Genomic DNA, 72089 nt, shown 5'->3' on the forward strand with positions numbered 1-72089 from the left:
GAATTGGAGACCTGTTGAAGGAGCTGGGGGAGGAGCGCGCCAGAGCAGAGGAGGACAAGGGGAGGCTTCTGAGGGAATGGGAGATGGAGAAGGCGAAGGTGGCGGCGGAGCTGGAGAGTCTGAGGAGGGGGATGGAAGAGGAGAGGGCGACAGCGGCTGCTGAAAGGGGGGCCCTGCAAAGGGAGCTGGACGAGGAGAGGGCGAAGGCGGCGTCTGAAAAGGCGGCCTACCCTGATCTATGCGTCGCAGCAGTGGAGCAATATAAAGGGTCCCCCGAATTCCAGATGGTGGTGGATGCTGCTGTCGCCAGGAGTCTGGCTGGTCAAGAGCCTGGGGGGGGTGGGCCCATCAAGGAAGACTGCTGGAGGTAGGACGGAAGCAGAGGTGATTGAAAGCTTCCAGCAGTCCGACTTCTATAAGCACGAAATGGCCGAGTTCTGGGACAGCGGTTGGAAAATGTTCAAGCGTAGAGCTGAAGAGCTGTTCCCAAACTTGGACCTGAGTAGTGTGACAATAGGCGAAGATGATGTGGCCCAGACCCCCCTGGATGAAGGCGTTGAAGAAGAGGATCTGGCATCCAGCGAAGAGGAGTAGCCAAGGAGAAGAAAATCTGGGCGTGCTCTGTGGTTTTTTTTTTTTTTTTTTGTAAACACATTGTAAAGGAATAAATGAAGGTATGGAGAATTTAACTGTAATGGAGTTGTGTACAAAGATTATTTAATTGTAATGGATGAATGTATAGCCAGTTAAATTTTGTGTATTTTGCTTATGCTGCCAGTGTGAATGAAATGTTGTGATTAAAACTGGTCATAAAGTTTGGATCAATAAAAATATCGTGCAACGTGAAAGTAATGGAAAAATTGACTAAGTGTTGAAAATGCAACTAAATAGTTGGCAAATTGACTAAGTACGATTGGAGTCGTATTAAAATTGAAAAGATAATGGAAAATTTGGAGCAAGAGGCAAGTTGTAAATTGTAACTAAATACTTGGCAAATAACCTGATCAGTAAATGAAATACGTGAGAGTATGTGGAGAATTTAACTAGGTAAAGACGTAATCCTGGAACTGTGAAGAAACTTCAGAATGTGACTAAGTGTTGAAAATGTGGTTCTGCTAGGCGTTGAAGTGTTCAGTCAGGCTGAGGCTTTTGAGGTGTTCAGATTGGCAAAGGCCTTCGAAGTGCTCAGTCTGGCTGAGGCTTTTGAAGTGCTCGGTCTGGCCGAGGCTTTTGAAGTGCTCGGTCTGGCCGAGGCTTTTGAAGTGCTCAGTCTGGCCGAGACTTTTGAAGTGCTCAGTCTGGCTGAGGCTTTTGAAGTGCTCGGTCTGGCCGAGGCTTTTGAAGTGCGCGGTCTGGCCGAGGCTTTTGAAGTGCTCAGTCTGGCCGAGGCTTTTGAAGTGCTCAGTCTGGCCGAGGCTTTTGAAGTGCTCAGTCTGGCTGAGGCTTTTGAAGTGCTCAGTCTGGCTGAGGCTTTTGAAGTGCTCCGTCTGGCTGAGGCTTTTGAAGTGCTCCGTCTGGTCGAGGCTTTTGAAGTGCGCGGTCTGGCCGAGGCTTTTGAAGTGCTCAGTCTGGCTGAGGCTTTTGAAGTGCTCAGTCTGGCTGAGGCTTTTGAAGTGCTCAGTCTGGCTGAGGCTTTTGAAGTGCTGCAAGTGGAAAAGTTATTGGGGTCACATAGAAACAATTGAATTACGAAAACCGAGGCCATCAGTCGGCATTTACATTATGTATGGAAAGGGGAATACAACAATGTTGACAATACAAAAATATGAACTTATTGGTAGTAACGCTTCAAATGTTCTGCATTCCAGGGATGGGGCAGGTCTCGGCCTTCCATGTCTTGAAGTCGGTAAGTGCCTGGTCGTGGTCGGGCTTTCACAACGTAGGGCCCCTCCCATTTGGCTGCCAGTTTTCCCTCGGTTGGATTCTTTGTGGCAATAGTCACTTCTCGCAAGACAAGGTCCCCCACGGAAAACTCTCGTGGTCGAACTCGGCGGTTGTAGTGTGTTCTTATTTTATGTTGGTACGAAGCCAATCTGATAGCAGCGGTCTCTCTGAGCTCTTCGACGAGGTCTAAGTCTGTTCGGTGGAGTTCGTCGGCTGCGGCCAGATCCGGATGTGAAATCCTGGTAGTGGGCAAACCGACTTCGACCGAGATAACCGCCTCAGCGCCATATGTTAAGCGAAAAGGGGTTTCGCCAGTGGGAGTGCGAGCAGTGGTTCGGTAAGCCCAGAGTACATTTGGCAGTTCCTCAGCCCAAAGGCCTTTAGCGGCTTCGAGCTTGGTTCTGATGATTTTCAGAAGGGAACGGTTGGTGACCTCAACTTGGCCGTTTGCTTGGGGGTGACCGGGGGAGGAGAAGCACGGTTGGATCTGGAGATCTACACAAAATTTTCTGTACTTCGCGTTATCGAATTGTTTGCCATTGTCAGAGATGATGGCTTGAGGGATGCCAAATCGGCAAATGATCGATTGCCAGATAAACCTGGTGGTGTTCCGCTCGGTGATTGTGGCAAGGGGTTCAGCCTCGACCCATTTGGTGAAGTAATCAATGGCAACGATCGCGAACTTGGTCTGACCTCGACCGGTGGGAAGCGGACTGACCAGGTCGATCCCCCACTTGGCAAACGGATAAGGGCTGTAGAGTGTGATCAACTCTGTAGGGGGGGCATGAGGGATGTTGGCGAAGCGTTGACATTTATCGCATTTGATCACAAAGTCGGTCGCATCCTGATTGAGAGTTGGCCAAAAGTACCTAGTACGGAGTATCTTCTGGGCAAGGGACCTGCCTCCTGAGTGATTACCACAAATCCCCTCATGGATCTCCTGCATTACGTAAGTTGCTTGCGCTGGATTGAGGCACCGTAGATATGGCCAGGAGAAGCCGCGTTTATACAATATATCGTCGATAATGACGTAATTGGACGCGCGGGATCGGATTTTGGAAGCCTGCAGCTGGTCATCTAGGAGTGCTCCTGTGGTCAAGAATAGGAGGATGTCGGGCGCCCAAGGGATAGGTTCATTTTGAATGCACTGTATGGCTTGTAGATCGGGTGAAACGGCCGGGTGGTGTAGATATTCAACGCGGACATCGTGGCTGAGGGTAGGATGGTCAGCAGAAGCCAATTGAGCCATCTCATCTGCTTTGGAGTTTTCTGCCCGAGGAATATGCCTGATGTGGAAGGTATTGAAGAGGCGAGCAAGGGGGAGTGCCAGGTCTCTGTAAGCTCGCATCGTATCGTCCTTGGCGTCAAAGTCCCCCGTCATCTGACCGACGACGAGTTGGGAGTCGCTGAAAACTCGGAGGTGGCTGACCCCTATGTCCTTGGCGAGGTGGAGTCCTGCTATTAATGCCTCGTACTCGGCTTCATTGTTGCTTGCTTCAAACAGGAAACGGAGGGCACATTTGAAGTGGCCGCCCTCAGGAGAGGTGAGGTTGAGGCCGGCACCGCTTCCTTCTCTTCGGGACGACCCGTCAACATTGAGAGTCCAAGAATGAGGATCTTCTGGCTCTGTTGGAGTTGGTAAGGGCGGGGGTGTGGTGGTCGGGGTCGGCTTAGTGAACTCCATGATGAAATTGGCTATAGCTTGCCCTTTGATTGCTGTCCGAGGGCGGTAAGAGATGTCAAACTGGCTGAGTTCTACGGACCACTGCATCAGTCTACCTGAGAGTTCTGGTTGCTGCATGACCTTCTTCAGGGGCTGGTCGGTGAGGACCACTACGGAGTGGGCTTGGAAGTATGGGCGGAGTCGTCTAGAGGCAATGACCAAGGCCAGGGATAGTTTTTCCAGCAAGGGGTAGTTCTGCTCCGTGCCCCTGAGAGCTCGGCTAATGTAATAGACCGGTCGTTGGACTGAGCCATCTTCTCGAAGGAGAGCTGCACTGACTGCGGTTCCTGATACTGCTAGGTAGAGAAAGAGGGGTTCGCCCGTGATTGCTTGGAAGAGAAGGGGGTTGGCCATGCATTGTTTTAACTGTTGGAAGGCCTCTTCGGATTCAGCTGTCCATTCAAAAGTCTGCCGAAGAACTTTGAAAAAGGGCAAGCACTTATCTGTCGCGCGGGAGATGAAGCGGTTAAGGGCCGCCACTCGGCCGGTGAGCCTCTGAACTTCTTTGACCGTCCGAGGCGACTGCATCTCAATCAAGGGTTTGATCTTCTCAGGGTTAGCTTCAATGCCGCGCTGGCTGACCATAAAGCCAAAAAATTTGCCAGATCCTACGCCGAAGGCGCACTTCTCTGGGTTGAGCTTCATCTGGTACTTGCGCAGGGTGGTGAAGGTCTCTCGTAAATCAGTAAGGTGATCGGAGGAGTATTTGCTTTTGACGAGCATGTCGTCGACGTAGACTTCCATATTCCGGCCTATTTGGTGATGGAAAACGGTGTTAACCAGCCGCTGATAAGTGGCCCCAGTATTTTTCAATCCGAAAGGCGTTACACGGTAGTGGTAGGTACCTCGGTCGGTAATAAATGATGTGTGCTCCTGGTCAGATGTGTGCATTAGGATTTGGTTGTACCCAGAGAAGGCATCCATGAAGTTGAGCATTTGATGACCGGCGGTGGCGTCGACCAGCAGATCTATGCGAGGAAGGGGGTAGCTGTCTTTGGGACAAGCTCGGTTCAAGTCAGAGTAGTCGACACAGAGCCGCCATTTGCCATTGTGTTTTCGGACGAGGACCACATTGGACAACCACCTAGGATAGTCCACATTTTTGATGAATTGGGCTTCGAGGAGTTTGTTAACTTCGGCGGCTATCAGGGTGTTGCGCTCCGGATGGAAAATGCGTTGCTTCTGGCGGTGGGGTCGAAAATGGGGTTCGATGCTGAGGCGATGGGTTATGAAGGAGGGGTCGATGCCTGGCATGTCAGAATGAGTCCAGGCGAATACATCCCTGTGCTCGGTTAAGAGAGCAGTAAGGTCGACCTTGGCTTGAGCAGGTAATTGACTGCTGATCTTGGCGGTTCTGATTGGGTTGGTGGGATCGATGTTGACTTCAACAAGTTCCTCTACAGGTTCACCTCTGACCAGCTCGTCCTCGTCTCGGACGTCAAGCCCGTCGATGATCATGGCCTCTTTTAGCTTGACTTCCTTGAGTGAGGCGACATAACACTCCCTGGCCACGGTTTGTTCTCCTTTGACAGTTCTGACACCGAGATCGGTAGGAAATTTTATGGCCAGATGATATGTGGATGTGATGGCTTTGAAGGCATTTAGGGCTGTTTGGCCAAGGATAATGTTGTAAGCGGAGGGGCAGTCGACCACAAGGAAGGTGAGCAACTTAGTGGTCTGTCGCGGGTGCTCGTCGACGGTGATAGGCAGATCGATGGAGCCGATGGAGGTCACTCGGTCGCCGGTGAAGCCGACCAGAGGGGTTTGGAGAGGGGACAAGCTCTCCTCCCCGATCTTGAGTTGGCGGAAGCAATTGAGGAAGATGATGTCTGAGGAGCTGCCGTTGTCTACGAGGACTCGTCTGACTTTGTAGTTGGAGAGGATGGCGGAAATGACAAGGGGGTCATCATGTGGGTAACGGACTCCTGCACAGTCGGTGTCAGTGAAGGTGATGTGTTCGATCCATTGTTTTGACTGTTTGGGAGGTGGTCGGTTCACCGTCGCCACAACTTTGTCTGAGCCTTACCTGATTTTTCTGAGTTCTGCCTTCTGAGCCGAGCGGGATGGCCCCCCGCAAGCAAAGCCCCCCGAAATGACTCTGATTTCTCCGACTGGTGGAGGGGGATTGCCCGGAGGCTGAGGCTGTGGTGGGGGGCGATCGTGGCCTTCGTTTGGTGGGGCTTGATGGCGGGGTGGTGTGCGTCGGCGATTGTTCCTGGGAAGGTCAGTTCGTTGCCTCTGTGGGGGGCGAGGGTCTGTGAATCGGCTGAGGCGGCCCTGGCGTATGAAGGTCTCGATCTGGTCTTTGAGGTTAATGCACTCGTCGGTGGTATGGCCATGGTCTTGGTGGAAGCGGCAGTATTTGGACTGATCTTTCCGGGTGGAAGGGTTTCGGGACGGTAGGGGCCATTTGAGGGGGTAGTTCCGCTGGATTTGATTGAGGACGTGCTCCATGGGGGAGTTGAGAGGGGTGTACCGTTCGAACTGACCGGGCGGTCGGGTCGGAGTCGACCGGTCAGTTCGGGGGGGCGGTCATTATAGTGGGGTGTTTGGCTATTATACTGGGCGGTTATGGGTTCGGAGTCTTTCCTCTTTTCTCTGGGAGTCGGATTTTTAGGAGTCGGCTCTTGCCGAGCGGCCAGGGAATCTTCAGCATTCATGTATTTCTGGGCTTTGGACAGTAGAGCTGCCATGGTGGTCGGAGGGTTTTTGGAGAGGGAGAAAAGGAAGTCAGACGACCGCAGTCCGGCCATAAAGGCAGTGAGGATGACCTTGTCGTCATTCTCCGCTACTTGAAGGGCTTCGGTGTTGAAGCGGGTGACAAAGCTGCGGAGCGACTCCCCCCTCGATCTGACGAATGTTAAGGAGCTGGGTGGCTGGGCGCCTCTGACGCTGGGCTCCAATAAAATGGCTCAAGAAGGAGTCACTGAGGTGTTGAAAGGTGGAGACGGAGTCTGCCGGTAGCTGACTAAACCACAGCCGAGCTGATCCCTTTAGTGTTACTGGAAAAGCTCGGCACATAATCTCGTCAGGGAAGGCATGGAGGATCATGAGGGTGCGGTAGGTTTCCAGATGGTCGACTGGATCGGTCGTGCCGTCGAAGGAGTCTACGGCAGGCATCTTGAACTTGGCAGGCAATGGTTTGTCGCGGACGGAGGCAACAAAAGGCGAGTTGGTGGTAACTGAGGGCTTGTGCTGAATGTTCTGCATGACACCTTGTAGTTGGAGTTTCATAGCTCGGATTTCAGCGTCCCAGAGGGGAATGTTGTCGCCATGGTCGGTCAATGGGGGCTGGATACTGCTAGCTTCCCCCTCAGGAGCCAGTGTTGCGACTGGCGGGCGTGGAGGTGGGGGTGGTAGGTTTTCGTGTTGGGGAGGAAGGGGCTGCGAACCTTCTGGGTTAGGCGGAGGGGGTTGTGGAGCAGTATGGCCTGGGGTTGTCCCTTGGTTGGGTGGGATATTTGGAGGTGGAACGGGGGGGTTTCTTTGGAGTAACGCATTGATCAGGGCCTGGTTTTGCTCGGCCATGCGGTTGATGCTGTTGGTGAGTTCGATGATGTATTGTGGTGGGTTGGTTGGGTGGGAAGGATCTGTTTGATGATCGGCGACATTGTGGTGAGAAGCCATGGATCTAGTCGTGACCATACACCTGAACGGGCAAGAGGGGAAGGTGATGGTGAGAAGGGAGGGCTCCGGCGGTAGTGAACACAACTAGCGCACGAATAAACCACTACGTTCCCACAGACGGCGCCAACTGATGATGTCCCGCCTCCCGCGTGTATGGGTCGGACTCGTCCAGGCTCTTCAGACTCTGGCTCAGGGTGATGACTTTGTCAAATGACCTGCATGCAAGCCCAGAGGGGGAATGGGGTAGTCCCCCAGTGAACCCTCCGATGTGAGAATTAGTAAAGGAAGGAGTAGGAGAAAAACTGTGTAGAGAGGGATTGAGAGAGAGAGAGATAGCTTAACCTTCTTCTTGTCCTTCTCCCCTTGCTTATATTCTTTGGTTATCCTTTTTCCTGTCCCTTGTGACGTGCTTCCTTTCGCCGAAAGCCTGTGCCGTAGCTTACCTTGTTCAGGGTGATGGGGGCTCTGTTCTGGCGGGGGGGTGTTGTCGTAATAAATGCTGTGATGGGATGCATTAATGGTGATGTGTTGTGATAATAACTCTGCAGATCTTTGTCTGCTGATGTGGCCCGTGTCCCACCTGCCACGTGCCCAAATGCCATTGGCCCTCCATGTCTAGATGGCCTCCAGCTGTCTTGGGCTTTGCCAACCGGGTTATGTCATTGGTCCCAAGTGATAGGTTTGGGGTGGTTTACTGTGGGCCGTATGCCTTGTGGGCCTATCCATGTCAGATAGTATAATTATTATATTTTAAAAATATTAATTTTTCAAAATTATCATTTGATAGTACATTTTTTTTTTGAGAATATCAATTATCATAATTATACTTTTTGTATTATTAATGAATTTAAAAGAATGGCAAAATAGTAAATTCATATTTTATTTCTTAATTTTTGAAAAGGGACTAATATTTTGGAACAATAAAAAATAGAATAATATTTTGAGACGGTGGAAGTATTTTTTTTAAAACTATGATCAGGAATGGTTTAATAATAACATTTGTGGTACCAATACTACAAATGTTATAACTGTTACAACTTTTATATGGTACACACTATTTTGAAACTTTTAAAATAAAATGAAAATAATTATATATATATATATATATATATATATATATATATATTATGAGATGTTCAAGTCATAAGTCTAAATTTGAATTTCATTTGTTGAAAGGTCCACGCACGAAACTATCTAGTTCATAAGGACATGCTTATGAAAAATGACCAAACTACCCAATTTCTATTCTACTCTCTTCAACCGTTGTTTTATCTGTCCAAAACTCTCTCTCTCTCTCTTATACTCTTCATCTCTCTCCATCCACCGCCCCCTTTGGCACCGTCAACAACCACGCGGCCCTCTATTGGGATCGAATTCCTAAGACCTAGTGATATCGCGTATAAATTAAACCCAAAAAAATATAAATAAATTACAGTGATCTATAAAACATTATAAGATGGGATTAGGGTTTATATCTTTGAGATCTGTTTGCTTTGATCTTGTTTAAATTACAAATAGAAGATTGTAGTTGATGAATTCTGTAATCAGTTGAACTTTTTGATCGTCTACCGTATTCCTTCCTTTTGCCTGATCACGAACTGAGTGTGGGCTACAAAACGTGAATCTAAACCGTTCACTTTTTAGGATTCGTTAGATAAAATATTTATACTAAAAATAAAGATAATTAGATATATGTTTAAATCAAATTTGTATTATAAAAAATAGATGGTTATTCTTAAAATTATATTTATCATTTATTTTTTTTAAATAAATATACGATTAAAACATACAGTTACCGATATTTAATCATTTTAAATTTTTACATAAATATTCTACTTAACGAGTCCTAAAAAGTGAATGGTTCTAATAACTAAAATTGATCTCAAAATGAGTCTATCAAGTTCAAATGCTCTCTCAAATTAAGATAACAACTTAAAAGAAACCAAACCCAATTTCATATTATGTTGTGAAACTGAGGTTATAATTTCTAAATAATTGCAAGTTATAACTTGACACTCTCTCCTCCTCTCTTTGTGAATCCAGGAAGAACAGTAAAGATGCTCTAAGAATTTTTTTGGAAAAATTACAAATAAGTGGTAAGTCCACAAAATATTTACAAATTCACAAAAAGAAAATTATAATTTTAATTATTAAAATTGATGAAATTTATCATTGATTAAAATTAATTTTGAAAATTTACATTGATATGCAATTTTTCTAATTTCTTTTTTTGTTATTTTATAAATTTAATTTCAACCAATTAATATTACTAGAATAAAAATTAATTATAATTTATCTTAGGGTCTTGCTTTTTTGTAGGCACTTATCGTAGGGTCTTACTAACTAAGGTCATGTTTGATTTACAATACTAATAGTGAGGTATTAATAATCCTATCAAATTAGTGTGGTATTAACTAACCCACCTCTACCCCATTACTAATAATCTTACAAATTTGTTGGATTAATTATTCATTAAATTAATAGTCCTAAACAAAAATGTCAAAACAAACATAGGATGATTGGGCCTACGGATTAATAATCCTAATCCCATGCTTTAATCCTTTCAATTAAACCCCGTTTGTTTTGGGAGATAGAATGGAGGGATTAATAGTGAGGGGATTGATAGTGAGGGGATTAGTAGTGAGGGGATTGATAGTGAGGGGATTAGTAGTGAGGAATTGTTAAATTATTTTTATATAAAATAATAAACAAATAAAAAAATATAAAAAATTAAAAATTATATTTTAAAAAAAAATTTCCCATATATAAAAAATAAAAAAAATAAAAAAATTTCTAATCCTCTCACTATTTTTTTAATACCATGGCCATGTTTGATTCACAATACTAATAGTGAGGTATTAATAATCCTATCAAATTAGTGTGGTATTAACTATCCCACCCCTACCCCATTACTAATTATCCTACAAATTTGTTGGATTAATTATCCATTGGATTAATAGTCCTAAACCAAATGTCAAAACAAACATAGGATGGTTGGGCCCACGGATTAATAATCCTAATCCCATACTTTAATCCTTCCAATCAAACATACCCCTGTACCTTCTCCTTACCAATCCCCTCTCCAAGGGTATTAGTAATACCAAGGGACTAATAGTCCCAAGGCTTTCTCCCAAAACAAACAAGGCTATTACTAATACCTTGGTATTAGCAATCCCAATACCCTCTCTTTCACCCAAAACAAACGGGGCCTTAAGGTATTAGTAAAAGAAAAAAAAAAATTGAAATACACACGGTACGTTTTATTAAATTTAATGTACTTTTACTCAAATCAGTATACTTTTTAATAATTTTATATATTTTCAAGACACTTTATATATACTTTCTAACATTAAATAATGCATAAGGAACGCTTACTAGTATTTGTCTTTATCTTATATCTACAATTTAATATTATTATATTAATAATCGTCTCAATTAATTTAGTCAAACTTTAATTTAAAAAAAAAAAAACTTCATTTAAAAGTGAGAAAATGTTAATTGTATGTATCAATTAGTTTATTATGTAACATAATTTTAAAATTTTTAGATATTTATAATTTATATAATAGATAAGATTAATAATAATATTATAATACTAATTGATACATTGATTAATATAGTAATTGAATCATATAATACCACGTAAATTTATATGCCTTCCGAGAACATGCAATTATTGACTCATCTGTCTCATCACAGCATGCCATTATTGACTCATCTGCCTCTTGATTTGCAGGAAATGGGAAGGGGAAATTGCAATTCAGTCGAGGGGCTAAAAAATAATTGCAAACTAACGGTAAAGATTATCAATTTTAATAATTAAAATGATATTTTTTTTTATTTTTATGATTTTGCAATTGTATTTTTGTCTTCCAACGAATTTGCAGTTTCTCCAAATGGGAATGATCCTATGCCTTAGAAACATTATTGGAAAAATTACAATTCAAATTTAGTTTTAAAAAATAATTACATAATCATGGAAAAATTTATAATTTTAATAATTAAAATTTGTAAATTTTACAAAGAATTTGAATTTTTTTTTTCAACCACCCACTGAGTAGTTATTTATCTAAAATTATTTTATATCCCATGTGATATTATCATATAAATCAATTTAAGTCATTAATTTATCAACTTTGATTGATACCCCAGTTTTCCCCACTGGGGTCCAGGGGGTCTGAAACATTATGCTTAATTTATATAGGTCTCAAATAAATAAATGTCTTGAATTAATTTATGACGTTACCATGTCAATGTTTTGGAACCATAAATAATTGCTTATGCCTCAGGCTGCTATGTACTGTACACCCTTCATCGGGTCGATATCAAGTTCATTTTGATGTTCCCTCAGTGTCAAATAGAGTATTTATAATAAAAATTAAATTAATCAAATATTAGTAATCGTATAGTTTAAATTTTAAAAAATATTAATTTATACTTGTTATTTTTTAAAATAAATATGATATTATTATATAATTACAAATATTTAATTAATTTTGTTTCGTTTCATAAATGATTTGAATCTTATTGGGCCAAAAAAAAAAAAAAAGAAGACAAATCGTATCATATAAATAATTTAGGATAAACTACACTTATACTTCTGAAATTTGGATTTAATACATATTATTCCTGATGTTTGAAAAATTATACTAATCTTTTGTCATTGTAATTATTTAGACGGAATGAAAATATTAAATTCATACACTTTCTTTTTTTCTTATTTTACTTTACTTCTTTTATTTTTTTTCTTTGCTTTATTTTTCTTAATATAATTTCTTTTTTTTTTATAGAAATTATTGATTTTTATATAAATAGAGAGTTTATAAAATAAAATTATTAACCACATAGGTAAAATATAATTTTTAAAATATTAAAAAATTAAGATATAATTCAATCAAATCTCAAAAGATTTCGGTGTAATTTATATCAACCCCATGACAGGCACAGCAACTTTAAAACACAGCTGTATTTCCTTGTCCTTAGTAGCTGGGTGGGTGGGTGAGACTTTTTTTAAGCATTTACTCTCCGTACTTTCTTTCTCCGTTCCCTGTTCTCATTGGACCCGTGACCATGGCATTATTCTACATTGGAGGATTTGATAAAAAATATATGAATAATGTTATATGTATTTATTAATGTATTAATTAATATATCAATTGATGATATAGTATAATTTAAGAAGTTTTTGATGTAAGTAATGTTAGGGACACTAAATTTTTTATTAAATAAATGATCAAATGTCTCACAGTTATTTATTTAGTAAAAAATTTGAGGTTATAACATTTTCCTTTTGATAGTTGTAATTTGTATAATGAGTGGAGTCAATAATAATGTCATAATTAGTGTTGATACACTAGTTAGTACATTAATTGGTGATGTAGTACTACCGAAAAAATATCGATATTGTTACATGTAATAATTGATATAGTAATTACTGAATTAATATAGTTATTATATTATCATTTTAAAATTATAATATCATCTGTTATATAAATTATAAAAACTTAAAATCTTTAAAATTATATCACATCATTCGTTAATACATCAATTAATATATTAATTAGTGTATATAACATTATTTTAAAAAATATAGAGAAAGCTTCTCGTTATTTATCATGGTAAATTCTATAATAAACCCCTCATGAAAAGTGTGTGTCATATATTTAATTATGTGTTTTTTTTTTGACAATTTTTTTTAAAGTTTTTGATATTAAGATTTTATAAGATAAATATAATATGTTCATAGGAGTTAAGATTTCTCAATATTTTTATAAAGAAATTTTGCTTGATTTAGAGAAATTTCGCTTCAACTTAGAGAAATTTCTCTGAGTTAGGGTCAAAATTTCTTTAAATCGGACAAAATTTTTCAAAGTCAAATTTTCTCTGTGAAAAGGGACCTTAGTTAATAAAAAAAATAAAAAAGTCTTGAATCTCTCTTACTACATAAAATTAGAGAGAGAGATGATTCACTAATTTTTTCTTCTTTTTTTTAAAGATTTTAATTATAATTTATTGAGATATTGGTTATGATTTATTGGAATTAGTATTATTTTATTATTGAAAAAATCTTTAGTTATGTCTTAAATAGTGTTTGATTATGACTCATTATATTTTTTAATTAATATTATAAATGACTTAATTATGACAATTGTAATATCAACACTATAAATTTATGACTTACCCACTGTTTTGAAATTTTAAAAAATAAAAATAAAATTAATTATATATAATTTTTTCTAATATTTAAAATTATCTATCAAAATACAAAATGTAGAAAGTAAAAGCAGACGTGATCTATCTTAATTGTTATTTATCCAAATAAAATTGCGAAAAAGCATAATCATTTAGGTCTCCATCGGAGACATTTTAAATAAGTTGCTTATTAGATCACTTTTGGCAACCTGACTTAAAAAAGTAATTTATTGATTTATTTGAGTTATGTCACTTATCTATTTTTTATGTCTTTTTATAATACATAAAAAAAAAAAGACAGCAACAATAAGCCACCTCTAAAACATATAACATTACTTCTTTATTTTTTTATATTATTTTCGTGATAAATAAAAAAATAAAAAAAATAAGCCATTATTTCAACAGTTAAGAAGTCACAATTTTCTTATCGAAAGTGTTTAAGAACACTAAAAGTAGAGTTCTAATGAGAACTTTATTTATGTGGTAGTAGGCCTCACTCGTGAATGATTTGATGTATATATATATATATATATATATATTTTTGCTTCATGCCACATTATTAGAGTCATTATTAGAGTTTCAAATTTAAAATTATGAATTATTGCTTTTTCCTTATTTTGTTACCAACCAGGCTCATCATCTCTAAAAGACCAAATAAAAAGGAAATGCAAAAGTAAGAACTCTTTTCAAAACTCAACTCACAACTCTATATTTAAATTATAATTTCACATTCAAATCATAATTGTAAAATTAAATCAAACGGATCCTTCAATTTTTGAAGCCGTTTGAAAAATAACTTTTTATTTTAATATATTTGAAAAGAATTTTTTTAATTTTTGCAAATATATATATATATATATATATATACAAAATGTAAAGTGAATAAAAAAGATTTTTTAACTTTTTTATATGAATTATTCTCTAATTTGTCAAGTAAGCTTCCTCCCTTCCTTCCTTACGAGTCCTCTCTCTTTTCTCTGTGGTTGGAAGCTCACTTCATTATTCTCTTCTACTATTGTCAAGCAGGCTTCCTCCCTTCCCTTCCTTACAAGTCCTCCCCTCTCTCTCTCTCTCTCTCTCTCTCTCTCTCAAGTTAATTTGCTTCCAGGTACTTCTCGTTTTCCTTAATTTATCTCTTGTAATTTTCTCAAACTCTATATTTGAATTATGCATTTAAATTATGAATTTAGATAGAGATTTGAAAATAAAAAGAGAAATAAAGAAAAATTTAACTTATATTTCATTCACATTTGTCTCATTTTTAAATTTTTTCCCCTAAATTCTTACCTAAATTTATAATCCAAACACAATTTAAATATATATATTTGTATAATGTTTGATTCATTTTAGGAAATTAATATACATGCATAAGTTTTCCTGCCTTGGATTAGCTTATCTCTTCTATTTTATTTTATTTATTATTATCATAATATATCGTATTATATAGTGAGGTGTATATATTATACATGCAGGTTTATAGTTTTATCCGTAGTTCATAATTTGTTGTTGTTGAATGTTGTGTTTATAATTTTTAGTTGGTTATAAAAAATGATAAGTTGGTACTGACAATAATATATTTGTAGTAGCACAAATGTGAAAAAGCAATTTTCTTAAAAACAATCATATATTTTTGTTTTGGAGATAAAAAATGATAAGTTGGTACTGACAATTTGAATAAGAATTTAGAAAGAAAAAATAAAAATGTCAATAAAATATTAATTTTTATTTTTTATTTCTTTTTAAATATTTTAATCATTTTTTAATTTTTAGATCCATTTAAAATACACTTAAAAAGTATAAAAATTATATATATACTTGAATACCAAAAAATATAAAAATTTAATATATCTACGTATTTTTTTTATATTCAATAAATTTTTTACAAATTTTTGTACTTTTTAAATGTATTTAGATTAAGTGAATCTAAAAAATTTATAAAAAAAAATTAAATGTTAAAAAAATACTAAAAAAAAAACAAATTAAAATTTTAAAAAATTTTAAACCAAACAGATGTTTTTCACAGTGAAAGATTGATTATATTCCAAACATAGTAGTGTGTTTTCAAAATAAAAGAAGTGTAAAAACTTGCACCTCTGTGTCATTCAACAAATGAAACCTTACACCGGGCGACTTCACATGGGAGGTGATAGGTTCCATCATCCATGGCCCATCAAGCTATCAAAATTCTTCATAAAAGATGTATTTATATTATCAATATTTTAGTTAATATAGTTTAATCTCATCAAAAAATTAAGGGATCCTATCAAATAGAAATTCACGCCTATTAAAGATCCATTGTAAATTCACTTTTCTTTTTCTTTTTTTGAACCAAATATTCACTCTCTTTGGTTAATAGTTTTAAACAACAATGCTAGGTGACTCAAAAAAATCATGGTTCGAATAGCTTGAAACATTCAAAACGACATCATTTTGGGTGTAAAACGACATCGTTTTAACATATTCGAGCCATTCGAGTCACAAAAATTCGGGCCCCCAAACATTTTCCTAGTTTTAAATTTTTAAATTTTTGTGTTTTTTTGTTTTTAATAAACTTTTTAAAATTCTAAAGCATTTTTTTTTAGATTAACTTAATCTAAATACATTTAAATGTAAAATATTTGTAAAAAATTCACTAAATACAAAAAATTATAAAAATTCAATACTTTTTCATTTCTTTTTGGTATTTATTGAATTTTTTTTTAAAAATTCACAAATATTTTACTTTATTTTTTGAGTGCATATAAAAAAATTAACTAAAATATAAAAAAAAATAAAAAATTAAAGACAATAAAACATAAAAAATAAAAAACTTGAACAATTTTTTAAAACTCAAACTCAAAATCAAAAAGAGTGAATAGTGTTTAGTTTATTTATTTATTTTTTTCCTTATAAAATTTGTGAAAGTTAAGCTTATGGAGCAATCCTATCTATAAAAAGGGTAAATTTTGCACTTTGCATCAAATTTCACTTTGATCCCTATACATAAAATCATGACAGTTAACCCTAAACACTTTTGGTCAAATCTAATTTTGTTCCTTGTACATGAAATCGAAATAGTCAACCCTTGCACTTTGGGTCAAATTTTATTTTGGTCGCTATATAAATGTCAATGTCTCCCTTCTGTTAATTTATTGTTTAAATTTTTAACAGAATTCAGTCATGTGACAAAAATGTGACAACGAAATGAGGGTAAGAGAGGAAAAATCATCTTCATTTCCCATCAATACACACTTTATTCCAAAATTTACATCATATTATGCTTGTATCAGGCTAAAACAAAATGCAAATGGTGAACGATTAAGAAGATGAATTAAGATTTTGCATAAATGAGAATCACGAAATTCTGTTTTCCACAATAATACAGTCTTCTGTCTATTTATCTTCTTTTCCCCTCGATTTCCTTGTTCTTGTTGTTTTTTTTCTTTATTTTTATTTATTTTTTATTTTTTAAATTCAAAAGTTCTATTTTCTTACTTCTTCGTCTCAATTTTCAATATACGAACATATATATATATATATATATATAAAAAATAACTCTCATGTGCTTATCATGTAGGATAAAATGTGTATTGGTGGAAAATAGAGATGATTTTCCTCTTTTACTCTCATTTAATAGTCACAAACTTGTCACATGACAATATTCTGATAAAGATTTAAATAATAGAATAACAAAAGGGGGACATTGACACTTGTGTAGGGACCAAAGTGAAATTTGATAAAAAATACAATAACGCCCCGAAATAAATACAATAAACTACCCACAATATTAATAAATAAAAACAATGGACATACATGATTCTCCGAACATAAATACACTTTCATTTCATATGGTTCCATTTTACAAGAGGTAGCACATGCAGTTACACGTTCACAAGTCCTAACCTTGAACTTATAGCATGTGATACAAATGAAAAATATAAAATAAAAGTTAAAGCACATAACAATTTTCCAAGACTAGGCTTGGTTACAACAAAAGTGAGTCTGAGCTCAATACAAATATAGCCAAAGGCTTATACAAAACAAATATAACAGATAAGCAAAAGAAGCTCTTACTCTAAGTCCTCCCAAGCTACTACCTTGGCGGAGACATATCATTAACACTTGAAAATAGTTTTCCTATATAGGATGAGCCAAAACCTAGTAGAAATAATCTAACATAATATATAAATCTTAACAAAGCTACAAGGTAAATGAACATATAATGCACGTATTGAAAATGTTTTATATCTTTTTCAAAACTGTACAATGCCAAGTTACAACACAACTTGTAAATCATTTCCTTTACAATAGAAAACAGGGCAGTGAATCATACTCTGGGGATTTCAAAACAAATGTAACCTTTCACGGGAATTTCATCCGTAGGAAACCGTAAACCGGCACCCATGTAACAGTAGACTATACAAGCACTACTATTGTCATTTCATGAAAATTTCATTCGCGGGATTGACTCCCATGTATACGCTCAGGTCTTTAGACTTTCACCATAGATACTCAGGCCAACTTGTTTCAACCAAACAACACTTATTTCCCAAATTCACCCATTTTTCTCAAAACGATAAACATTTCCAATATATAAGCGTGAGATAATGCTCAATGCAAATGAATGAGAAAATAGTTTCAATTCTTCTAACTCTTATGCAATTTCTACAATAATCATAGCCATCCTCCACCAATAGCCCAAAATAGATATTTTTAAACAGATAAACAATTATCAATAAAGATAAACTTTTCGAATTTCAAGATGTAAGTGATAATACATATCCAACTCCACCATCCTCATTAATATCAATCAGTTTCACAATTTCAATATCAATTCCATTATTTATACAAAATCAACATTTGAGACATTTAGAACAAAACCCTCTTTCTCTTTATGAATCAATCCTAGGATAGGAACACACTATTTTATCACCACTCATCCTCATTTACAATTTCAAAACCATTTCCAAGAATCCATTTGAAAACCCTTCTTTTGATTTTTACCCAAAACTCTAGATTTGTTTCAAAAATTTCCAAATCACAATATTGTTGAGAAATAGCAAATAACTAAATTAAAACTCATACAAAGTGCGAAGAATCCCTACCTCAAGCTTAGAAGAAGAGAAAGAGTGAGAGCAAAGGAAACTCAAAGACGTCAAAAATCAACTTTGTTCCGATTAGAACAAAGCCCTCATCAAGCTCTACCTTTTTAACAAAGGGACACGGGTGAAAATGTTGACAGATCTAGGTGTATTTCGGTGAAATAAATGAGTTTTAGAGAGAGTGGGAGAAAATAAAGTTTTGAAATGTTTAGAGAGAGAGAGAGAGGTGAAAAAGTGACTTAGGCCCCGTTTGGGGACTTACCTTTTTAGCCAAAAAGTCAAAAAGTTACTCTTTTAGCCAAAAAGCCAACAACTCATACCAAAAAGTCAAAGATTCTCTTTTCTCTCTACTTTTTGCACATCTTTTCGTAATTAGCCAAAAAGTCATCCCAAACATATAAGTTTTTTTTACTTACTTTTTAGCCAAATAGCCAAAAAATTACTAAATTAGCCTGTTCCGAAACGAGGCCTTAGAAAAGTGACTTTACGAACTGATATACACATAGGCCGCTCGAGGGCAAAATGTGTCGCTCAAGCGTCCACATATAATAGATGTAACCGCTTGAGCGAAGAAGTTTGTCGCTCGAGCGAAGAATACAATCTCCTAGAAGTTTTGCAGACAGAAGACCCACGCTTGAGCATAAGAAGCGAGCATTGCTTGAGCGCAAGAAGGACCGCTTGAGCGAAGAATACTAACTTCCAGTATCTTTGCAGACTTGCAAAAGCACTGGAAGGTCACAAAAACCGCTCGAGCGTAGGGAGTGTCGCTTGAGCAAAGGAGCCAAAATCTGGGCAATAACCATTTTGAAAAACTAACTCCCGACCTGTTCTAAACACAACCAAAACACAATGATAACTAAACTCAATGAAGTGTAAGATGATATAGGAAATGAACAACCATATACAACAATAAAATCCGGATCCAAAACATTGAATGGGTCAAGTCTAAATTAGAATCGTTATAACCTTCCCACCTTAAGGAATTTCATCCCCGAAATTTTGAATCAGCAATGAAATCAAGTTTAAACCAATTGCCATAATGAGAGCAAGTCAAGCCATCACCATGACCCATCCAACGGTCATTCATTCTCATCATAATGAGAAACAAGTTTCCAATACTAAATATATAATTCACATTTCCAAAACATATACAATGTTTATATTACATTAACATAACAAAGTTTTCAATACATGTTCAAGCATCAACAAATAGGTCCGGATACTTCTCATAGACTTCCAACTCACGCTCCCAAGTGGCCTTCTCAATCCCGTGGTGTCGCCATAACACTTTTACCAAAGGAATCGTCTTAACTTGCAAGACTTGGTCTTAAGTATCTAAAACTCTAACTGGTCTCTCCTCGTACGAGGCATCCTTGTCAACCTCTAACTCAGTCCAATCCAATGCACATGAAGGATCCGAGTCATACTTCTGTAGCATACAAATATGGAATATGTCATGAATCTCTGAAAGCTGTGACGGTAAGGCTAAACGATGAACTACCTTCCCAATCTGTTCTAGGATCTTAAAATGCTCGATAAATCTAGAAGAAAATTTCCCACTCTTCCCAGATCTCATCAAACCTTGTCTAGGTGATGTCTTCAAGAAGACGTGATCTCCCACCTCAAAGGAGAACGGTCTCCTCCTACGGTCGGCATAGCTTTTCTAACGACTTTGAGCCGTAACCAATTTCTTACAGATAAGTGCAACTTTCTCCATCATTTCTTGGACTAACTCTGGACCTATCATAGGTGCATCATCCACCTCGGCCTAACACACAAGAGATCTACATGGTCGGCCATATAAGGCCTCAAACGGTGCCATACCAATACTCGACTGGAAACTGTTGTTATAGGAAAACTTTACTAAAGGCAAGCGTCTCTCCCACGATCCCTTAAAGTCAAGAATACAATCCGGAAGCATATCCTCTAAGATTTGAATAATACGCTCTAACTGCCCGTTAGTTTGAGGATGATAGGCGGTACTAAAAGTCAACCTAGTGCCCAACGCATTCTGCTGGCTCTACCACAACTGACTCGTAAAATATGGATATCTATCCGAGACAATAGTCACAGGGACCCCATGAAGTCGAACTATGTCCCTAATGTAGAGGTCCGCTAGATAATTTATGAAGTCACTCGTGCGCATGGGTGCAAAGTGCACCGAATTGGTCAATCGGTCAACTACCATCCAAATGGCATCATTACCCCGTTAAGTCCTCGGAAGACCCACAACAAAGTCCATCGTGACATGCTCCCACTTCTACGCTGCTATAAGTAAGGGTTGCAACAAATCGGCTGGCCTCTGATGCTCGACCTTCACTTGATATCAAGTAAGGCACTTTGATAGAAACACGGCTACATCCTTCTTCATCCCCTTCCACCAAAATTGGCGACTAAGGTCGTGATGTATCTTTATGCCTCCTGGATGTACCACGAGGTGTGAATGGTGAAACTCTCAGAGTAGCTTCTCTCGACAAGACTCCAGCTCGAAAAGACGGTTAAGGTATCTAACACTGGAGTCAGAATACTCGTTCAAGCCCTTCTCTACCTTTCCACTAGAGATCTTTTCCTGGTGGGTATCTACCTCAAGGTCACCCCTATGTACTTTTATAACTCGGCTCACAAGTGTAAGTTGTGCAACTATCGAAAACGAAGCTGCCGACTCGACGGACTCGCCAAGATGCAAGTCAAACTCACCAATAGCACCCACCATCTTCTATTCCTAGATGGCAATACTCGTTACACTGCTAATGGATTTTCTACTCAAAGCATCGGCCACAACATTGGCCTTCCCCGGATGATAGTGTAATTCAAAGTCGTAATCTTCCATAAACTCCATCTACCTCATCTGCCTCAAATTTCGATCTTTTTGTGAAAATAGATACTTCAAACTCTTATGATCAGAAAACATCTCAAACTTCTCACCATAAATGTAATGCCTCCAAATTTTCAAAGTAAAGATCGCAATTGTTAGTTCTAAGTCATGGGTAAGATAGTTCATCTCATGTGTTTTCAACTGACTTGAGCCATAAGCTACTACCTTTCCCTCTTGCATCAAAACACAACCCAAACCTTCCTGTGACGCATCACAATACACAGAATAACTCAAACCCCTCTCCGGAATAATCAACACTAGAGTGGTGGTAAGTCTAACCTTAGGCTCTTGAAATGACTTCTCACAAGTCTCACTCCACACAAATTTGATTCCCTTCCTCGTCAATCTAGTCAATGTTGAGGCTAAACTAAAGAAATCATTTACAAACCGATGGTAGTACTTGGCTAATCCCAAGAAACTATAAATCTCAAATGCGTTCTTAGGTTGTTCCCAATCTTGCACCGCCTCTATCTTAGAAGAGTCTACAGTCACTCATTCCCCAGATACCACAAGGCTAAGGAACTTAACTTCTTTCAATCAGAATTCACACTTCCCGAACTTAGCATATAGTTTGCGGGTTCATAGCAACTGAAGCACAACTCGCAAGTATTCCTCGTGCTCCTCCTCAAAGGGTGAGTAAATTAGGATATCATCGACAAAGACAACCACAAAACGGTCTAAGAACTCATGAAAGATTCGGTTCATCAAGTCCATGAACAAGGTAGGTGCATTGGTTAACCTAAAAGGCATCACTAGGAACTCATAATAGCTATACCGATGGAATGCCGTTTTTGAGATATCCTCCTCTCTTACCTTCAATTGGTGATAACCCGATCTCAGGTATATCTTAGAAAAACAACAAGATCCCTTCAATTGGTCAAAAAGATCATCCATATGAGGCAATGGGTACTTATTCTTAACATTTAATCGATTCAACTTGCGGTAATCGATACAAAGTCGCAACACGCCATCCTTAAAGAGCCGGTGCTGCCCAAGGCAAAGTATTAAGGCCAATAAAATCCTTATCTTGCAATTCCTGAAGTTCAATCTTTAACTCATTCAATTCAGCGGGTGCAAATCTATACGGTGCCATAGAAATCAGTGCCATGCCAGGCACTAAATTAATAGAGAACTCAATTTCACGGTGAGGTGGTAAACTATTGAGATTATTGAGAAAGACATCCGGGTATTTACAAACTACCCTCGGTAACTCAATTCGGACTGTATCACTCTCAACACCCAAGAATATAGCAAGAATGAGACTAAGCTCACCCCAACCACGCAGATCACACATAGGTAATAAGGCTCTATCGACTCTATACCACATGAAATAAAAACAATTATCACTCGAGGTACATACAGTAACCCTTTGACGGTAACAATCTATGACAGCTCGATATGATGACAACCAGTCCATACCCAATATAATATCAAAACTCGACATGTTAATCAACATGAATGCAAAAGGAAATCGACGACCCACAACTTCTATCTCACAACCCCAACACCCTTGTTCCAATACAATCTCACCACTGACATGTGACTCTACACTAAGTGGAAATGCTAACCGAGCCAATTCTAATCCCAATGCCGATGCAAATGTAGAGGAGATAAATAAATGGGATGCACTCGTATCAATTAACACATAAGCAATAGAATTACACAACAAGAAAGTTACCTCGCAATACCGAGGGTGCTGGTACTAAGTATGGCGTGGTAACAGCATACACACGCCCTGTAAGTCTCTGTTCTACCTGCTCACCCTTTGGAGCATAAGTCTGATGCACGGATTGAGCCAAAGAGGCCCCTTGATTGGTCCTTGAGGCTTGTACTAACTAGGTAGGCTGATGGCTCTGTGTCTGTCTCGAACTAGATGCACTAGGCGTGTCATCCAACTGAGGGCAAAACCTCTTCATATGCCCTGATTGCCCACACCGATAATAGGTAAGCGGCTGCCCTCTCCCTTGACTCTAACTTTGAGAACGAGCCGAAGACGGTGCAAACTATTGCCCTCCTTCTCTCTACGAAAAAGCTAGAGATTTGTGACCCAACTAGCCACACTTCAAACAAGTGAAACCTCTCTAACTACCTCTCCATGAGCCTGAACTCGGCATAGGAAAAGTGGCTTAGACTGTGCTCCCTAGGATTGCTGTGAGGTAGAACCCCTTTGTCTCTTACTATCTTGTACCTCACTTTGAACCTCCTGGAGCCCCTCATCCGCTCCTCCTCTGCCTGAGCTACGGTCTCAAGATGAGCCGCCACCTCCACAAAGCGTTCGTAGTCCCTAATCATCGACCTAGCTACTTTAAAAAGAAGCTCGATCCTTAACCTCTTCTCGAACTCGATAAAACGGCGTTCCTCTGTCACCACGAGTTCGGGTGCAAATCTAGAGAGGCTTGTGAAAGCTGTCTCAAACTCAGCTACTGACAAATTAAGTTGCTTGAGCTTCAAGAATTGGTCCCTTAACTTCTCCCTAACAATAAGAGGCAAAAACTTGTCTTGGAAGGCGTTGATAAAGGCCTCCCAAGTCAATCCAATGCGCCCACGCTCATACTTCCACCATTGATCCACATCTCCCTTCAATTGGAAAGATGTTAAGGTCAACCCATCATCCTCGATGCCAAGCATATCTAATGTCTTCATCATCTACGCGAGCCATTCATCCACTTTCAAAGGCTCTTTAGGATCACCCAAAAACTTGTCCGAATTAGACAGGAAGAACTCTCTCTTTAAGAATGGCGACCTTGCTTCAGCAACTTGGGCCTAGACTTGATTCTCAGCCCTGAGAATGTCCATGGATTCCTACAAAGCTCCGGCCATTTCACGAGCCAAAGCACCAATGGCCTGCTGACCAACTGGTTTAGCCACACTGGCTTGACCAACTCCTTATTCTTGTGCCGGAATTTCATTTGGTAACGACATCTCATGCCATCTAGGCCTACCACACTTACCACCACCACATCCACGTCCATGTCCTGACATCCTAATGAAGGTAACAAAAGAGATTAGCATGTTCACAATGTAGCGAAGCTAACTCACTCGCGTCCTAAGGAGATGGACAATAGATAATTCACTCCATATAAGCACATAGTCACATAAACACATACGAATTTTCTTCCTAGATAATGATCGTCCCGAGACAATGCCAGAGTTCCAATTAGAAATAGTAGTGATCAAGTGTTTTTCTAATAGGACTTCTAAAAACTCGTAGACCCAATCAATATCTTAGAAATTAAATCCCATACCTATATAATCACATAAGCACATTATCACATAGCATACAAAACATACAAACATCTTTATCAAGCGACATAAACCGATTGTGGTAAGAACCACTTCCTACATACCCAAAGTATTCAAACTCAGTACGCTCTGATACCAAGTTGTAACACCCAAAAAAAAATACAATAAACCACCCACAATATTAATAAATAACAACAATGGATATACATAATTCTCTGAAGATAAATACCCTTTCATTTCATATGGTTCCGTTTTACAAGAGGTAACACATGCAGTTACACGTTCACAAGTCCTAACCCTGAACCTATAACATGTGATATAAATGAAAAATATAAAATAAAAGTTAAAGCAAATAAGAAATGCCCTAAAGGCTACAATTTTCCAAGACTAGGCTTGGTCACAACAAAAGTGAGTCTGAGTTCAATACAAATATAGCCCCAGGCTTGTACAAAACAAATATGACAGATAAGCAAAAGAAGCACTTGCTCCAAGTCCTCCCAAGCTACTACGTTGGCAGAGGCATATCATTAATACTTGAAAATGGTTTTCCTATATAAGGTGAGTCAAAGCCTAGTAGAAATAATCTAACATAATATATAAATCTTAACAAAGCTACAATGTGAATGAACATACAATGCACGTGCCGAAAACGTTTTATATCTTTTTCAAAACCATACAATGCCAAGTTACAACACAACTCGTGAATCATTTCCTTTACAATAGAAAGCAGAGCAGTGAATCACACTCTGGGGATTTCAAAACAAATGTAACCTTTCATGGGAATTTCGTTCGTAGGAAACCGTAAATCGACACCCATGTAAAAGTAGACTATACAAACACTACTACTGTCATTTTATGAAAATTTCATTCGCGGGATTGGCACCCATGTATACGCACGGGTTTTTAGACTTTCACCATAGACACTCAGGCCAACTTGTTTCAACCAGACAACACTTATTTTCCAAATTCACCCATTTTTCTCAAATTGATAAACATTTCCAATGTATAAGCGTGAGATAATGCTCAATGCAAATGAATGAGAAAATAGTTTCAATTCTCCTAACTCTCATGCAATTTCTACAATAATCATAGCTATCCTCCACCAATAGTCCAAAATAAATATTTTTAAACAGATAAACAATTATCAATAAAGATAAACTTTTCGAATTTCAAGATATGAGTGATAATACATATCCAACTCCACCATTCTCATTAAATCAATCAATTTCACAATTTCAATATCAATTTCAGTATTTATACAAAATCAACATTTGAGACATTTAGAACAAAATCCTCTTTCTCTTTATGAATCAATCTCAAGGATAAGAACACACAATTTTATCACCACTCATCTTCATTTACAATTTCAAAATCATTTCCAAGAATCCATTTGAAAACCCTTCTTTTGATTTTTACCTAAAACCCTAGATTTGTTCCAAAATTTTCTAAATCACAATATTGTTTAGAAATAGCAAATAATTAAGTTAAAACTCAAAGAAAGTGTAAAGAATCCCTATCTCAAGCTTAGAAGACGAGAGAGAGTGAAGGAAACTCAAAGACGTCAAAGATCAACTTTGCTCCAATTAGAATGAAGCCCTCATCAAGCTCTATCTTTTTAACAAAGGGACATGGGTAAAAAGGTCGACGAATCTAGGTTTATTTGGGTGAAATAAATGAGTTTGAGAGAGAGAGTGAGAGAAAATAAGGTTTTGAAATGTTTATAGAGAGGTGAAAATGTGACTCAAAAAAGTGACTTTACGAACTGATATACACGCAGGTCGTTCGAGCGCAAAATGTATCGCTCGAGCGTCCAGAAACAAAAGATGTAACCGTTCGAGCGAAGAAGTTTGTCGCTTAAGCGAAGAATACAAACTCCTAGAAGTTTTGCAAACAAACGACCCACGCTCGAGCACAAGAAGCACCGCTCGGGCGAGCATTGCTCAAGTGCAAGAAGGGCCACTCGAGCGAAGAAATACCAACTTTCAGCATCTCTACAGACCTGCAAAAGTATTAGAAGTTTATAAAGACCGCTCGAGCGCAGGAAGTGTCGCTTGAGCGAAGAAGCCAAAATCTAGGCAACAACCATTTTGAAAAACTAACTCCTGACCTGTTCCAAACGCAACCAAAACACAACGATAACTAAACTCAATGAACTGTAAGATGAAATAGGACATGAACAACCGTATACAACAATAAAACCCTGATTCAAAAACATCAAATGGGTCGGGTCTAAACCAGAATCGCTATAAATACAGAGGATTGACCGTCATAATTTTATATAGAGAGAGAGCAAAATGAAATTTGATATAAAGTGTAATTTACCCCTACAAAAATTTCTATTGTCACAACTGCCTTACACTATTTTTGTATACTTTGCTTCTGTTGTGTTTTCACCTAAGCAAGAAAGAAATAAAAAAATGGTAAAAATTTATTGCATTAGTTTCTATGTGTTCTTAATTAATAAGAAACCAATCCACACGAACAAAATTAAAAGGAACAATTATTTTTTAAAAAATGAAAATTTTAATTTTCTCAATTTAGACTCTAAACTTTTAATTTTTATTTAATCTAAATCGTTTTTCTATTTTTATTAAGTAAAACTGATTAAAAAAAATAGTATTTTAGCCATTAAATTGAATGGAAAATATTATTTTAAATATTTTATGTATACATACATTGAAGTTAATGACTAAAATGTTATTTTTCCGTCATTTTATGTATATACATTGAGGTTAATAACAAAAATACTATTTTTTTTTTTTCAATTTGTTTTACTTAATGAAAATAAGTATGGTTTAGATTGAAAAAAATAAAAAAATTTAGGGTTTAAATTGAGGAAAGTAAAAATTCATAATTATTTTGTTGCAAAAGCCAAAACCTAAACCTAAGGTTTTTTTTTTTTGGGTAATTTTACCAAATTAAAAATTACATTGAGTGCTTGTTTGGGATCTACTACAAAAGTTAAAAATTTACTAAAAAAATCAAAAAATCGATACTATAAGCGTGTTGGGGAAGCTATTTTTTTATTTTTTTTTATTTTTTTATATTTGACAGGTTCAGTCAGTGTACTTTGCACATAAATTTAGCAAAGTGAGGAGACGTGGCACATCCCAAGCCACAAATTCCCATTAAAAAAATATGTATCCATGCACACCCCAAAAGTCAACAATTTGGTCAGTGTATTGTACATCTATAATATTTTATTACACAATTTTTCATAAAAAGTTAAAAAGTTACCTAAACATTTTTTTTTTCTCTACTTTTTTAGTTAAAAAGTCAAAAAATGCACCTATATAGCACATCCCAAACAGCCCCTCATCTCACTTTGGTTCCTTATTTTTTTAAGAATAAAACTATACGCACCAATTAGTAAACTAACGGATGATATGACATAATTTTAGAGGATTTGGGTCTATGTAGTTTGTATAATGGGTGAGGGTTTATAGTTTTGAAGTGACAATATCATAACATATGTTTGTATACTAATTAGTACATGTAGTGTCATTGTTTTTTTAATTGTAACAAGTACCCTCTTTATACTTTCGGTCAAGTTTCAATGTGATTTTATTTGAAGAGATAGAACAAAGGATGGAGAGCCGTAAGGAAGGGGTGTTTGGTGGTGATGAGTTTTAAAAATATAGTAGAAAAATAAAATAACGTGAAAAATAGAGTAGAAAAAAGGGAGAAAAATAAATAAATTATTGTACCATGACCAAAAATATAAAGGGTTGATTGTTACAATTAAAAAAGGAGGGGGGGATTAAAGTGAGATTTTACGTAAGCTGCAAGGATGCAAAAGGTAATTTAGCCTAATTTTTGTTAATGAATTTAATACCAAATAGAAGTATCAGATTGGAACTTGAGCAAAAGTATAAAAGGTTGGTGTAACAAAAAATATCATAACTAAGTCACAAACTTTTGTTACATGAATCACAAAATTTTAGACATTTTGTTATGCTAATTTATGGTGAGGTTACATATTTTATAATTGATATTACGAAATTTTATGATAAAATTATGTCAATTTATAAAAAAATATATATGATACACACCCTAAAAGGAGTACATCCATAAGATTTCGCCCCTTTAAAACTCACTATTAAGCTTAGAATACACTCGAAGTCTTAGAATTTAGAGTAAAGCTAAGATTACCAAATTTTTTACTAAACAAATGACAAAATGTCTTACATGGGTGTGAGGTCTACAAAAATGTGGACCACACACCTATGTTAAACATTTGGTCATTTGTTTAGTAAAAAATTTAGAACCTATAATATTTTTCTAAAATTTATGTTGTAAAGTCAAGACAAGGATTTAAAGCTCACAAGGATGAGAATACCCACGGCAGCAACTGCAAAAATGTGTTTTGCACTTTAAAATAATCCCACGCCATGTATAAATAGTTCCCTTAGTCATCTTAGTTTAATCCTTAAGTTGAACCTTCAATCAATGATCCATATTCAACTTTAAATAAGACAGAACAATCTTCTCAAGCACACACAAAAAATTCAGATTGTTTAATATCGAATTAAACAAGGCATATAGGTGAAATCTAATATAATATTATATAATATTGTTTCTTGCTTCCTTATTTTCACCAGGGAAACAATGCATATAGGCGAAATCTTTCTGGATACTTTCATTCAGATGTTGTCTGAGAAGTTGGTCTCAACTGTACTACTGAAGTTTGCTGGTCGGGAGCAGGTTCATACTCTCTTCGAGAAATGGAGTAGAAAACTAGCTGAAATTCGAGCATTCTTAGATGATGCGGAGGAGAAACAAATAGAAAATAGATATGTGAAAATGTGGCTGGAGGAACTCACAGACCTGGCTTATGATATGGATGACATACTGGATGAATTTGACACTGAAGCTTTGCAGTGTAAGTTGACATCAGAGACTCAAGTAGCTAGCACCAAGAAGCGCAAATGGTATACAAGATTCAATCCAACAACTCTTTTGTCTGATTTTACGAAGAGTTATACTTCCAAGATAGAGGAAATCACTACCAGATTGCAAAATATTTTTGAAGGAGGACGTGGGCTTGGTTTACAAAATATTGTTGCAGGAGAATCTGCCAAAGCTCGGCATAGATCACCCTCCACATGCTTCATACATGAACCTCGCATATGTGGCAGGGATGAGGAAAAAAAGGAGATAATTGATTTTCTCCTAAGCAGTGAGTCAAGTGATAGCAAAGTTGGCGTAATTCCCATTGTAGGTATGGGTGGGCTCGGCAAGACCACCCTTGCGCGGATGGTATACAATGATGAAGTGGTGAACAAGAATTTTGATTTGAAAGCATGGGTCTGTGTTTCTGATGAGTTCGATATTTTGAGAATCTCAAAAGTAATTCTTGAGTCCATTACTCTCAAGCCTTGTGAATTTAAAGAATTGAATCAAGTTCAAGTTCAGCTAAAGCAAAATTTGGTTGGAAAAAAGATTTTAATTGTTTTAGATGACGTCTGGGACAAGAAGTACAATGATTGGAAGGTTTTGAAGAGCCCCTTTAATGATGGAGCCCCAGGAAGTAAGATAATTGTAACAACCCGTGACGGAGATGTTGCATCAAGTATGGGAACCGTTCAAAACCATTTGTTACGAGATCTATCAGAACATGATTGTTGGTCAGTGTTTGCACAACATGCCTTTGGGAATAGAAGCATGGATGCAAATCCAAATTTGGAGCGTATTGGTAGGGAAATTGTGGGAAAATGTAAAGGTTTGCCTTTGGCTGCTAGGACACTCGGTGACCTTTTACAAGACAAAGAAAGAGACAATGAGTGGGAAAATGTATTGAATAGTAAAATATGGGATTTAACTGAACCAGGCAATGAAATTCCCCCAGCTTTGAGATTAAGCTACCATCATCTCCCTGTACATTTGAAGCGGTGCTTTGCATATTGCTCTATACTGCCAAAGGACTATGAATTTGAGGAGGAGGAGTTAGTCTTCTTGTGGATGGCAGAAGGCCTTCTTCAGCAACAAAATGGGCAGAAGCGAATGGAAGATTTAGGAGTTGAATACTTTCGTGAACTGCGGTCGAGGTCTTTTTTCCAACCATCAAGTGGTGGTGAAAGCTCGAAATTTGTGATGCATGACCTCATCAATGATTTGGCTCAGTCAGTTGCAGGATATACTTGTTTTAGATTGGAGGAGGATAAATTGAAGGATCAGGAGCAATGTAGAAAATTGAAGAGTGCTCGACATTCATCTTACATGCAAAGCAGCTTTGACACAATCAAAAAGTTTGAAACTTTTTATGAAGCCGAGAATGTAAGGACCTTCTTACCATTGTCCTTAAGTAAAAATAGACATTGTTATTTGACAAGCAAGGTTCCCCTTGAAGTGTTGCCAAAGATGAAACGCTTAAGGGTGTTGAGTTTGAATGGATATCAAATTGGCGAACTTATTCCAAAATCAATTGGAGATTTCAAACATTTGCGATATCTTAACTTTTCCTACACCAATATCAAAACAGTACCTGAATCATTAGGTACCCTATACAATCTACAAACTTTGATGCTAAGAGGTTGTCCAAAACTGAGGAAATTGCCTGCGGACATGGGAAACCTTATCAATCTACGTCATCTTGATATGATTGATTCAAAGTCCTTAGAAGAAATGCCACGAGGAATTGGTAAGTTGACAAGTCTCCAAACACTATCCAATTTTATTGTTATGAAAGACAATGGGTTTCGGATAAGTGAGTTGGGGAACTTGATTCATCTTGGAGGGACACTTTGCATATCGGGTATAGAAAATGTGGTTGATTCTTCGTATGCAAGAGGGGTGTGTTTAAATGACAAGCAAGGTATAGATGTGCTAACAATGGTATGGAGTAGTGAGAGCTTGGATGGTTTGCGAAATGAAATGGTTACAGAAGTGCTTGACATATTAAAACCTCACGAGAAGCTGAAAGAGCTACACATTAGAGGCTACCTTGGTATGAGCTTTCCAACTTGGATAGGAGATCCTTTGTTCTCCAATATGGTGTGCATGAAGTTACAAAATTGTAAAAATTGCACTTCCTTGCCGCCACTTGGACAACTACCCTCTTTGAAAGACCTTCACATTGAAGGAATGAGTGCTGTAAAGCATGTGGATGGTGAGTTCTATGGGCAGCATTGCGCCAAACCTTTTCCATTACTCGAGACACTATGTTTTGAGAATATGTCAGAATGGGAGGATTGGTACATTTTTGGAATTGACAGGGAAGTTCAAACCTTCACTTGTGTTAGTAAGCTCTCCATCAAAGAATGTCCCAAACTTGTGGGAATGTTGCCGAGTAATCTTCCTTGCCTCAAAACTCTTGAGATTACAAATTGCCCGCAGCTGCTGGTTGAAGCTTCTGGCCTTGTTCTCCCGTCACTCACCTCCCTATCCATGAGTGATGTTCATCTTCCAAGCCTTCCAGTGCTCCTTGAGACATGTAACGTGCTTGAACCCAGTTCCCTTACTTGCTTAGATATTAGAAATGTTTCAATCCCTGAGTCCCTGTGCAATCCAAGCATAGATGATGAAATGATGTTGGCAAATGCAATGTCTAAGCATCTGAGTTCAGTAACTTTCTTGAGCATTTGGATGATTCAGAAACTTGCATTATTGCCAAAATGGCTTACCCAAGGGCTTAAAGGACTCAAAGAATTGCAGATTTATATTTGTACAGCACTCACAACACTGTGGCAGAATGAGGCGGGACTACAACACAGTCTCCTTGCCTTGCAACGTTTGCAAATTGATGGTTGTGATCAACTTGTTTCATTGTTTGAAGAAGACGAGGATGTAGAAAACGAAGGGCAACATCAACTTGAGTATCTAGAGATATCTGATTGTGAAAAGCTGGAGAAACTGCCACGGGGGCTACATACCTTCACTTCTCTTCGAGAGATGCATATCAGGGGGTGTCCAAGTCTGGTATCTTTTTCAGAGACAGGCTTTCCGCCTAGCCTAAGACAACTTGAGATTTGGTCATGTGAGGCTTTGCGGTCCTTACCTGGGTGGACAGCACGCGATTCTAATCTGGAGTCCTTGCAGATAGTCGGGTGTGATAATCTGGAGTCCCTTCGGGAAGAATGGGTCCACCACCCCCCAACAAAACTGTCAGTTTTGTTTATAGAAAATTGCAAAAAACTAGAATCGGTCCCTAGTTTATTCAACAACAGCCTCCTCCCTTCCCTTGAAATTCTGGGGATAGAAGGTTGGCCTGCAGGAGGAGGAATCGTCTCCTCCTACATTCTAGAGAAAGGGAATTTCCTCACCAACCTCACTGATCTTGATATCGGGAATGTGAAGACTGGTAAGCCACTATCAGAGTGGGGTTTGCACAGATTCCCCTCTCTTAAAACTCTCTCTCTTGAAGGCCCAAGTAACGTATCAGAAGAAGAAGAAGAAGAAGAATATTATTCGATGTCCAGCTTTCCAGTAGATGGGATGTTGCTGCCCACCTCTCTGATGTCTCTGGGCATTTGGAATTTCCCAAATCTGGAGAAGATATCTTCTTCCATGGAGACCATTCAAAACCTCACCGATCTTCATTTCAGTAATTGCCCTAGGCTCGCATCTTTTCCCGAGCAAGGAGGGCTGCCTCCCTCGCTTTTGGAACTTCATTTCTCCAGATGTCCAATAATGAAACGGAGGTGTGAAAAGGGGAAAGGCCAATATTGGCCCCTCATAGCTCCTATTCCTGAAGTCACCATAGACGGCAGACACATCTTTGAAGTAGAGGAGGTAGAGGAATAAACTGCCATATGACCAATCAAAACTAAACTACCAGGTACTCACTCCTCAACAATCACCCAAACTAATATATCAAAATTATTATTTTATTATTTTTATCAATGCTAACAGTGTCGCCATCTCCTCATCTCATCACAACAGAGCCTGTGTATTACTTATTATATATATATATATATATAAAAGAATTGCTTAGCTGTTTGATATTCGTTTTTTCTTTCTGATTTTATTCTTTTATTTTGAATAATTTATTATTTGTGGCGTATATGTTGAGTGAAAGTTTTTTCGTAATTACGTAAATATTTTTTGTCAATTATGTAATTGGTTGTTTCGTAACTACGCAAACATTCTTGGCCAATTATGAAATATAAATATTTTATTTTTTAACAAATTACAAATACACCTATTAGGTTTGTTTAAAATATGAATTGATCCTGTAATACTAGAAATTATAATTACTGTTTGTTATAAATTTTAATTTAACACAATACTTAGAGAAAAAAAAAATTCTCCTATGCAATAATAAATTATCAAAATTATTTATTGAAAAATATTTCTCATATCATTAAAAATTATTAATTAACTTAATGATTTATTTATCAACAAAATGGTTAACTGAAAAATATTTTCATATCATTAAAAATTATTAATTTACTTAATGATTTACTTATTAATAAAATTTATCATTTGTTATACAAGTATGATTTATGTATTAATAAAATTAGTCATTTGTATATTATATATATATATATTCTTCTGCTTTTTTATTATCAGTGAATTATCTTAGTAGTTTTTTTTAGATTGAAGAATTATCTTAGTATTTATTTTATATTTATCTGTTAAGAAAAGCTACACACCATAATTTTATTTTTTTTTTGGCATTTACACACAAGTCCTAATTTTCTAATTTCCTAAGTAAGAACCTTCAAGTCCCATTAAATTTTTAATAGTTGAAATCGCCCTTCAAACAATGATTATTCATCATTTATGATTATCTACAAAGCAACATGATGATTTAAAATTTATTTTGATTTTCAAAATTTTAAAATATTAACTTTCAAATTGAAAAAACTAAAAAAAAAAATTATGTGACAAAATTGAAAAAAATGAATTATTTTTTTGTGCAAAATTAAAAATTTTGTGTCTATAAAGGAGCATGATGATGGAACATTGATGTGCAAAACTAGAAAAAAAAATAAAAAAATAAACTTTTAAAAATGAAAAAACTGAAAATGTTCTCAGTTTTTAAATTGAAAAAATTGATAATGTTCTCGATTTTATTGAATAGTTGAATCAAACCAATAAGTAGAAAGGCAAAAACATTTAATCTCGTGCTCTGTTTTCTTTATCAATTAGTGAAACAATTATCTGGAATATTATTATACAAAATTGATAATGTTCTTAGTTTTAAAACTTGAGAAAAACTAATAATATTCTCAATTTTACTAAGTAGGACTTATTGGTTGATAATGTTCTTAGTTTTAAAAATTGAGAAAAACTAATAATATTCTCAATTTTACTAAATAGGACTTATTGGTTCAAACAATCGTAGATAGGATCTGAGTTACCATAACATTTCTAACTATGACTTTTAGGTAATTAACTCCCTTTTTTTTTAATATAAATTCAAAAAAAATGTTAAAAACCCATAAATTCACCCCAAATGATATGGTTATAAAATTGGAATCTACATTAGTAGATAATAACAAATCAAAAGAAGTTAAATATTATACAATATAATTCTATCATATATCTAATAATTTATTTTATTCAATTTTATAGAATAATATTCTAAACTTAAATATACTATAATAATAGCATGTGCCTTGCACGGCTCTGTGAACTAGTATATATATGGGGAGGTTGGGCTATGTTTTTTAATTTTATTTTATTTTTATTTTTATTTTTATTTTTATAATAGCAGTTTTCCCTTTTAAATGTAAAAAAGCACAAAGAAAACATTGAATTTGAAGGGTTGAAATTGAAAAAAAAATAAAAAAGAAGAAGCATTTTGAGATGGTTTTTTTTCATCAAATTTGATAAAAAGAAAAAATTGGGATAAGAGTTCACCAAAAAAAAAAAAAAAAGGGATAAGAGAGGAATTTTTAATTTTTTTTTTGAAAGGATTGGACTATTTCATATCATATCAAGCTTTTTATTCAAATTTTGAATCAAAGCAAATGAAAAAAATTGATAAAGGATTGGAGATGCTCTAACTTGATGAAGGTTGAAGATGAAGAGGCCAAATTAATTTCTTAAATATATATATATATATATTATATTGAAAAACAAGGGAATTTCATTTCAAGTGTTCTCAGTGTTGGTCTCTTGCCAACCAACCACTGTATTCTTCTTCATAGAGGGATTTTGGGTCTGTGTTCGGAATTTAAGGTGGTTTTGTATGCTGCCTGTTTTTTTTTGTCCTTTATTATCCCTTCCCCTTGTTTATTTATTGATTGTAATGATTCACAATATTATTCCTAAACTCTTTCTGTTTTCTGATAAAAAATAAGAATAAAAATCATATTGCAGAATGGTAATTTGTTTTCTTACCTTAATACCCCAAACATAATAAGGATCACATGCCCAATCACAATAATCAACCATATCTTCCTTTTTCTTTTTTAATTTTTTGGTCAGAGCATCGATTACTTACCTAGAATTTATGTATTTTCACCATGAATAATTGATGTCTTTTTGCTTCATCTACATATGTTGTTTGATCTCCGTTTTGTGGCAGTCACTAACCCAATTACTTCTCAATTTTCAGCAATTTTTCTGCTTAAGTGGTGGTGTCTATGGATGACAGTGTGGTTTAAGGGTTCTTTAATTTTGAAGTTCTATTTCTTTCTTTATGCTCTTCCAAAGCTGAATGTAAGCATTATCAAATCTGATTCTGTATCTCAAATTTTCTCTCTTTCTTTCCTTCTTTTATTTTTGTAAAATTGTTTCTCCACCTATGATTTTTGGGTGAATCTCCACCTATGATTTTGAACTGATGAAAGTAGAACATGAGTGAGGTTTGTCAAGTTTTTAAATTCCTGACCTCATTTATTAGGTAGGCTCATCAAATAATGGTTTGTGACATGATTTTCATTTTGTTCATTGAAGTCTAAAAGGAGACGAGCATGTTCTCTTTTGTAGAAGTAGCTTTTGAAATGGATCACACACATACCACTATATTGGGCATACTTGTGGTTATGCATGTACAACTAAAACAATTTTTTTTAAATGAAAAAAACAATCGAAGCATGGACTGCACAAATATTGTTTCATCGTGTTGGTTATACCAAGTATTTGTTTGCTTTTGTACAAATGTTTATCTTATGAAGTCCTACCTCACACCTCCTTTACACGGCTTTCATTAATAACAATTCTTCACATGAAGTATATGAGCCGGTTGACCCATTATATATCTTGAAGGTTAAGAATTGACTTATTGAACTCATCCATCTTTCAAATAGCAGGTATATATCAATGTGACGCAATGATTTTGGCCATTGTTCACATTTATTTATCAAATTTTCAATAATTTTAAGCTGGATATTAATTTCATTTAACTTAACATATGTACTATGTAATTGAAGACTCACCTTATGGCCGAACAAGTGATGAAAATTGTAAGCTTTTTTGGAAAAATTGAAAGCACCAAAGCATGTAACATGGTTTTACTTGACGTTTCACATGTATTTCATTTGATAGAGATTGTGTCTTCTTATGACTATGGTAGAAACTTCAAATTTTACCATAGGTTACGGATATGGGTTTATGCTTAGTTGCTTACACCGACTCCATTGTTCATATTTGATATCATCATGTTTAGGCATTGTGTATCTCTATATCTTTAGTGACATAATAACTTCTTTCGGTATATGGTTAGTCTTGCTATCATTTTTGCATTACTTGAAGCTTATGCAAATAGTAGTTTTATGATGAAATGCTTTTTTCTTCTCTCGTCAAAGAGTCATAGGCTATTTCTTTTAGTGCTATCATCATTCACCATAAGTTTGTTGCTAACCACTCTTTTATTTTATTTATTATTTTATTATTATTATTTTTTCCCTGCAGTGTTTTCAGATTTTAGTAAAAGTTGTTCAAGGCGTGAATGTCATCTATGCCAACTGAACGTTATTTAGGTTTCATGGTTTAAGTTTCGATAGATGCTTGTCAAATGTTTATTTGTCATTGTTGTTATTGTTTTCATTTCCAGGTTCGATACATTCATTTATCTGCTTTGCCCCAGCTACCACTATCCTTGGGAAACCAAAAGAGCTACCGAAGGATGGTATCGACTCTTTCAATCATTTTCTGCTGTGTCCGGTGAAGTAAATGTTGCATCTGGTTTAAAGAAATGTTGCATCTTGTTGAAGACCTAAAGAAGGTTTGATGAATCTAGATATGCAGTGGCTTGATGATTCTGTATTGTTGTTGTTGTTTCCTTGCTTCTGGTCGTGTTGTTTTTTTTTTTTTGGGGGGTAAACCGGGTTGCTTCTTTTATCATACTGTATTTGTTGCTGTTGCTTTTGTACATGTGTCATATATAAAAGTGCAGTGGTAAATTGACTGGTTTTATGCTGATGCTACTGTTGTTGCTGCTTTGGCTTTCTAGCCTTTATGTGCAGCTATTGCTATCTTCTCATGGGCTGTATGTTCTATCTGTCGTACATATGTTCATGTCAGATGTAAACAAGGCCTAGATTGGCTAAATGGTATTGTCCTCATCTTTTGCTTGCCTTAGACAATTCCCATCCTTGCTTGTCTTGTCCATGTATGCTCCCTGTACTATGTATTTACTTTGATCTTTGGTATATATTGACTTTGTTCATCAAATAATCTGAGTGTTGAAATTTGATTCATGTTGTTTGGCTTCAACTACACTGCGCATCTTTTCACATTTTGCAGTAATGATTGCTAGATGCCCTTTTTAGGTTATTCAATTGAGTTTTTACAAGAGAGAGAGAGAGAGAGGTGATGCCCATCTGGAGAATTTTTTTCTAAAAGAGATGGGTGAAAAGATTTCACCTTCTAAACTCAAATTGTATGCCTGAAATGGCAAAGGAAATAATCTTGCAACAACCTCCTCAGTCCTGCCTACTATAAGTTTAACATGAGTCTTTCTGTCAAAACAAATCAAAACATTGAATATTAACCTATGACTATAATTACAGTGAGCATAATCACATATGATGAAAAATTCATTACATAGATTTTTTTGATCAGCAAAACAAACTTTATTGATGAGAAGATTCGAACAATGAAAAAGCTCAACCAAAATATAAAGAAAGAGAGGTGAGTGCACAAAGAGTTAAGAGTATGCAAACTCATCCCAACTAGGTTGGCACCAATTTGTACACGGAAATCATTTGCTAGCATAACACCAAGCTAGTGAGAAACCAACCAAAAGAGGAGCAAGACAGAGAGAAATACAAGCAGCCAAAAAACAATACAAACAGCCAAACAGCAAACAACCAGAAATACAAGCAGCCAAGCACCAGATCCACCATTCCCTGCATTCTCAAGCTACTAACAGTTCATACTTCTATTTCCCATCTCTGACAACACCTAATGCCAATTAGCCACACTAGCAGCGGCAGCAACAATCAACAGCAACTAGCAGCAGCAGCAAGTAGAATTAATTGAGCACTACCAAGGGAAAATAAAACAGAACAGCAGCTACCAGCAGCAGCAACAACTAGATTCACTCCATTCCAGTAGCAACAACGAGGTTAACACCCTGCTACACACAATAGCATACCTGCTCCAGATTAGAGACTAAATCATGAACTGAGTATTTCAACTCTTTCAAATTTGATTTTGCCCACATAGCAACTCTGGCCTTTACCAACTCAATCAACTCTGCAAAATCTGGCTTTGCCTCTTTAAACAGACACTCATTCCTGAGTTTCCACACAGACCACATCAAAGCTAATGGGACTACCTTCCACATTTCCTTCACCTGAAACTTACATTTTGTACCCGACCACCAATGCAAAATTGCCTCCACAGAGCCAGGGATGACCCAATTCAAATTCCACCATTTGACAATATCAGACCAAACTCTCCAAATCATATAACAATGTAGTAACACATGATTCATGGACTCCACTTTAGATTTACAAAACACAGAGTATGTTGGCATTAGGATTCAACACTCCTATCCTAAGCAAGAAATCTGAGGATGTAATCCTGCCTCTCCAAGCTAGCCAACTCAGAAATTGCACTTTGGGGTGGGGGGGTGGCTATATTACTTGCTCTTTGTAATTGTAATTTCAGGTCCTTCGGATGATTTCACCCAATTCCAAACTGATGCCACAGTAAAGGACCCAAAGGAGTGTGCTAGCTAGGAAAAAAAATCATCAACCAATGCATTCAGATTAGATGCAATCTGCAGCAAATCATACATCTTTAGCACTTCCTCCTCTTCCCAAGCAAACAGAGGCCTTCTAAAAGCTACTTCCAGTCCCTACCCACTCCTTTCCTTTGGAAAAAATACAACAGTGAACCATCTTTCTCAGTTGACAATGAAAACAATCTGGGAAAGACTTCGCATAGACTCTAATTGTTAATCCAACTATCAACCCAAAACTGAATCCTTTTACCATTACTCACAACTGTTTTGATGTTATTCCAAAAGAATTCACTCAAAGCAGGATTAGATGAATTAATTTGCCACATAGTAGACAACAAACCTGGATCCACTGATAACGGACTCCATCTGCCACCAGTCCCTCCATACTTGCAGCACAGCACTTGTTTCCACAATGCATTCTCCTCTCTTCCATACCTAGTAGGCAATCATTTACCTCCCTAAGATTCCTAACCCCTAATCCTCCTTGAATCTTGCTCAAGCATACCTCCTTCCAACTAACTAAATGTACTTATCTCCTAATTTCATATCCTCCCAGAGAAAGTTAGATTGAATTGTATCAATTGATCTTGCAATATCCACTGGCATTTTAAACAAGGATAGGAAATAGACAGACAAACTTGACATCACTGATCTTATCAAGGTTAATCTTCCTGCAAAAGACAAGCACCTTCTCTTCCATAAAGCTAACTTCTTCTTGAACTTTTCCACCACAGGCTGTGAGGCTGCCAGATTCTGTTGCGGATCGTGGGCACACCAGGGGACACTCACAAGCAAAAACACAAGAGTTTTAACGTGGTTCGGCAAACCGGCCTACGTCCACGGGAGCGATGTTGTTATATATCAACAAATGGAGGAGATTACACACTCTTAACTCACTGTCTCTCTATATAACACACTCACTCACACTCTCTGACAAACAGAAAATAGCTCTCACTAGCTCTCTCTGTTTTGTGCCTTTCTCTCAGCAATGTGTTTTGCCATTTGCCCTGTCTACAACTCACCATCACCATTCCATTTTATACACCTTGGAGTAGGTGGGAGTGCCATTGGGTAGCCTCCATGCTTGACTTCGGCAGCCTCCTTCTTTGACATGGTTGGTAGCCTACTTCCTTGTTGACCAACCAAGGTGTGTTCACAAGACAATTTCCCCTTCACATGGGGTGAATTCAACAAATCACCCCCTCAACCCATGTGAGGTGATCCACTGCACACACTGCTGCTAATCTTGTCACGCCCAAATTCAACAAAGTCTGCATCTCTTCACTGAGATGCTTGCACCCCCTTGCCTGGAGTGCCCGGCACCCCCTCACTGGGGTGCCATGCAAAGCTTTACTTTGCAACTCTTTGAGATGGCATCTCTCCCTTCCATCCAGTCTTGGAGAGATCCCAATATGTCTCTAATTCAGGAGCAAAAGAAACTTTCTTTCCTGGGACATGCTTTGCTGTCTTGGTCTCTTTGCTCTGAGCTGTCTTTAAAATTGGCCGCAATGGCTCCGTCTTGTGCACCTCCGAACTGCCTCCATGCGTTCTTGTACACTTTGGTTGCCATGTCTGCTGGGCCCTATGTCTCTTCTGTGCATGTCTTGTACGTCTTGCCCGGTAAGTGACAGTAGCTCCGTCTGTCACAACCTTCTCCACAAGCCTGTACAGATTCCCCTCCAGTCGTCCATGTAGCATCACCGTATCTCCATGGATGACTTTGAGATTTCCTTTGCTAGATGTGAAGCTATAACCTTTCATGTCTAGCATACTTAAGGAAATTAGATTCTTCTTCAGTCTTGGCACGTGTCGGACTCCATCCAACGTGAAAATTTTTCCATCTTCCATTCTCAGCCGTACTGTTCCCATGCCAACAATCTTACTCACAGTGTTGTTAGCCACTCGAACAATACCTCCATCCTTGGCTTGGTAGGTAGAAAAAAGTTTCTTATCCATGCATATATGATATGTGCTTCCGGAATCTAAGATCCAGTCAGGTTTCGTCATACTCGACGAAACTGTAAATGCATACTCATCCTTAGCATTTACTGCAGCAGCGACATTTGATGAGCTCGCCTGTTCCTTTTGTGCTTTGTCCTCCTTGAGCTTTGCACAGTCTTTTATGAGGTGATCCTCCTGATCACAGTAATAACACTTTCTCCTGAAGCCTGACCTTGATTGCGAACGTCCTCTTGATTTGGATCTACCCCGTCTATCATTGGACCTACCTCTGCCTTGCTCATTTTCTGAGGCAACCATGGCATTTCCTTCTGGGTGTTTGCTACTGCTACCTTCCTGTTTCTTCATCGACTCATGAGAAATGAGCGTAGCAATCACCTCATCCAGTCCAAGAGCATCCTTCCCGTACAATAGAGTTGTCCTGAGATGCTCATATGATGCAGGTAGAGAGACCAGCAAGATCATAGCCCTATCTTCCTCCTGGGTCTTGTCTCCAATGGTGTCCAATTCCATTGTGATCCTATTGAACTCGTCCAGATGTTCTGTGAGGTTCGCACCTTCTGGCATTCTAAGTGTATATAGCTGCCTCTTTAGAGATAACCGGTTTGTCAAAGATTTTGACTTGTACCTCATCTCTAACTTTGCCCATAGCTCCGCCGGATCTACTTCACTGATGACTTCCCGGAGTGTGTTGTTCCCGAGATACAACTGAATTGTACTGTTTGCCAATTCCCTCAACTCCTCCCACTTGTCATCCTTTATGTCTTCCGGTTTGTTGGACTTTTTGAGAAGAGCTTTCACCAGACCTTCTCGTGTTAAAATGTTTTTCACCCTTTGCTGCCACAGGGTAAAGTCATTACTACCATTAAAAGGCTCAATCATGAAACTTGCGCCTTTTCCTGCCATTGTAAATTTCTTCCCTTTTTAAAGAAATTTCGATGTAAGAATCTGACCGTACGGATGGGTCCGGAATATTTCAAATAGTTGGAACGCACTATTGGGTCGCCAAAAACGGACTCCGAATGGCCTAGATCTAGCCAAAACAGTTTCAACGGTTCAGATTTGCTGAATCTGGTGCGCCTGAGAAGCACCAGATAATTCCTCCGGATTGGCAGGTCAACGGCTCGGTCAACGGCGCAGGAGCGCGGTCAACGGCGGCTCAGCGGCGCGGCTTGGCTGGCGACGCGGCTCCGGCACGGCTCGGCCTGGTCAGCGGCGCGGTCAACGGCTCGACGGCTCGGCTCGGCTCGGCGCAGGATGACGTCAGCCTGACGTCAGCTTCACGCGCGCCCCCACTCGTCTTCTTCCTTCGTCGGCGCGTGGGGCGCGTGTGTGCGAGTGGTCTTCACTCGCGATATTCAGGTGGCGCGTGGAGGCGCGTTACACCTCCGATTGACCTGTGGTTTGAAGTTTTGGACTCCTCTCCTCCTGGCCTTCCTCCTGGTATGCTCAAAAGTGGATTTCGACCACTTCGAAATCTGGACACTTTCGGAAAAAACTCGATTTTTCTCCACCCGGGCTCTGATACCAATTGTTGCGGATCGTGGGCACACCAGGGGACACTCACAAGCAAAAACACAAGAGTTTTAACGTGGTTCGGCAAACCGGCCTACGTCCACGGGAGCGATGTTGTTATATATCAACAAATGGAGGAGATTACACACTCTTAACTCACTGTCTCTCTATATAACACACTCACTCACACTCTCTGACAAACAGAAAATAGCTCTCACTAGCTCTCTCTGTTTTGTGCCTTTCTCTCAGCAATGTGTTTTGCCATTTGCCCTGTCTACAACTCACCATCACCATTCCATTTTATACACCTTGGAGTAGGTGGGAGTGCCATTGGGTAGCCTCCATGCTTGACTTCGGCAGCCTCCTTCTTTGACATGGTTGGTAGCCTACTTCCTTGTTGACCAACCAAGGTGTGTTCACAAGACAATTTCCCCTTCACATGGGGTGAATTCAACAGATTCTAGGTAGTTCTAATCTAAAAGTTGAGAATGAAGCTCTCTTGATTAAGTTCTGGTGGAAGTTTGCATCTGAGCCAAATCCCTTTTGGAAAAGGGTGATCAGTGAAAAGATAAATTGGGACAACAAGAGATGGGATATTTCATTGCTTAAAGGATAATGCAGTTTTTTTTTATTTTGTTATTTTTATTATTTATTTATTTATTTTCTGAACATGTCCTATGTGCTACTAAAATTGGGAATGGAGTGAGATTTCTCTTTTGGTTTGATAAATGGGTGTCGATGTAACAGAGATGGTATCATTAATGATTTCATCATTATGACTCATGATATGTCATAGAAGAAGATTTTGTTTGTACGGGAGGAGGAAGACCATCATGAAGCAAGGGTACTCCAAACATGTTATCGTACTCGTACCAGATACTTACTAGGTACTTGTACTCGTACCGATAAGGCTGCATGCGTACCGGGTACTCGAAATACGTATCGGGTACTTTTTATATATTTTTTGATAGTTGGGTACTCCATGGGTACTTCATGGGTACGGGATGGATACATCATGAGTACACCAAGCTATGAGACATTGGTTACGATACATTTAATTTATTAGAGTTCTGATTTACTTGAAATTGCAAATCCTTTACTTGATGTGCTAGAGATGAAAGATATATTATTCAATGATGAAGTTGATGGAAGTGAAAATTGAAATTTCAAGGTTTCAAATTTTTCTTAGCATGCCTTTTTTGGAATGAAACTTTGTTTTATAATTTCTCCAATTTAATGACATTAAAATAGTTTATAGATTTTGCTTTGGTATTAGTATTGTTGAACTTTGATTTCTTTTTTAATTTTGTAATTTCTCCTTTTAGTTTTGGTAGTGAACTTTGATTTGAAAATTGAATCTCAAACTATAAATTATAATAAATAAAAAATTTATTGACGTACCCCAACAATGCCAAGACCTTAATTTTTTTAGGTTTTTCCATATCAGCGTACCCATAACGTATCCGTACTAGTATCCGTATCTGCGCCTGTGCTTCATTATAGGTTGTTACAAATGCTGCCACAGGTTGATCAGCTTAATGCCAATCAATGGATCAATTAATTTGGAGGGCGGACCCATTAGGTAACTTCTCACTAAAATCTTTACATATCATGTCTGCCTCATCTCAATGTTGTATTATTCCTACAATAGACTTTATGTGGAAAAGCATTGCCCTGTTTTGATTGGCTAGTCCGGTGCAAAAGGATTACCATTTATGATCTTTTGATTAAAATGAATGCTCTCGATGAATTCTGTTCTAGGCTCTATTATATTTGTGGGAATGAGTTACTCTGTAGAAGATCTTGGAAAATTTGGGGTGGTTGTTTGTCTTGGTGGGGAATGGAATGGGTTTGTTTCTCATCAATTAATGCCTTATTTCGTTTGGAATCAAATTCAAGAATGTCAAAAAAGCTCTTATGGGAGGCTATACTCATCCATGACAGTTTTTTTGAACCATTTGGAAAACCAAAAATAACCTTGTCTTCAATAATGGTGTAGTTTCTTGGGAAAATGTTTTGGAGTTAATGAAAGAGAAAGTTGCAACTCAGGTAAAAGGACATCGAAATATCCCTTGCTATACAGTTGCTGATTTAATCCTAAAGATGAAAAAAGTCAGAGGCCTACACTTCCCTTTAAAAGGTGAAGGAAATGGGGAACATCCGTTCCTATTCCCATGTTGGTTACACTTGTTAAGCTACTGGAGTGGAATGAAAATTCTAAACAAAAACACTGTTCAAAGAAAAAAATTCTAAACCAAAACTGGTGTATGCTAGTAGGAATTGAAAACAATACTTAACACAGGGCAATTTTTCATCTTCAGTAGATTGAAATGAACCATTTAATTATCCGACAAACTTTCTTCTACAGAAAAAGGAGTACCTAAAAATCGAGTTAGTTGGATTAGGTAAGATTAAAAATCTTATGCTTGATTGGTTAAAAAATCCAAATAAACAAGTTATCTATCTCGTGTGGACTCAACTAATGTCTAGATCTAGCTCTCATAAAGTCTGTGAGTCCATAGTGTAAAAGCTTTTATGGTAGGCTTCATGGCTCATTTTTGTTACTAATGTTCCCCATATATCAGTGACCAGGTTTTGAGAATTAACTTTCAAAAGGTTATAAACATGAAGGAAGGAAACTCACAGAAATCATCCAAAGTTTTGGAGCTCAGCATCATCAAGAAACTAAAGTAGTTGCTGTCTTGGCAGCCACTATGAGGCATTTGGCTCAATTGCCCCTGTGTGTGTCATTCATGGTTCTGCTTTGCATTGTTTGGAAAGGCTTTTTTGGTTTTCATGGTTAATTGAGAGCCGTCAAAATAGTGTAATTTTTTTTTTTTTTTAATTATTATGCTTCACCTTTATCTCAGTACTAATTTTACCCTCTATTATATCACCTTTAGTTTCTTTTTCAAGCAGCTCATTCAGAGTTTGAGCTAGATAGGTAAAGCCATTGAGACATGGGTTTTCTCTTTTCCATGTAAATTGTAAAAGTAAATTTCTAGTTTGTATACTGTTGTGACGTCGTGTTTATCCAACTCACGTCGTGTTTATCCTTCAGATTAGTTATTTAGATCTTTCTGCATTTGTAAAAGTTTTCCAAAAATTTTTTTTGCTCTACTCTCATAGGTGCATATAAGTCGCCACCAATACCAAAATTCTGATGCGCTATGCAGGAATGTACTGATTTCTTTTGAAATCCTTGAACCTGGAATGTACAAAATTTCTTTATTCATCTAGATGCTTACGAATTACGATTGTATTATAAGCAAAATTGCCTTTTAAATAGTTTACGAATGTGCTGGCAGACCTTCTAGTGATAGAGGCTCATGCAGTGAAACTGCATTTTTTTTTTACTTGCATGTGCACCACACGGAACAAGATAAAGCAGTTTTAGATGTTGCACTGAAAGTTTACAATATATATATATATATATATATTTGGTCTAATCGTCTTTTGAGTTGGAATTGGTCTCTGAAAATCTAACTTCAAAACCTCTGTATCTTTGGGTTGCAATGTGCTGTTGAAGAGCATTAAGTTATATTGATATCAGTCATGTGCAAGCTCAAAACAAATATGTTGGCATTTGTGCAGTCATCCTCTTGAGGAATAACTTAAAAACATAGCATCCACAATTTTTTTTTTTTCTTTTCCCAATTGGTCTCATTTGGTAATTGAAAGTTGAAATTGTCATATTCATAAGAGGCTAGCTTTTTCAGTGCTATGTGAACTGCCTTGTCTTTGCAAAAATTTAATCATATAAAATTATTACTTAATTTTAGACGATAGGGAACTCTTCCATGAAGTTAAAATAATTTTGGATAGAGGGATGTTATATATCACTTAAATATTTCACTAATTTTTTTCTTTTCCTAAGTGACTTCTCATATGGCTTGATGGGTTCAATCATTTTTTAAATATGATGGTTCTATATAGAATATACACACATGATATTTATTGCATCAATACACATAGAAATTGAAGTAAAGGGATAGATAAATGTGATGATATATATCATTTTTGTCATCACACGATCATGAAGTTAACCTATTTAGAAAACTAGCCGTACACTTCATTGTTTCATTCAATCTCAAAAATTAGGTCCTTTTCTAGTTTCTTCTAAAATTTTAGAACTGTAACCCAAAAATTTGTAAAATATAAAAATGGAGAAAAAAGTTATAGGTACAAAAAACTATTCACAAAAATATGAATTATTTTATTTATTTCGTCCTCAAAAAAAAAAAAAAAAAGAACATGTATTAATTGCATTGTTTAATTTAGAGCATTAAAATCTCCCCTGAAGTCAGGAAAGTAAAAACCTTCTGATGCATGCACCCATCCCAACTTTAGGCAGTCAGAGTGTATGGCTCAGAACCAGATTCTTCATTAAAACTGAGGTTTCTTATTAACTCCAATGTCTTTGCTTCTCTTCAGCAAATTGTGTCCCATCGGGATAAGTTCCCCTCCATACCTTCATCTCTCCATATCTTCATGTCTCCACACCCTTATTGTAGGCCTCAGTTCGGGCCTGCACCAATGATCTAAACTATCTATCTCATAAGTTTCGTAATAAAAGTCATCCATGCAAAATGACTATCCTGTGCTCCATCACCCTTCATACAGTTTCCCAAAATCTCTCATTAAGATCCCATTAGTATACACCAATAAAAAGCACCAAATTGCATTTAAACATACACGCAAGACAAAAGGAAACTATGACAGTCACAGATATTCATATTAATTGAACACTTGCAATTTGTTCGATTTTCATTGAGTGTATGAAAACAATATAAATAAATAAACAGTGATCAAGCACAGATAAAAAGAGTTCCAATGATGCTGATCAGAAACCCAAAAAAAAAAAAAAATCCAATGAAGACAACAGTTGGTTTCTTCTTTAATACCTTGTACTGCTTTTGTAGTTTTTTTAATGTACTCAACAACCAAATATAATATGTATGTTGTGTTTGTTTTCTGCCAATTACAAGAAACAGAAAGATCACATGAGTTTTATTACCATAGGATGAAGTGTGTACATTGCTGTAATCCTTCTTACCTTGTCCATGTTTGGCACAAGCTCTTGTTGTTTCCTCATTCTTTCACTAATCTGGGTTTTCCTCACCTGTGAATTGCATGAATAAAGGAAGAAAACAAGTCACCAATAATAGATATAAGTACGAAAAAAACTAGCTTTCATTCTGGACAATCAACAATAAGAAGATTTGAGGACATATGATTTAGAAAATGACATGCCTTAGACCAACTTATTTAAAGATCTCGTAACCTCAAGTAAAGCACTCTACTCACAATTGGGATTTCCCTTTTGACATAACTAGCAGGCGCCAAGCGTTCATGTAAACCTCTAACTTGATTAGCATAAATTTGACATAATTATATTGAGCTCTCTTAAGATTTTAATTTACCTAAAACTTAGCTCCATTTTTACTAATAATTTGTTAGGTTTAAGGGTGAAAAACGAAAGATGTCAATGCTTTTACTTTAAAATATATATATATATTCTACTCTTATTTGTCATATGTCCACAAACCATAATTCCGATCATTTTAATATTATTAAAAGAGAATTCGATGTAATTATATCAAACTTATTATATGGCAACAAAGCATGCTACTCCTTGTTTCTTTTTATTTTATTTATTTATTTAAGGTAAGTTCAATGTCCCAACCTCTATTCTGAGGTCAAAAGGGAAGTTATGGCATGGTGTAGTTACTCTCAAAAATATCGAATTTGCATCATCATTCTGCAAACATTAGAAATTCTAAATTTCATGTCATTGAACCTTTTTTGAATTGGTAATTACTGAGCTATTAGTTCTGAGTGCAATCATCTTGCTCATTAAAATTACAAACAACAAAGCAAAATATGAAAACAGAATAAGAACCCATGACTTGCAATCTCTCTAATCACTTTAATGGACTGAAATCAATCACTCCAAGTATTTCATAAACCACACACGGCAAGAACAAAGCCCCAGTCGATGAAGATATGAAGAGGTCAAGCAGAATGAAATTGAATATTAGAGAGATGAATGAAAAACAGAATGAATACAGAGAGAGATGAAGTGGAATGGAATAAAAAAAGCGAGATAAAAATGATAAACTACCATCACAATTAATTAAAAACCAAGATAAAAATAAAAAATAAAAAAAGTAGCATCTCAGTTATTTCAAAAATCAAGATTAAATTTTTAATCACGCTTTATAAAAGTGAGATGTTTTTAAATATAAATGTGTGATGTTTAAGTATTATTGTAGTAGTGATTTCACACTTGATTTAATCTCAGCTTTCATTGAGAACAATGCTTCAAATGGAGGAAATAAGCCGGTTGTTCAACTAATAACCTGAACATTCTTTTATATTTCATGCCATATAAAATTACTACCATATATGATCATAAACATTTTTTCTTTGCATTTCATCCTTATACAATTGACCTGTTAAACATTCTTATTATGGATTTTGGACTTATAACCCACTGTTTGTTATAACCTTTAATCAGTGCGTTAAAAGTTCAAACCCATTTCTACCTCAATTTCATTACAATTTCACAGTTAGAAACTTCGGGTTTTCCGCAGGCCCTGGCCCTGAGATTTCCGGGACTCAAAATCAACAATTAACTAATAAATTTTTGGGGCCCTTCGCATTTTTTTTTTTCATTGAATGAAAAAAAAAAAAATTTGAAGGTAAAAGACAAAAGATTTGTATCAAAATAACAAAAAAATATGTAGCGTTACATTACAACAACTAATAAGTGTCACTTGATCCTCGCTCTTCTTGCATTTTTAGAAGTAAATAAATCAATGGACAACAATGTTAATTATTTTAAATGGGTCTTTCAATTTTTTAATGGGTCAATTTATTTTAAGTTAGTTTGGGCCGGCCTTAATTTTTTTTGGATTTAAAACATACCTAATATATTACACTAAACTATAATAAGAGGGACCCCTTTTTTGGGTCTATTTTCAATGGATAATAATGCTAATTTTTTTGAATGGGCCTTTCAATTTTTTAATGGATCAATTTATTTTAAGTTAGTTTGTGTCTTCTTTAATTTTTTTTGGACTTGAAACATACCTAATATATTACACTAAATTATAATAGGATGGCCCGCTTTTTTGGGTCTATTTTGGCCTACTAGGCCTATGCCTAGGACCGGCCCTGGTTTTCTAATGCTTTTAAACCTTTTAACCACTATCAACATTTTTTTTTTTTTTATCTAGAATTGTTCTAGCAAGAGTTGGCCTATTGAACTCACTCATCCTTTCAAACATCAAGTATAGAATTGAAAATTTTAACACATTTTGTAACATTTTTTTTTTTACTTGTATTTGTTGCTTGTATTTCATTTTGATGGAAATTGTGCCTTCACATGAGTATTGTAGAAACGGTTGGAAAATCTAAATAGAATTTACTATCAGAATAAAATATCAAACTAATAATAAATCAAAAATAAAAAATAAACATTATTATTTTGATAATCCGAATTGTTTATATTATAAAGTTTGTCGAGTATATCATTCATATAAAAATCAAGTTAATCGTATATCGTTAATCTCATGATGAAGTCCTACTTATTTTTAAAAAATTATTAAAATCATATTAATCATTTATTTTTAACAAAAAAACAAATATGTTCTTATTATGAAGCTATAGATGTCCAATTTACTTGATTTTTTACATAGATGATCTACTCAATGAACCTTACAATGAACGGTTCAGATCATCGAAAAAGACTTAGAACATGCCATCAATGGGCCTCACGGCAAGAACCCCAACTCCCTAAATAATGGGACAGAAGATTGACACAACAAATTAGGGTGAAATTATTCATTGCCCCAGTGGCAAATCTAAGTGGTGTCCAAATCTGAATATTATTGGTTGAAACAGTGGGCCTCACTACTTGTTTGTCTCCTTTAAGGAGACAACTAGACACTTAATGCTCTTGAACTATCAAATAACTTCTTGGGGCAAGTGATCCTAAGCCACGTGGGTATAACGACATTCATGTTTCTGCTTTGCACTGTTTGCCAAGGCTTTTTTGGTTTTCATAGGCTTTTTTGGTTTTCATGAACAATTGAGAGCCTTCAAAATGAGAAATTGTTGTATGTCAATAGGGTGCCACATGGCACTATGTTTCACTAATTACAAATATATATGTCTCTTATTATTCTCCAGACACCCGATATAAATGTAGTGGACCGTTTTTTTATCCAAAAAAAAGGATGCTCTATGGTGTCGTCACCGCGTCCATGGGCCCTAACCCCAGGGTAGTCGGTTGCCGATCAAATTTAACCTAACCCATAGGAAGGGACCCACCACCGAGGCATCAACGAAGCTCAGCTACAAGCCATAGAAGAGCCCAGGGTCGATCGGAGTATAGTGCGAGGTCTCGAAGAGAACCAGCTAAAAAATTCGGCCGTTTCACACCTTCCAATATTCAAACTTGGGTCACCCCTGTAGACAGAACTGTGTTATCCACTAGGCCACCACCCCTGGTGGTATAAAGGTAGTGGACCCTACTATCAAAGCCAATCATAATAGTATAAGGTACTACATAGCATATGTACTCCATACGCATACAAAAATTACTACATCAAAATAGTACTTTGGTGATTTTGATGCTTGACCTTTAGTTCAGGACAAATTTTACCCTCTATGCCATCGAAAAATTATTGGCTGGTCTTAGCCAAACTAAAGGTTACTGTGGTTCTATTACAAGATACAACTAGTCTTCAGCAACTAAATGAAAATATGAGAGAGCGTTTTGAAATGAAAAGAAAATGTATTGATGATGGGGAGATGGACAGTCGAATAAAGTGTCATTATGATGTAAAGATGAAAGGTTGAATTAAGTAATAGTAATTATGATGTTTAGGTGAAAAAGTTGAATAATGTGTAAAGAAGTAAAGAAGGTGATAATGATATTCGGCGTGTTTAAAAAAAAAATGAAAAAATTGTTTAATATTTTTTGTTAAGATGATAAGGTTGTAATACTCCAGCTAATAAAAAGAAGAAATCTGGTTGGGAAAATGCTTTTTATAATATTTCAATTGGGTCGGGTTTCTTCATTTTTTGATCTATTCATCATCCGACCGCAAAAATAAAAAATCTGCAATCTTAACTCGTGGCCTATTAAAATGGCAGTCGAAATCATCTATGAGTTGTTGGTTCGGGTCGGGTTAGTCAGGTCGGATGGATCTTTGAACAGCCCTGTCTCCAACTTTCATTGTATTGATAGTATAAAGTTAAACTACAATAATCAAATATGTTAATGAAGTTACAGATGTTAATGTGAAATGTTTTCGTTAGCTGGTGTTAGATTAGTCCTTATTCATCCCACATTGGAAGCATTTTGTTTTCTAGTGCTTACCCAAATCCCTAAGTATAACGACTCGAATAATACCAGTTACGGAAAACATACTATAATCCATATTTAAATGCTTTGAACCAAATTAGTTATCTTAACTAAATGGTTGGAAAAGAATATATAGATAATAAGTTTTGACCATATGAGCTTCCTTGTCAATTAATAAAAGTTAAAAAGTAATCACCTACTAAATTGTCAAAGTAAATATATACCACACCAAACACAGTATTAATATGACATAAATAAATAATATATATGTATTATAATCTAATAATTATATAATATTCTAGAAATGGAAATATGAATTATTAAGATGACATGTTCGAATATAGATATAATGGTAAAGAATTTAAAAGAAACATATGCGATTAAAATTATGAGACCTAGTTGGGTCAATTTTAAGGAAAACATTTAGGGGTTGTTTGGGGTGTTCTAAATAAGTACACTTTTTGTCTTTTTGGACTAAAAAGTTAAGGGAAAAAATATGGATGTTTGGGTTAACTTTTTGACTTTTTATGAAAAAATGTGTAATAAAAAATTGTAAAAATTGGTTTGTAGGAAAAAATTAGGATTGAGAGTTGTGCAGCCGTAATTGTTGACTTTTGATTAATAGTGTTAACTTTTTAACTTTTTGAGTAACTTTTTACCTTTTTGAATTTTTTCATACTACCCAAACTTGGCCTTAATCTGTTTGGTTGCGGTTTTTCAAACTTTTTTTTTTTTTGAAAATTTTAGAGTTTTTGTTTGGTTAAGTCTAAAAATCAAAAAAAGTTCTCAAAAATTTTTTTTTTTTTTGGATGCACACTTGGAAACATAGATGTGATTTAATGTGACTTATTCTTTTTTGTTTTCTTTCTACTTTTTGATGTGACTTATTATCTTCTGTTTTTTTTTTTTTTTGGTTGGTGTTGTTGAATGGTTCCAGCAAGTTGACCGAAAGTCCAATGTGATGGGATTTTGAATTTTACGTTGACACAATATTCAATATGGAGGGATTTTAAATTTAAAAACAAAACAAAATTCAAAAATACTTTCATATTTGATGTTATGAAAGTTTGTAAGTTGGTTACTTAATTTTTTATGCCAATTTATGGTCAATATTATGAAATTTTATGATAAAAACACAAATTTAATGGTAGGGTATGCACCCATAAAAGGGTAGATACCAAATTATTTTTTGATACATATACAGTATGGACATATATATACATAAAACAAATATGGTAGTACTTTTGATGTGACTATAATTTTTTTTTCAATTTATTGTTGAATATATCATTTAGGTTGCCCTCTCTCTCTATGTGTGGAGGGAAATTTGAATTTCTTTGAAATAGTCAAATTTTTAGAAACCAAACACATCAATTTTCAAAATATAGTTTTCAAATCACTTTTTTAAAAAATAACTCAAAAAACTAAAACCAAACATAGTGATTTGTACTAAATTTTAATGAATGAAATTGAGCTAGAGGATAACTTCAAACTTGAAATTAAAATATTTGGGCATCTTAGAAACTTTAATCTAAGAGTTTAGTAACTTTAATTTGATGCTCAGAATATTTTAGATGTTCGTCGAAAAATTAATCAGTTTAACAAAATTAGGCGAGCTTAAATTAATTTAAATGGAATTAAATATGTGATGAAGATTTAAAATTGAATATGATTAATTCAACTGAATCAAGATTAATGAGTTAATGAATAGAATTAAATTAATAAATATTTGTTTTGAATAAAAAATTGAATGATTATCTGATTTAGAAACCATAAGCGAGAAGTTTAATAAGTTTGGTCTGATGTATAAAACTTTAGGGAGCTTAATTAAATTTAAGTGAAATTAGAATAAATCAAGACTTAATTGAAGTTCATTAGATTAATTGACATGAGAATTATACATAATTAATTAAGATTAATAAATGATTAATTAAGTTAATGGATAATTAGTATGTTAATCTAATCTAAGTCAATTAAATGAAATATAGAGAAACTTAATAAATTCAATTTTACGTGTAGAGTTATTATTTTGAATTAGAAATTGAAAGTTGAGATGATTTAAGAAACCATAAGTGATGAGCTTAATTGAATCAGTTTAATATGTAGAACCTTATGGGAGTTTGATTAAAAATTTGATTCAGATTAATAAAATTAGGAATAATTAAATTAAAGATTTAATTTGAGATTAATTAGAAGAATTAAGTTAAGTAGTAATTATAATTAATTAGGATTAAGTGGTGATTGACTAACCTAATATACAATTAGTGAATAAACCAACCCCAAATGGGTGTTTATTGGGTATGCCTTGCATACCATATGCAAGGTACTTAAACATTTTTATGTTTTTGGTTATACAAGTTTGTGTTACTAGTTATACAAATTTGTGTTAAAACTTATATATTGGTGACCTGCATAACAGATCACCTTAGAGGTAAAATTAATAAAATAATATATTATATTATATACGTGTAAGTATTTTCAAAAAAATGTGTAAATTTTCACAAAAACGTGTAAGCATTTTCACAAAATATTTGGAACAACACAAAAGGCGTAAGTTTTCACAAATAGGGAAAGTGATTCCACAAAAAGTGTAAGTCAACACAAAAGGCGTAAGTTATCACAAATAGGGTCAATAATTTCTCAAAAAGCGTAAATCAACACAAAAATGCGTAAGTTTTCACAAATAGGGTAAGTAATTCACAAAAAGCGTAAGTCAACAAAAAAGGTGTAAGTTTTCACATAGAGCGTAAGTTTTCACAAATAGGGTAAGTGATTTCACAAAAAGCGTAAGTCAACACAAAAAGGCGTAAACACAAAAGGCATAAGTTTTCACAAATAAGGTAAGTGATTTCACAGAGAGTGTAAGTCAACACAAAAAGGCGTAAATTTTCACAAATAGGGTAAGTGATTTCACAAAGAGTGTAAGTCAACACAAAAAACATAAGTTTTCACAAAGAGCGTAAGTTTTCACAAATAAGGTAAGTGATTTCACAAAAAGCGCAAGTCAACACAAAAAAGCGTAAACACGAAAGGCGTAAGTTTTCACAAAGAGCATAAATTTTCACAAATAGGGTAAGTGATTTCACAAAAAGCATAAGTTAACACAAAAGGCGCAAGTTTTCACAAATAGGGTAAGTGACTTCACAAAAAGCGTAAGTCAACACAAAAGCGTAAGTTTTCACAAAGAGAGTAAGTGATTTCACAAAAAAGGGGTAAGTCAACACAAGAAGGCGTAAGTTTTTTTAAAGAACTGACAAAGTGATTTCACAAAAAGTGTAAGCCAACACAAAAGGTGTAAGTTTTCAGAAAGAGCGTAAGTGATTTCACAAAAATGCGTAAGTTTTTTTCAAGAATTGACAACAACACAAAAGGTGTAACAAAGAGAGTAAGTCACAAAAAAACGTAAGTTAACACAAAGGCATAAGTTTTTTTGAAGAACTGACAAAGTAATTTCACAAAAAGTGAAATCAACACAAAAGACGCAAGTTTTCAGAAAGAGCATAAGTGATTTCACAAAAAAAAAAAACGTAAATCAACACAAAAAGGCTTAAGTTTTTTTCAAAAACTGACAACAACAACACAAAAGGCGTAAGTTTTCACAAACAAGGTAAGTGATTTTACAAAAAGGCGTAAGTGATTTCACAAAAAGGTATAAGTCAACACAAAAAGGCGTAAGTTTTCACAAAGTGCGTAAGTGATTTCACAAAAAAGTGTAAGTCAACACAAAAAGGCGTAACTTTTTTTCAAGAACTGAAAACAACACAAAAGGCATAAGTTTTCACAAACAGCGTAATTGATTTCATAAAAAGCATAAGTCAACACAAAAAAGCGTAAGTTTTCGCAAAAGACGTAAGTGATTTCACAAAAAGGCGTAAGTGATTTTACAAAAAAGTGTAAGTCAACACAAAAAGGCATAAGTTTTTTTCAAGAACGGACAACAACACAAAAGGCGTAAGTTTTTTCAAGAATTGAAAACAACACAAAAGGCGTAAGTTTTCACAAACAGCGTAAGTGATTTCATAAAAAAAACGTAAGTCAACACAAAAGGACGTAAGTTTTTAGAAAAGGTGTAAATGATTTCATAAAAATGTGTAAATTTTCAAAAAATGCATAATTGATTCACGAAAAATACATAAGTGAACACAAAAAAGCACAAGTTTTTCTCAAGAGTTGACAACAACATAAAAGGCGTAAGTTTTCACAAAGCGCGTAAGTGATTTCATAAAAAGGCTTAAGTCAACACAAAAAAGCGTAAGTTTTTTTCAAGAACTGAAAACAACACAAAAGCCATAAGTTTTCACAAACAGCTACGGGTGTTGGCTACATATTTTGTACAAGCCAATTACAATTCGACCCGTGGCAAAATAAGGATAATATAGGAAGGCTATTCAAGTCCTCGATCCTGATCGTACACGTGGCAGTTAATATTGATTATTACGAGATCTGAGAAGCAATGGATCAACAAAGAGATACAGGGTGACGTGGTTCCAACGGTTACTCACACTTAAATTCAAACTTTTGGATGGAAGTCTAACTGCAACATGATCAACGATCATGAAGGAGCAGTTCGACGGTTGAAAATGCAGTTCGATGGTCATCCTTGAGCAGTATAAATAGCAGAGAAGGCCTTAGAAAAAGCCCCCAGACTCAGATCCAAAAAATCAGTCTTATTCTACTTTAAATCCTTTCCAGTTTTACATTTACAGTCTTACATTTCCAGTTCTTTACATTATTGTACTTTAAAATTCCTACACCGCACTTCGTTCATAGGAGTAGTTTCAAGTAGATTTGCTGTAAACCTCTACAAGGTTGAGTTTGGATCATTGTAAGTTTTTTCATCTTAATGAAATGCTTCAATTGTTCTTCATTTAATTGTTATTTGCTTAATTCTCCTAAGTCAAGCCACCAGTAAAAGTCCTCTTCATTGAAGCTGAAAGAACTAAAACACAATCGTCTGATAATTGGTTGGCAATTAAGTTTCTGTAAGGACGGATCGATCCTTGCTGGCACGCTCACAATTACAAAAATAACCTTCAAAAGCCAAAAAGCCAACAATGGGTAAATTTGTTTCAAAAAATATAGAACAATACAAAATGTAGAAGTTTTCACAAATCACATAAGTCATTTTACAAAAATGGTTAACTTAACACAAAAACGTGTAAGTTTATCCCAAAAATGTAAAACACAAACATGCGTAAGTTTTCATAAATCATGTAACTGATTTCACAAAAATGAGTAAGTTTTTACAAAAAATGCATAAGTTTGCTCCAAAAAACATAGAACAACACAAAATGCGTAAGTTTTGACAAATGGCGTAACTGATTTCACAAAAAGGTGTAATGTTTCACAAAAATGCATGAGTTTGTTCCAAAAATATACAAAAACACAAAATGCGTAAGTTTCACAAAATCACGTAAGTTGTCTCAGAAAAGTCAGGGTAGTTAACATAAAATGACACGTAAATTTGTTTCTAAAAATTTTTAACAATAGAAAAATATGTAAATAACTACAACAAATTACACTTTTGTCGACTAAATTTGGCAACCAAAAGGAATTTAGTTGCCAAAAGTTACATTTTTGGCCATTAAAAATTTTATTAGTCGGCTTTGCTTCAAGGTTTAGCTACTATATTATTTTAGTCGAGATATATTATTTATTGGCGACTAAAAAAAATTTAGTCACTAAATATGATGTAAAAAAAAATTTAGTTGGCATAAGTCTAGATTTTAGACTACTAATTCTTATTTCAATCATCGTATACAATTATTTGCCAACAAAAGGAATTTTAGTCGCCAAATAACAAGCTTATATTTGGGTTACTCTTTGCCAACCAAATAATTTTGTCGGTAAATATAAACCGTTGGTGACTAAAAAAAATTAGTCATCATATGTTCCATTTTTACCGATGACAAAAAAATTTAGTAGCCAAATTATACTTTTGGCTACAAAAATTTAGTCGTTATTGATTAACTAGCGTATACCCGTGCCTGAAGGTACGGTATAAATAATGTTAGGATTAGAATATAATTGTGATCCAACACTATTTAAATTTTTTTTTTAATTTGATAAAATCACAAATTTATTATAAAATTTTGGAATTCTCACAAAACTCCTCACGAAAACTTGCTTTTGCATATATAATATATAGCTAGATAGATAGATGTGCCTAGCATACAAACAATTTCCACGGGCATACATACAATATTGCTTTTGTTTATATAATTATATGGAAATCGTATGTATGCTCATAATGTCCTAGTGTATTACGACATACATACATTGTATGAAAATATGTGTAAAATATATTAAACAAAAATGAGAAAATAAAAAACAAACAAATAGAGAGAAAAATAAAAAGTGGAGAAAATAAAAAAAATAAAAAGAAAAGAGAGAAGAATGTGGGATCATGGGATCATGGAAGGATGGGTGAGAAAAAGAAAAAGTAGGAGAGAGAGAAGCGAAAAAATAGAAAATGTATGTGTAGGATATCTTTTGGAAAATATATCTCAGCCGTTGTTTTATAATTTGAATAGATTTAAGCCGTCCAAATGTCCTAGTAGGAGAAATGTGTATAGGACAAATTCAAAAACCATCCTACTTTATTATATAGACTAGTGTATGCCCGTGTCTAAAGACACGATGTAAATAATATTAAAATTAAAATGTAGTTATAAAAATATATTGAAATATTTTTCTTCTTAAAGAACCTGCAACAATTTTACTTGTATTACATGCTCTACAAAACTTAAAAAAAATAACAACTCCCCTAATCTTAATGCAAATTAAGAAACAAACATATCAGATTTATAATGTCTATACAATAAGGGACGAGGATTTTTGAAAATATATAAAAATGTATCAGAGATACATTTTGATTTAATGGCTTAGATTAATCCTAAAAGTATATTCACGGTGCAGATCAATGTGATTCCCGCTCAAGCATCTCTCCCTACCCATGTCTCTTTCTCCCACTCTGTTCTCACGCACATCTTCTCCCCATTCCCTCTTTATCTCTCTCTCCCTCTCTGATCTTCTTATTTCCTCTTCATACTGACGCTGCTCACTTCTCCCCTTATAACCCTCCCTCATCGCTCGACTTGCAAGGTAAGATTTCCTCGATTTCTATCTCTCCCCTTCTCCCTCTGTTTCGATTTCTTTTTGTCTGTTCGATGCTTTGGCGCTGCTCTCAAACTCTCTCTCTCTATCGGGTGAAGGAGATTCCAAGATTCAAAGTGAAGAACCCTAATCGTGAGTGAACTAAAACCTTAATTTCACTTAATTTTGAAGAATCCTTGACTGCTACTAATTGTTTGATTGCTAATGAATAGACTAATGAATTTATTGATTCTATCTTATTTTTTGAATCCATAAGTGTAACCCCCACAGCTTTCTCCCTCTGTTTCGATTTCTTTTTGTCTATTCGACGCTTTGGCGCTGCTCTTGAACTCTCTCTTTATTGGGCGAAGGAGATTCCAAGATTCAAAGTAAAGAACCCTAATCGTGATTGAACTAAAACCTTAATTTTTTACTGCTACTAATTGTTTGATTGCTAATGAATAGACTAATGAATTTATTGATTCTATCTTATTTTTTGAATCCATAAGTGTAACTCCCCCAGCTTCTGTGATAGATTGGGGTAAATAGGTAATTTAATAAGTGGAACATATTTTTAACTCCTATTTTTGTCATTTAATTTCAGCTTCTGTGATAGCAATATCAAACAATTGGGAGATTTTTATCAACCAAAGCCAGATTTTTATCAGTCACTTACGCCAAATGTAACAACCCTCATACTGTTTACTGATTAGGGACTGATTGATTACCGATAATCACCGATTACTGTTAAACGAAACGGATAATGACTGATAACTGACTGATAATTGAACTGAGTAAAATACTGAACCGACTGACTGAAGTTGAAACTGAATTGACTGAGTATATGTTAGTTAATTGCATTCTATCTGTTTGATTGTCTGATTATCTGTTCATGTTTATATGTTTAAACTGCTAATTGAAGGCCTTATCGGCGGCCGAATTAGAAACCGATTGATGTTCCGTGACCCTCATAATTAATGTGATTTTATGGTATATTTATCTGAAAACTGATTAGGTATGATTAAATTAGATTAAAATAAGCCAATTAAAGAGTTTGCCATATTTACCATTTTGCCACTATCTCATATACACACACTTGAGCCTTATGTACACACTTGAAGAACATTTTGCTCAGCCATTTTGAGCACATCACCGACCTTGAGGGAGAAAGGGAGAGAATAGAATTGTTCTTGGGGGTTTGGCTTAGTCAACTTGAAGAATTGAAGGGTAATTACTAATTTGAGCTCCCTCACTCCTAATTCTACACCCAAGGTAGGACATCCATCTTCTTGTTGCTGTTCTTGAGTTCATTCTTGCATGATTCATGTTAATTTGTAGAGCTAAGTCATGATTTGGTCCATAAATGAGGGATTGAAGATCATTTCTTGCATGCATGTTGGTATTGTTGCATTTTGAGGTTGATTACATGGACATTGGTACATGCATGCTCATATTGTTGTTATAGACCGTGTTTCCATCTGATTTGAAAAGAAATGAGCTCTTTTGAAACAGCTTTGAAGCTTTAATTTGGTTTAAAACTCATGCATGACATGTTTGAATGTTGTTCTTGAAAATGGGTTTGAATATGGTTTTATTTGACTCACCTTTGGGGCTTGAATTCATAAATTGAGCTTTGAAACTTGTTATACATTGAATTTAATGATGTTTTCCAGAATTTGGGCCCAAGAGGTCGAGTTTGGAGTGGTTGAATGCTTGGTTTGAGCTTGGGAGGCAAATCTGGAAATTCCAGATTTGGCTTCCTCGCTCGAGCGAAGGATTCCCCGCTCGAGCGAGCACCTTTGTCCAGGGCTCCGCTCGAGCGACCATCGAGCGACCATCGCGCGTAAAATTTCAGCATCCAGTACTTTTACTGTTTTGCAGACCGCTCGAGCGAAGGATTCCTCGCTCGAGCGAAGCCTTTGATTTTGGACTTACGCTCGAGCGTAGAAAGTCTCGCTCGAGCGAGGCTCCTATTTTCAGCAAACTTTGCGAAATGTTTTCTAAGTGTATTTTTGCATCCTCATCCCATCCTAGGCATTCCTAGGCCTATTTTAAGACATTTAGATGAGGATATCGTTGTAGAACACACCGAGGCAAATTAGGGATTAAGTTATGAGATTTCCCAACTGTGTAGCTTAGTGTGTTCAACCTGTTAACTGTGTAGGGTTGGCGACTGGGGAGACACGCTCTAGCATACTGTAGCCCAGAACTCTGTGAGTAACAATTGTGTAAAGATATGTTCAACTGATTATCTTCTGAATACTGAACTGAACTGTTTACTGAACTGGTATTATTTACTGAATGAATGTATGTCCTTTATTTCTGAACTGTACTGTGGCATCCTTAGTATCTACGGTTTACTGTTACTGTTACTGTCACAGAGATCTCTGTCGGTTTCCTTGTGGAACCACTACTGTTTACTGACTGATGGCCATCATTACTGTTCGGTCTTTTAAGACCTACTGTTACTGTTATGCTAATGGATGTACCACATATGACTGTTTACTGTACTGAGCAACTGAATTACTGATTGAAATGAACTGTTTTCATTACTGTAAGGACATTCATTCTAAACCCCTTTACGCTTTATGTTATTCACTGGGCTTTAGCTCACTGCTCATATATATATGTAGGTGTACAGGCACCAGACCGCAGCTAGAGGCGTCAGGGTTACTCCAGTTTTGTCAAGCCAGCCTTTGTGCCTCACTGCGAGGTTCCGAGCCTACTGTTAAGGCTTAGGGGTGTTTTAGAATTTTCCCCCTTTTTGTACTGTTTCACTGTTTTGTATAGACTGACTGTTTACTGTACTGTTATACAGGGATTAGGTCCCTGTACTGTGTGACTGTTAATTTTGTATGCTGTGTTGTACAGACGGAATGTTTTCTGTACTGTTCTGTAGGGTTGAGTCCCTAGTTTGAATGGATGTGAATATTGTACATACTGTTCTGTACTGTTTATGTGTGAATGCATGGAAAGCCTTTTTGCATACAGACTGTCACAGCTCAATGGACACTATTTATTTACTGTATTGGCTTCCGCCAGGCCCTGTACTCTGTTTTACTGTATTTCTGTTCAGCAGGCCTTCGGTAATCACGGATTACTGGCCGGTTACGGTGCTAAACCCATAGGGCCGGGTTTGGGTCGTGACACCAAAGTAGGCCGGCCAAACCGCTTTTATACCCTACACAAAACGCTGTCACAAGAAGCCTTTTTTTTTTTTTTTGTCTTTTTTTATATCTGTAAAGAATATGAAAATACATAAAATGAGGGTATTTTCATCTTTTCATCCCCGACAAATTCCAAGACACGATTAGCTAAAATTGTTGATTGTTGATTTTTGATTTTGATTTTTTGACTTTTAGCCTTCATTCGAGAAGAGTTAATTTATTAGTTTGGTTAAAAAGTTTTGGATAAACTTTTGGTTTCTTTTTTGGTTTGGATGTGATGATTGTGAGATAAAAAGTGAAATGATTACGGTTTAGATATGACATTTTATCTTATTAACTAAATTAACCTATTTTATTCTTTAGTAAACTAATTTAGCCCAAACAACCACTTAGCCTAATGTGATGTTGCTAAACGAGCCCTTGAGACTCGTAGGTACCGTTTGATTTAGTTTTTAAATTAACATTTGGATCAAAAATCAAAAAATATGTTTCAAAATTATTTTTCTCTCTCCTCTCTCCTTCTCTTTTTATTATTATTAATAAATCAATCAATTAGTTTTTCTGTCTCCTCTCTCCTCTTTCATTCCCTTACATTCTGCACATTAAACAATCTCTCTCCACTCATCTATTCAATTAAAAAAAAAAAAAAATCTACAAATCATTCCAAAATTATTTTCAAAACTCATAACTAAACAAATTTTTAAGTTTTAAAACTCTTTTCAAGAATATATTTTTTTAAATACAATTTAAAACTCAAACCTCATTTTAAAAACTAAACCAAATGGAGCCTTATATTTTATGGCCGGTTTGAGAAGTGACTTTTTTAGATTCTGGCCTAAAATATGAATTGAGAAAAAATTGATTTTTTTTTTTTTTGATTTTTATGAAAAGAATGTATGAAAGGTAAAGTGAATAATTTTTTGTATTAAACTTTTTTATATGAGTTAATTTTTTTTTTGAATTTTTTAATCTTTTAACTGAAATCCTCAATTGCCAAACCACCCCCATAATTTGAGTCTCACCTTATTGTCACTCTTTTCTATGTGGTTGGAAGCTCACTTGGTTATTATTCTCTTCTACTATTTGTCAAGCAAGTGGCTGTAAGGGAGAGAGATGGGTTTTGGGTTTGAATTTGAAGTTGTTGCATTAGTTTAAAAGAGTGGAAGTTAGGCTGCAACAAATACGAGCAAAGGAGGGCTAGCCGTTGCCATTGTTGCCGGAGGTGGCCAGTGGAGTTGTAGAGGTACAGAGAGGAGAGAGGGTGAGTTTGGGTAGGAGAGAGTGAGTTTGCAGCTTTATTTTGAAATTTAGGTTCAAAATATAATTTTTGTAAAACTTTTTTTGTGTAAATATGACAATAGGAGACAAATTCATACAATTTGAAAAACTTTGAAGGTAAAATTGAAATTATTCAAAATTTGAGAGTATAATTGATCATCGAGACAAAATATAAGGGTAAAAATGAAATTTTTTCGCTTTTTAAACTAATCATAGTTAATATGGAGACAGATTGCAAGGAAGAGGATTGGTGGGCTATGTCACGTTCCGAATAATTTACACAATATAAATCCCTCAATTTCCAATTCATTATCTTGTTTCCAAATCAACCCTTCCCATGCTTAACATGTATAAAGATAAATAAAGTCTCAATGAAGACATCATCCTCAATCTCTATCATGTGTATCCATTTAACTCTAGAGATTTACAAAAAAAAATATTCCATATGCGAATATATATTCAACATTTTTAGAACATGAATCTATCGCATGCAACACAATAAGTCAAGTATAACCAAACGCCCTCAAGGGGGGCTACAAATTCCAAGGCTTATGCCCGATTACACAAAAGTGATTTTTCGAACCCATACATATAAAGCCCTTGACTTGATAAAAATAATTATAATAAAAGAAAAGAGCCTTGTGCCCCCAAAATATACTCCATGCCTCTAACCCGGCGAATCACCATATTCTTTCCTGCACAAAAGTTTATAGGGTGAGCACAAAGCCCATTAGGAAAATCTCAACAAAGTATATACATTTTATACAATCTTCTGAAATGAATGTTTATGCTATGCCATGTTCAAAAACATACATCTTTATTTTTTGAAACTTTTGTGCACAATGCAAATTTGAGAATTTAACAATTCAATGATTTCAATGTAGTTCAAAGGGACGGTAAATAAGACTCAAGTAATCTCTAGGTTGGTATTTGCAAGTAGGCATAACTAGCACTACCAAATCCCACTTTACTAGTTGCTAACTGATAGGCATGTTGTGCCACATCCGCGTGTATTTTTGGTATTTCACCGTAGATACTCAGCCCGACTTAACCAATACCAACTACACCCCCTATCCAGACTTACTAACGTATTTACCCCCAAAACAAATCAATATGATCTTATTTTACAAAACAATTTCCTTTCTTAAAATAATATTTTTTCAATGCAAGATTCAAAATCAATTGTAATAATGATAAAATTGAATGACAATACAAATGTCCAATACAATAGTAAAGTTCCATTTAAATATCTCAACAACGCCAATTTGAAAGGTGATGATAATAAAATTAAGTGCCAATGCAACATATTTCTATATCAATGCCTTGAAATTTCTCAATTTCTCAATTTATCCACACAATCTTCTATTGTGAACAAATTCCACATCTCTTATCAATATAATATCATAATATATATATTTTCTAAGTGTAATAACCCCAACCTCCGATTAATGTTACACCATGACTAATTATGCCTAACAGTAATTTAGAAGGAATCTGGGATTAATTTGCATATGTATTGCATTATCTTTGTGTTTTTATCTGTTTGCTATAAAACGATCTGTTCGTGTTCTGACTTTGAATTGTGAATTGAAAGCCTTATCGGCGCCCGATTCCGAAATTGATTAGTGTTATGTGCTAGTTAGAATTTATGTGATTTTATGGTAGATTTAATTTAAATCTGATTCGGTATGATTAAATTAGATTAAATAAGCTAAATTACAAGAGTTGGACTTATTTACCTAATTGCCACTAAGTGGACTTTGCTAGACCACCTTGTTTAGTCTTGATTTGGAGCTTTTGATACACCATTCTCAGCCATTCTTCTTAGACTCAACTGTGAGTAGGAGGGAGAGGGAGAGAAACTTGGTTTTATCAAGAATTTGACTTGGAGAATTGGAAGGATTGAAGAGTAGTTGCAAATTTGCGCTCCTAGACTTGGAATTCAAGACTTAAGGTAGGAGAATTACCTTCTTAATTGTGAATTAAGATTAATTCTTGCATAGCTCATGGTAAATTACTTATCTAAGTCTAGAATTAGCTCAAACTTGTTGAATTAAAGCTTAATTCATGCATACACGTTCATATTATAACAATTTGAAGTGTTTTCATGGAAATTCTTGCATGCAAGACCATATTCTAGTTATAGTTCATGAATTCATCATGATTTTGAGTTTAATCTTGCATTTGGTTACATTTTTGAAACATTGAATTCAATTGAACACTTGCATGTTTTGTTCTTTAATAATTCTTGGAGTTTTATTTGAAATGGTGTTCAATTGACTCACTCTTGGGCTTTGATTTCACAAATTGATCTTCAAAACATGTTATACTATGAGTTTAAAGTGTTTTTCCAGAAAATGGGCCCAAGAGGTTGAGATTTGGGGTGTTGAATACTTGGTTTGAGCTTGGGAGGCAAATCTGGAAATTCCAGAATTTGGCTTCCTCGCTCGAGCGACCACCGTTTGTTTAGAGATACGCTCGAGCGAAAGAATGGTGGCTCGAGCATAAATTGCAAGCTCTCAGATTTTTAGTGCACGTAGACGCACGCTCGAGCGACGAGACCTACGCTCAAGTGAAGAGCTGTGTCTCACGCTTGAGCGAGCATTGAGCGTAAAATTCCAACAACCAGTACTTTTGCATTTTTACAGACCGCTCGAGCGAAGGAGTCTATGCTCGAGCGACGCCTCTGTTTTGACAAGCTCGCTCGAGCGAAGGAAGCCTCGCTCGAGCGAGACCCCTGTTTTCAGCAAGTTTTGAAAAATGTTTTCCAAGACATCTTTGCATCCTCATTCCATCCTAGGCATTCTAGGCCATGTTTAAGACTCTATAGTGAGGATATAAGGTTAGAAACACACTAAGAACCGACGACGTAAGTTTTGTAAAATTAGAATGTGTGTTTCAAGTGTGTATCTGTTATGTGTCATGTAGGTCACGTGCCGCGTTCTGTCTGACCTATCTGCTCCGTCTGTTTGTTTCAAGACCAACTGTGAGTAATAACTTAGTAAAGTTATGTTCAAACTGTATCTACTTTCTGTGTGATAAAACAAGATCTGTTTTCCGAAATGATAAGTTATGTACAATGAATGATTGTTCAATTTCTGATATGTATTCGTGACATCCGTAGTATCATGTGATATCTGTTAGCTGTTACCCAGTATCGGAGATTCCTTTATAGAACTTATTTTTGTCTGCACTCTGTTACCCGTACCGGAGGCCCTGTCACAGGGGCTCAGCTTCTGTTTTGTTACCCGGATCCGGAGGTTCCTTGATGGAACTGGTTATTCGTAACCTCACGCGTATGCGTTCTATTATGTTCTGTTCTATTAATGCTAATGGGTGTATCACGTAAACTTAATCATGACTTATGATTTCTATCTGTATATGATCTGACAAATGATGAATTTGATACAACTCTGAATTATGTTTTCTGAATCTGTACGAACTCATTCATTGAAACCCCTTTACTCTGCTATTGTTCACTGGGCTTTCGCTCACAGTTATATTATGTCTGTAGGTGAGCCGGCACATGACCGGGGCCAGAATTGGCAGCCTTCTGTTCTGTTTTGTTAGCCAACTGTTGCGCCTTGCGAGGAGGTTCCGATTGAAGTCTAATGCCATGGCTGTTTTGTATTTCATGCTAGTCTCTGTATATGTTTGTAAAGACAGGTTTTGGGTTGTACACTTTTGTATATATTGGTGTCCTTGACTGGCATGTTTATGTATATATATATAGATATAAGTTTTGAAATGTTCTGTCCCATGTACATTATCACAGCTCATTGGACCTTGTCTATGTTATATAATTGTTCCCGCAGCCCCTTATTATTTGCTAATCTGTTCAGAGGCCTTTGGTAATCCACGGTTTACTGGCCGGTTACGGTGCTAAACCTACAGAGGCGGGTTTGGGTCGTGACACCAAGATACAACATAACAATATCAACATTCATGTATTCTCCACATGTTAAACATCATTTTCTAAATTCGTTTTTCCAAGACAAACCAATGATAAGTTTTAAAATCAACTATTCTAATTTTCTCCATGAAATTCCCTCATTAGATACAACCATAGAAATTTCTCCATCATTTTTTCACATAAGAAATTATCAAACATCAATTTCACAATAACTCAACTTTTTTTTCAAAATCCCCAAATTCTACGGTTTCCACCAAAACAAGGTTTTTGTTCCATTTTTGAAAACATTTATCCAAAACAACATCCACACCTTAGAACATAGCTCACATTCTCAAAAGTTTTGGGAAAAATAGATAAAATCATCCTCTAACATCATTTAGGGTTCCATAACCCAAAAACCATAACTCAAACATGATGAAATACTCAAAACATCCATAAACTTGCAAATATATATATATATATATATAAAACTCAAAGATTATCCCTACCTCAATCTTGGGAGATGAAGAGGAAGAAAACCCTAGAAATCAAAATTGATGAAAACACGATCCAATCGATTATGAATGTAGCCCTCGTCACCCTCTTCGATTTGGTGTAAAAAGCCCCTCAAACTCTTGAAGATTTGAGCTAGATCTTAAAGAGAAGTTGGATTTGGGTATGTTTTTAGAGAGAAGGGAGAGAACAGATGAATATATATATATATATATATATATAGAGAGAGAGAGAGAGAGAGAAGAAAATATGTGCAAAAACACTTTTGGGCATCAATTTTGAGGAAAAAAGTATAAATTACGAGACAGTCACGCCAAAATCCGCACATGTGGTTTGAATTCCACATGAGCAAAATTCCAAATACGCACAACCGGAAATTTTTGCCTTAAGGGCGGATTGCTCTAGAGAGTTGTCTAGAAAAATCACCAAAAATCCGCTTGAGCGGTTTTCTGCCTAGAAAACCAGTGAGACTCTATAATGATCTACTTGAGTGGCTCCCAATTCTGCACGAGGGGTTTACCTAGAAAATCCCGAGTTTGATTTTATATTTTGAAATAAGTTCCAAAGCCCAAAACTCAAAATTTTCAACCTGGAGAAGTTAAAAGAGGTTAAATTGGAGTAGAAAGGAAATCTCAACGACCCAATACAATAAACCAAACACCGAAGGAAAAACATACTACCCTATTACACAATACTGTTCAAATCCAAGACCCAGGACATCACAGGCTGCTTGGTTATGGATAGTAGAAAAGGTTTGTGATAATAAGTTTTTTCAATAGCCGTAATAGAGAGTTGATACGGAGGCCTTGATTTTTGTATGATTCTTTGTTTTGTATAGAATTATTATTTTAGTTTGGACTATAGTTGGTTTGTATGGAATCTGACATTTAAAGTTATTCCTTTTTGGATGGTTAGAAGTGAAATGGATGCAGATTGTAGAATGATTGATAATATATATATATATATATATATTGTTTTGTTTATATACATACTACAGGTTGCATGAAATACATTCAGGTTGTGGATAAATTAGAATTTTGAAAAAAAAAAACATAAAAACATGTTTTTGGCGACTAAACAATTCGTAGTAAAAAAAGAAGTATATATTTAGTGACTAAATAGTTAGCAGTTAAGAAAAAGGAAATGAAAAATAATTTTTGGTGACTAAAAGTTTAGTAGCCAAAAAAAATCAGACTTTGGACAACTAAAATGTTTAGTAGCTTAAAAAAAAAAATGAACAACAAAAAAATTTTGGCGACTAAAAGTTAGTAGCGAAAAAAATCAGACTTAGGCGACTAAAAGTTTAGTAGCCAAAAAACAATTAGACTTTAGGCGATTAAAATATTTAGTAGCTAAAAAAATAAGATGAACAACAAAAAAATTTTGAAGACTAAAAGTTTAGTAGCCAAAAACAAATCAGACTTTAAGCTGCTAAAAAGTTTAGTAGCTAAAAAAATCAGACTTTAGGCGACTAAAATATTTCGTAACTAAAAAAAGGTAAAATAAAAAAATTGGATGATCAAAAAAAATATTTGGCGACTAAAACTTTAGTTGTTATAAATAATTGAAGTTTTTGGCGACAAGTTTTAGTCGCTGAAAATGCAATATAATTTTATTTTAATACTTTTGGTGACTAAAAAATTAGTCGGCAATTTAGTACTTTCAATGACTAAACTTTTTTTGGTCACCAATTACCTTTCCCAACAATTCTTCAACGACTAATTTGGCAATCACAAATTTTTGTTGCTAAAAGCCTTCAACAACTAAAACTTCACTGTTACCGACTAAAAATTTGGTAGCTAAACGTGCGGCTGGTTGTAATGAGGTTATTTTTTTTTTTTATAAAAAAGAAAAGAGAAAGGGGTTGAATTGTCAAAAACCTCAAGAATAGCCATCTTAATTTATCTTTTTGCCTTTTGTTTTAGCAGCAATGCTAGAGACCCCTAAAAGTGACGCTCTAAAACACCACTAATGAGTTGGCATTCATTTAAAAAAAGAAAAGAAAAGACACAACGACCCTGTGTCAATGGATGGGACGCACTGCCACATATTAGTAGTGGCTCTAATTAGAACTCCCAAATATTTTTGTATTATTGATCCAACAAAGCTCACTATTCTCTACTAGGAAAAAAATAAAAGTTTACTTTTCAACCGCCTGTTATGTGGTCTAAATTTGGATAACGTTTTTTAGAATGAGTTTATGAGTTTATTGATTTTGATAGGCTTGATGGGTTTGTCCCATCATATTATTTAAATTATTTATTTTTTAATTAGAATGAGTTTATGAGTTTATTGATTTTGATAGGCTTGATGGGTTTGTCACATCATATTATTTAAATTATTTATTTTTTAGGGTTATTAAGCTAAGTTTTTATCCAAAAAAAACTATGTTATTCTTTGATCGTTTTGAAGACATATGACCCAATTATAGTGATTTTTCGTATGATATTTTATTCAACAAATCTTATAAGATATTTTGTTTGAATCATCGAGATAGGATTCAAAATAAATCCATCAAAATTTAACAAAACTTTTCCAATTGAATACCCAAATCCATTCTCCAAATTTTTTAGTAAGATGGTGGTGCTTTATATACCTGCAAAATGGCTTTGCATTCAACCAGGGATCTTTCACCTATTAGTTGTGTAATATCAATTTGTGATATGAAATTACGAGTTTAACTTTTATGAAATAATATTTGATATTCTTTATGGTATTTATTTCAATTTGAACTATACGATTGTTGATTTTTTGACAATATATTTGTAATTTATCGATTAATAATGTATTTTCCTTTGCCTTCTTCAAACATCACGTAAGGTATAACCAAATATATTTTGAATCATATCCAAAATAATATTATAACTAAAATCACAATGAGTTCTATCTAATACCACATAAATCATACTCAAATATTACAAAAATCATAACTGGACATATGACATATATTCCAAAAGTGAGTGTGCATCATAGAATTTCCCATTTGCTATAGGGACTTTTCTCATGTGTGCCTTGCATATGGTATGCAAGGCAGTTACACCCTTCCATTTTGCATTTACACATTTATATGTATTGGGTTATATCAAAATATTTGGAAACTTACACATTGGTGACCTGCTAAGCAGGTCAGTTTCCAGGTAAATTAATAAAATAATATATTATATGACTAAAGGTGTAAATGGTCTCAAGAAAGGCGTAAGGAATTTCAGAAAAGGCGTAACTGATTACTGAAAAGTATAAATCATTTACACCTTTTATGAACACTTACTCCTTTTGTGTAAGAATTTTTGGCATAAGATTTATACCTTTTGTGGAAGCCCAACTTAAAGCTTTTCGGAAGTCAAAAATTCTTACACAAAAGGAGTAACTTTTCAAAATATATATAAGCACTTCCACGAAAAGGTATAAGGTTAAGAAAAAGGTGTAAATTTGATGAATTTTTTTTTCCACGAAAGGTATAAGTGACTTCCGAAATAGGTTTAAATTGGCCTTTCACAAAAGGTGTAAGTTCGAAGAAAAAGTATAAATCTCATGCCAACAATTCTTACACAAAAGCAGTAACTTTTGAAAAATGGTGTAAATAT

The 72089-nt window shown here is 35.5% G+C and overlaps 1 protein-coding gene and 1 long non-coding RNA gene across 2 annotated transcripts; both read left to right on the forward strand.

Annotated features, from left to right (window-relative positions):
• The first annotated feature begins 14313 nt into the window (after positions 1 to 14313).
• LOC145820361 (putative disease resistance RPP13-like protein 1) lies at positions 14314 to 33488 on the forward strand. The gene is made up of 2 exons (XM_082915760.1): positions 14314 to 14534; positions 29227 to 33488. Exon 2 carries the CDS (start codon positions 29234 to 29236, stop codon positions 33365 to 33367), a length of 4134 nt encoding a protein of 1377 aa, XP_082771886.1. The 5' UTR covers positions 14314 to 14534; positions 29227 to 29233; the 3' UTR covers positions 33368 to 33488.
• Positions 33489 to 35781: 2293 nt separating this feature from the next.
• LOC145820363 (uncharacterized) lies at positions 35782 to 38103 on the forward strand. The gene is made up of 2 exons (XR_014361688.1): positions 35782 to 36235; positions 37572 to 38103. It is a non-coding gene; the product is annotated as an uncharacterized LOC145820363 (long non-coding RNA).
• Positions 38104 to 72089: the final 33986 nt, after the last annotated feature.

Source organism: Camellia sinensis, chromosome 2, assembly GCF_055761805.1.
Source record: "Camellia sinensis isolate YWXY chromosome 2, ASM5576180v1, whole genome shotgun sequence".
NCBI lineage: Eukaryota > Viridiplantae > Streptophyta > Magnoliopsida > Ericales > Theaceae > Camellia > Camellia sinensis.

Coding starts and splice junctions, on each gene's coding strand:
- LOC145820361 (XM_082915760.1), top strand. CDS start 29,234: ATGCATATAGGCGAAATCTTTCTGGATACTTTCATTCAGATGTTGTCT.